Source organism: Phasianus colchicus, chromosome 3 (genome assembly GCF_987193195.1).
Source record: "Phasianus colchicus chromosome 3, bPhaCol1.hap1.1, whole genome shotgun sequence".
NCBI lineage: Eukaryota > Metazoa > Chordata > Aves > Galliformes > Phasianidae > Phasianus > Phasianus colchicus.
In genome coordinates this window covers 56071434-56143522 of record NC_143438.1, presented here as the reverse complement: position 1 = coordinate 56143522, position 72089 = coordinate 56071434, and the positions used below count along the sequence as shown (strand labels likewise).

At 37.6% G+C, this 72089-nt stretch overlaps 1 protein-coding gene and 1 long non-coding RNA gene across 2 annotated transcripts; one reads left to right on the top strand and one right to left on the bottom strand.

Moving 5' to 3' along the window:
* Window positions 1–21344: 21344 nt before the first annotated feature.
* NPBWR1 (neuropeptides B and W receptor 1) lies at window positions 21345–23693 on the bottom strand. Its single transcript, XM_031612914.2, has 3 exons — window positions 23478–23693; window positions 23261–23370; window positions 21345–22637 (listed from the first exon to the last, which is right to left on the bottom strand). Exon 3 carries the CDS (start codon window positions 22478–22480, stop codon window positions 21485–21487), a length of 996 nt encoding a protein of 331 aa, XP_031468774.2. The 5' UTR covers window positions 22481–22637; window positions 23261–23370; window positions 23478–23693; the 3' UTR covers window positions 21345–21484.
* Window positions 23694–40665: 16972 nt separating this feature from the next.
* Window positions 40666–67832, top strand: LOC149918594 (uncharacterized). The gene is made up of 4 exons (XR_016465593.1): window positions 40666–40768; window positions 52957–53081; window positions 64961–65069; window positions 65624–67832. It is a non-coding gene; the product is annotated as an uncharacterized LOC149918594 (long non-coding RNA).
* Window positions 67833–72089: the final 4257 nt, after the last annotated feature.

Genomic DNA, 72089 nt, shown 5'->3' with positions numbered 1-72089 from the left:
TTCGAGATCACAGTTTATCGCCTTGCTTTTGGCATGCTCTGATAATGCAGTACAATATGTTACTCATTTCAAAGGAAGGTAGTTGAACTTCCAATTTGTTAAAGTCCAGAAATCAAATGCATATCAGAAAGAAGATATTTTTTAGTGAAGAATTGTTTATGCTTGTATCACTCAACGGGAGTTGAGAGTAATTATTTAAAACTGTGTTAGTAATCTAAATAAATCTTTAACAGTGAGAGTGTATCTGAAAACTTTCTGGCTATGATGTTCAGTTTTTCAATACAACTACAAAAAAAAAAAGGTTAGTTGCACATTTTTAAAGAATATTTTGATCTGTTTCTATGTAGTCTTTTACATTAAATGCTTAAGCTAGGTCTATTGGTTATTTATAATGAAAGAGCTGATATAGAGTTTTGATTCAGGCTTTATTGATTATATTAGTTCAACTTCTGAAATTAGATTGTTTGGAAGTTTCCATCCTGCTTATTTTCTTTTTTTCTGCTCTAGCCTTTGTTTTTCTTATGCCATTAGCAACACTCTTCAGAATTCACTCCTTCTACCAAAGCTTCTTTCTTTATAAGTTTTAAAAATAAAAACAGTTAAAGATTAGAGAAACTAATTCTCTTTAACATCTTCTAATATTCAGTGAGTTTACTGAAGGATAAACTGTTCTGGCCCTTCAGATTAACACTGAAGTAACACCCTGTGGGCAAGCTGAAGAATGCATTGTCTAAAACCAATTAGTAAAGCACAAATTGTTATCAGCATCTGTCGAACGGCTATTCTAATTTTTAACACCTTTGGAGATATTGTTTTGAGGCAGTGTTGTGACTCTTTGAGGAGATACATGTTAATATCTGCTGGGCATGTTAAGTACATCAGGTTTCAAGCTGCCTGTAACAAAGCCTTTCTCCCAGTCTAAGAACAAATAAAATAGATAAGCTTCTCTGCTCAGGATATTTACTTTAGAATGACCGGGGCATGACAGTGTTAAAATAAGCTTTGTCTTGTTCAGGTAAAAAGGACAAGCAGTTAAAGTAAAATCAAATGAAATAAAATAAAATAATATAATTTTTAAGGGGAAAAAGTTTAAGCAGTAAATACAAAAATTATTATGGCATTTTTTCTGGCCAGAATTGCAAGGAAACTTAAAAACAAACAAACAAACAAACAAACAAAAAAAAACGCAATGAACAGATGAGGCAACAAATGCTCTGTCATAGAAGAGCAGCTGCAGTTTGTTGGAAGTTTATATAGGTGGTATTATTTAGTATCAGTAATATGGAATTATAGTAACTTATATCTGAACTGAGTTAGTTCTCATGGCAATTCTGTTGTAGATGGGTGCGTAACATTTTCATTTTATGACAACAACTTTGTGGTCAGGAAAAGAACGTGCTATCATTACTGTAAGTGTTATGAAAGAGATAGTAAATAGGGACTTCTACAGTCTAAGACAAAATATTTCATGTGTGAAAAAAAACTGATTCCATCAGTATTCAGTGACTGATGCCACAGTGCAAAAGACAGCTCTCCTAAGTGATGGGGATTTCTAAAGATTATGCTCTCTTTTCCTCTTTAACTCTATTGAGACAATGTTTTAAGTCTGGGAAGATACAGGTCTCCCAGAAAGAATAGGACGTGAAACTGGGTTATATCAGTTAGATATTTAAAGAAAGTATTCTTTAAGTCAGAACAAGATATTTTGTTATGATTAATATAACCATGAGCAACCTCCACAATTTGCTCAAATTATTGTCCCAAGTTACCATCGTGATGAATGCGATCTGTGCGTAGTATGAGCACAGATACACTTGGCTGATCCAGGCACAAGAGTGTACACACCAGCACTGTGCCCTGGGTCTGACTGGGGTCAGACTTCCCTCTGATGTCTGTGGGTCAGGAGCCTTAGCATCCCACCTGCAAACAAGGGACCCAATGTGCTGCTGGTCTTGCTCTTCCCCCCACAGCATTACCCTGGTAACAGAAGTACACTGCTAGTGATGTGTGCAGCTTACGTTGCCTGGATGGAAAGAGGAAGGAATTTTAATGTGCCTTATATTACTGTTATATGCATCTGTGTGTGATGAGAGACTTTGAAACATCTACAGGAATGGCTTATTCACAGTTGCTTTCAATTAGAAACTGTTATTTTGTGGTGCATACAGAACTCCTTTCAAAAGACCTAAGCCGTCCCCTTGCTTCTAGCTTCTCGCCTCACCCTTACTCTTGTGAGCATGCAACAGAAGTGGAAATGCAGCAGTGAGGAGGCAAAGCAGCAGTACACTCAGACTGGATCTGTTCCAGGGAATAATAATAGTGGCTGAGGTAAGAAAACAGAAAGCCTCATCCCAGAACAAGTCTGCTTTGCTCTGCTGTGTAATTTAAAAGAGAAAAATGACCCAAGGGTTCCATTTTGCAGAGATTATATATTCAATAATAACAAGTGACGACTTGAGCAGTTTTACTAATAGACTATAGCAGTTTTCAGCCTCAAAAGACAAACAGAAGGGCACAGATGGATTTGTCTGGGAAGAGGACAGCTAGCATTAGGACCTTTAGCTTCCTCTGCCAGGAATAGGAGAGGTGTGCCTTGTCCTAACTCCAGGTGCTCTTTCTCTAGCAATCATGTAAGAACTCTGTCTTCCTTTGAGAATGAAGATGGAATTTTGTTAAAGAAGAGAGCTACTAGTATATTATTAAGCTTTTGCCTTCTAAGCCCATCAGTTTGGAAAAATGAATAAACTGCAAAGTAAGATAGAAAAGTCAGCATGACATTGTCTTTTGTCATATTTCATTTAAACAGGTAAAAGTCAGCAGTGTTACTCAAGATTAAAACAGTCAAAAATGAATTTCAGTCTGCAAATGAATGGTGAACTTTAATCTAGTTTACAACCCATCATAGTAATGATGTTATTTAGAGAATGGGGAGGAGAATGAGAGGTAATTTTTTACAAATTAACTTATTTGATGATCACTGAGATTTTTACTTGTATATTTCTCTTCCGATTTTCTTACTGGTGCTATACAAATATGTGAAGTTTTGTGGCATTTCCTGGCTCAACAGAAAATAAGTGGGTTAAAGGTACTGTTCTAACTGAAAATAAAATTGAGTTATATTTTGTTTTTTAACAGAAACTGCCATTAAAAACATATTTATGTTATCTTAAAGAAAGAAAACAAAGTTTTCATAATGTCAATAATTTTGGGGTTTGGATAATATTTTTTTTCAGCTGAGATGGTTTGATTAAGGCAGTGTGAATTTGTTATAATTTCTAGTCACTACACTATACCTTGCCAGTGAATTTATTTTTGCCCCTAATTATTTTTATATCAATGAAAGACCTGTTCTATGAAATGGTTTGAGAAAATTGAAATTGTGTTACCGAAAGTGTTTAGTATCCTCAGGCTCACTGCATAGTTTGAAAGAGATCTTTCCAGCTGGAGGAGGGAGGTAGAAAGTCTTAAAATGAACTTTCTGTGTATGTTTGTGAACATGGGTGTGCAAACAATGAAATCAATGGAGCTAACATGACACTTGAATTTAGCTCAGAGCATTTGATCAATTATGTTGAGCTCCCAACATAAATGCAAGCACCGTTTATCCAGCCTAACACAGCACATTGCGCTCCCACACCATGAAAATGTTGAGGAGTACCTTGAAAAGCTCAGGAACAGAGTGTGTGGGAGTTCTCAGAAGGTAGGATTGAAACAGTGTGCAGAGAAGGAAAGAGAGCACAGAAGGGTAAAATTGTCATGGTGCTTTCCTTCAGTCAGAAGTGCTGTTTTTCTGAGTCATTGCTGTCACATGACATCAGTACCTATTGCAGAAATTTCACAGGCAACAGGAATTTCTAGGCATGGAAAAAGAGCTGTTCTTGCCTGTGAAATGGGAATAGTGTCTCTTCTGCCAAAATACAGTGTTGGAATAAAGTTATAGCAGAAATGAAAGGAAAAGATGCACATCTTACCATTGGCCAACACTTCCAACATATGCTTTAGCAACAAGCCAGAATATGCAAAAGATTGTACAGAAAGATGAATTTCTGAGGCATTTTTATACCGAAGTGAAATTTAAAAAGTTAAGTGAGAAAACAAAATTAAATCAGCACTGATGGGCTGTTATATAGATGGGAACCTATCACCGTTAACTGAGTATAAACTGAACATTCAGGACTACTCATTATAAACTGTGAGCGCTTACTTTAATTACTTTAAAATTATAACTGAATTTAGATTGGGGACACTGAGGTACCTTATGCAGATCTATTTCTGCTTGTTTTTTGAAGCTGATGTAATTATTACTTTCAAAAGCACCAAATTGAGGGTACCTTCCACTTTGTGGGTTTGGCAAAATTGCTGTTGCAACTGCTGTGCATCTTCCTGCATAGGACAATATCCAGAGCACTGAAACTTTTCTTGATGTAGACAGACACATTGTATATTAACCTTTGTATTCTTAAAGTTAAATCATTTGAGGATTTTAAGGCAATTTTTCTGAGCAATTTCTGAGCAATTTTTTTTGAGCAACAGTCCTCAAAATGAGATTTAAACACAATGAAGATAAAATATCTGCATTGGCACATAGTAAGGCACAACAAAAGCAGTTCATAGAGTGAAATGGCAGTGAGTGCTTATTTTGGTACATCATGGTGTAGTTCCTGCAGCTTAAGCATGGTACATGGGCTAGATCTGGACGAGGGAACCCACTATCACTCTTAAATATGCTCCTTACCTTCATCTGAAGGGGATACATCTTGCAAGTGCTGAGACTGCACTATGAACTGAAGTCTACTAAATGGGGACAACCAGGATGTTAATTTCAAAACTGAAAATGTAGTTGCACCGTAACTGTGCTATTTTACTACAGAAAATGTATTATCTGTTGCAATGAACCTGTAAAAATTGCTGGAGCTGTGGAAAAGTTTCTTTAAATCTGGATAGCTAAACAAAACTTTTTGCCCATCACTCAGGCTTTTATGTCTGCTTTTTCAATATCGGTGATATGTGATGTGATGAGATGTGATAAATCTGTCCTCTGCTGCTGTTTCAACTCTCTCTCCCTCTAATGAAGGAGGACAGGTTTTTTTGTTTTTTTTTTTTGTTTTTATCAAAGGAAAGAAGCTTTCTAAAGCTGAGGAGCCAGTACTCATTGTTGGTCTTCTGAGTGGATTTATGAGATTGCAGGAAAGGCCACACTACTGAAAACTGCTTATGTTCTGAGAAAAATAATCCTCTCAGATCAGAATTTCCAAGATATTTATCAGAGATTTTGCCTATAAGAGGAAATGGATATCCCTCTCTCTTTTACAGGGACATCTTTAGGATCTTTCTATCTCCGATCTCTGGGTATACAAGAATATGAGGGTCTGTTTTCAGAGGACATAGGGATTAAAGTCCTCAAATCTATAGCTATTCCCTTTACTTTAAGGGGGATAACTAGATCCTTATACAGTTGAAATCATTGGACAAGAGTAAAAGCACATTTGCGATTTATAAGCAATGCATTTCCTATTGGTGAGAAGAAGGGGATACTTTAGTAGACTGCTGGACTGTGAAGCAGAGAGCCCTACCTTCTCTGGGAAAAAGGATCTGGCCTCATCTTGATTTTGAAAACTAGGAATTGTTAGCTGATCTCATTGAGCTATGAATGAAAAAGTGTGAGTTCCCTTCCAGTGGACCAGAATAAGCACTAAGTTGCCTTTTCCTCAAAGACTTATGTTAGTGTCCCAGCCCCATCTTCTTTGTATTGCCAGATCTGGCTACAAATGTGTAGAGTCCCTGTGTGCAAACGGATTTCCTGAAGGATGAGAAATGTAAAGGCCAAGCGTAGCAATAATGAGTATAAAGTCCCTTAAAGATCTAACTTCAGGCTGGCTTGAGTTTAACGTAAATACTGTTGGCATCAGTAGGATTTGAAAGAGAGTTTAAAGGGTGCCTCTTCAAATTTAAGAGTATGTGGTGGATTAAGCCAAACAGAACAACTGAGGTAAATTTACAACAGTATCAGGTTATTGCTATATGAAAAATATGCAGGATTTGTTCCTTTTCTTTAAATGCCTGGTTTGTGGTAGGGTTGAAGCATCTCTGTTTACTTAACTCTAGCTTTGCCTGTCTTTCATAAAGGGTATTTACAAAAATATGAATATATTATCTTAGCCAAGAAAAATTGAACTTTATTATCTGACAGTTAAGACTGCAGAACTTGAGACTGGAAACATTAGACTCACTCATCCTTCATTGTATTTAGTTCAATTTTCCTGTCAAACTGAAAAAATTATTTTCCTTGGAAAGTCAAAAATCATATTTTTTTTTCTCTTCACGTTCAGCTAAAAAAAAAAAAAAAAAAAGACGATGCTGTTTTACTTCTGTGATTCTTGGGAAAATGCAAAAATACCAATTAAGCTGTAATTTTAACTCGCAGCTGTCTTTCAATGCCAGTGAAAAAGGTAATATCAAAACCACTCTATGGCATTTAGCTATCTTGAAATTTTGAATTGTGCATAGCACTTGTTTGTACTTCACAGCTTGTCTGCCTGCCATATTTAGTTGAAAATAAGCTAAATGTAAATTGTATGAATCTGTGTTTTTCCAATGTCTTTGCAAACAAAATTATTCAGCGCTTCACCATATCAACAGAAAGACTTTCAGGATGAATTTAATCACATTTTTAGCCTTTTGTTCTGGCTTATAAACAGCTTTTCAAGTCTCTGAAAATGCAATATATATGTATATGTAAATATCACATTGAGAAACAGATTGTGTGCATTGGCTGGGTTAGGCACAAATTTAATATCTGCTGGCTTCCATCCAAGAATTCATTTAACTTACTCGTGCTGATGACTAGATAAATGTTTAGTGGTTTGGGGCCTAGAAACGGAATGTATTTTTTTTAATTTCTTTCTTTTTTTTTTTTTTTGGATTTTTATTTTTCCTTTTCCCCAGTCTTAAACTTGCAAGCTTGCCTAGTTTTTATATGTCTGAAAGTTGTGTGAGGAAATGTAATTTACCTCTTAATTTTTTTTTTTTTTTTTGCTCAGCGGAGCAGGAGAAATCAGTAAAAATAAAAACGTGGTACAGCATATTAAGATGAAGCTAAATTAATTACAAAAAATACAATTCAGCCGGTTAGAAGACATTTATTTTTCCTCACTGAAGAAAAGAAGGGAAAGAAAAAAATTATGGTCAGGATCTCCTGAATTCCCTAAACAGAACTTATTTAATGCAACATGAAAAAATTCAGAGTAACCTGATCTGAATGTCCAGTGTACTGCATCCTTCCATACACAGCCATATGAAAGTTTTCTGAAGAGATGATTGTTTGATATTCCTTAAGAGCATTTTAAACAATAAAACCCAAGAACAATTAGTAGAGTCCCCTACCTCTGTTTTTTCCCCTTCTACAGCTTGCTTTCTTTATACATATTTTTAACCTCTTGTTTTTGAATTTACCAGGCAATATATGCATATGTAAGTCTCTCAAAAGGATGGGATAAAATTTAAAACTATAGCTAACCATTATTTTGTTTCCTGTTTCCGCATCTACTTTTTCTTTTCAGGTGACTATCTCAAGACAGAAACATCTGTGTCCTGTATCTCATTAGAAAGCTATTAGGGTTAGTTGAAATGCTCTACAAACATAGAATTGTAGAATGGCTTGGACTGGAAGGGATATTAAAGCCCACACAGTTCCAACTCCCTGCTGTGGGCAGGGCTACCACCCACCATCTCAGGCTGCCCAGGGTCCCATCCAACCTGGCCTTGAACTCCTCCAGGGATGGGGAACCCACAGCTTCTCTGGGCAGCCTATGCCAGCGCGTCACCACCCTCTCAGTGAAAAACTTCCCTCTTTCCCCTAACCTAGATCACCCCTGTTTTTTAATTTAAAGCCATTCCCCCTTATTGTGTCACTATATCACTATGAGATTGCAAAAAGTCACTCTCTATCTTTTTTATATGCTCCCTTTATATATAATGTTTCATACATTCCAAATGCTATATCAATATATGAGAACAATGTGCAAAACTGAAGTGAAGGAAAATGTGACTAGTGGCAAATTACAACAGCTAAAACAAATTAACAGTCATTGATTGGCACTATTTTTTTTTCATCTGAAAAGGAACAAGGCTTGCTGATGGGCTTTCTTTCTGGGTTCCATTGGTTTGAAGAGGTGAGGATCAGCAAAGGTGACTTCTGTATGGGCATCCTTTCTCCTCTTGGGTGAAAACGGCTTCGGGAGCCTGCCATTTTGTGTCATTTCACGTTTTGTGTTTGTGAAAAGGAACTATGTATGGATGGATGAAATCTATAACTCCTCCCCATTTCTGCAGTCACACTAGTGGTTTCCATGGCAACTTGCATAGAGTTTGGAAGGAGGTGCACAGCCTGTCTTTGGGCAAAAGTTGAAAGGTGATATGGTTCATCAGCATGAGTGTAGCTGCAATGATAGCTGTAATCTCAGTGTGTCTTTAAAAAATATTACATAGTTATTTTCTTTCTTTTTTTTTTTATACTGTCATAGTCATCTCTGTATCCTAAAACACAGTGCACGAAGTAGTCTCTGCTTTTCTTAGGCTTTTAATTCTTGCCAGGTCCCAAGTGTCTTGGTTCCCTGTCCTCTCCTGTTCCTGAACAAACTCTGAAGACTTCCAACTGGGGCAGTACAGCCACCAGCATGTCTGAATGAATTGAACACCTGCTGACATATATGCCCTAGTATTTGAGGGTTTGTCTGAACTTAATTGTAATTTTTCTATTTTGTCAAAAAATTCAGTTAAAAAGAGGATAGGATGAACAGCAGAAGGGTGTTGTGCAGGGTACTCTCAGAAATGGACACTGGGTATACCTAAATGGAGAGATTAATTTACACATATGCTACTGAGGAGTTTGCCAAGGACTCAGGTAGGGTTCTGAGGTGAAAGTTGTAAATGAAAGAACAGATCCCACTTGCTTATCTGACTCTGCAAATAGAGCTGTGTTTCCAGATCACCATCCCCAGTAATTACTGCCATTAAACTAGAAGCTCCCCTTGGCACATTTTTTTTTTGCCGCTGTCTTTGGTTGCTTGGTTGATAAAGAGCAGGCCACTCATTTGTTTTCAAAGATATTTTTTGCAACATCTTGGTTAAAAACTTCTCCTAAACTCAGTGTTATCATTATGAAAGCAGAGCCAAATGGATACGTGAGGTCTAAATATCTGGGAGTGTCTGTATGTGGAAGAGGGAGGAAAAGAAATGACAGAACATTACAGAACACCCCTAAATGGCTTTCATGTTTGTTCCTTCTCCAGAAATTTCTCAGCCACCTGTATTGCCTCTGTCAAGCCCTGATGCTTGATGCACTTCTGTACCAGCCCCACTCTGGAACAGGGCCTCTTCGCTGCTGCACAAGACACCCTGTTTTCCCCTGCCCCTGGCACAGCATGGCTGGCAAAACTCGTGTATCAGTGCAGCTCTCTCCCACCCCCTGCTTTTCCAGGCTCCATCTCTCCACATTACTTGCTCTGTTTTGGCAGCACAGTCACCACTCAGCACCTTTATTTCTAGTACTGGAAAAGAACAGGGTTCTCTGTGGAATGCAGGCATTCACTACAATATTGCACTGTAGGCTGTTTCATTTATCTTCTTGGTAATTTTTCTGTAATTAATGGTGTGAAACTATCAAAGATGATTGCATTTTACAAGATTTCAATTTCCATTAGTAATAAACATTAAAGATATGCAGCAGTACACTGTATATGTATGCACAACTATTTCCTGTACTTATGGTACTATTACTGTATCTTTTTTATTAGCTTTTTTATTAGTATCTTTTTTTATTAGAGCTAAATCCAACAACAGAAATAAGTGTAATCTTTTAGATGAGTTAATCTTAGGGAATCTTATATTTTTTTCTTTTTATGCTTTTTTATTTTATTTTATTTTATTTTTTAAATCTTAGACATGAAAACCTATCTCTTGTGGTTTAACCAGGCAGGTAGCTCAGCACCACACAGCTAGTCACTTACTTTCCCCAGGTGGGATGAGGTAGAGAATTGGAAATGTTAAAGTTCAAGAACTCATAGACGGAGACAGTTTAATTGGTAAAGCAAAAGTTTCATGCATGAGCGAAGCAAAACAGGGAAATAATTCATTGGCAGGCAGATATTCAGCACTCCCAGGAAACTGGGGCTCATCGTGTATAACGGTATCTTGGAAGACCAGCACCATCAGTCTGAAGGCCTCCCCCTTCCTCCTTCATTACCTCAGCTTTTATTGCCGAGCTATTCCTTTGGCGAGTTTGGGTCAGTTAATGAAAGCTTATAGATGGCTGCATGTGAAATTTGGTTGCTACGAAGTTAAAGAACATTGTAACGAGTCTAAAAATTGGATTTTTGAAATACTGACAATACTCCCACAGAAGTCATTAACACTTCCATTCAAAATATGGACATTATTTTTCAGGTCTGTTTTGCATGTTTGGATAATGTCTTCTGTTTCAAAGTGTCTTCTTACGGGGCTGTTAACTGGACAGCTGACCTCATCTATGGGTCTGGATGACTGTGATATGATTTGATACAAAACAAAATGTCTGCAATATCTGTATTTTACAGAGCATTAACTACTATTAAAGTGTCAATTTAGTTTGATTGAGGCACCATTTGTTTTTCCCTAATAAAAAAAACTTCTCCCAGCTGCCTGGATAAAATGCTGTCTCTTGAAAACCTCAATGAGAAAACAGCTTATCCTGAAGGTGAACATCCTGACACCAATGGTGAGTAATCTACTTGAAATAGTCATAATATGACCCAAAATGTCTTTCTGACAGTGCATGTAGCTTTGTCTCCTGTTCTGGGCTTTTGATCTTTAGATGACCCTTCAGCTCTACCTGAGAACAGTACCATCACAGACCTTTCCAACCCCAGCTCAGCTGAGGCAGGTTGCTAGAATCCTGTCAGATCACTGTACTTTCAGTCGAGTTGAATTTCCTCCTGAGGAGTTTGTTGACAAGCTCAGGCAGTAATCCTTTTTATTTATTTATTTCCACTTCGCCAACCCTGAACAACAGTTCTCCTTTCAAAGTATGCTTCACTGAAGTTCTGGTTGTACAGAATATGCTGCATGCACAGTAATTTCTGGTGTGTATAACTCTATTCCCACTTCATGCATTTTTGACTGGGAATCTCTTGTAATTAGGATAATAAAAATCACTTGTTAGAATGCATTCTGAGAAAAAAAAAATCTTTGTGTTGTATCTCCTGTTCAGCAAGGTGTCTGATCTGTTTTGGAGGAAAAAATCAATATACATTTCATCTAGAGAAGTATGTAAGATCAAATAGCTCTGTTTACTTTCTATTTAAAGAGTTCAGGTGCTTTTTGTAGCAAAGCAATTAAGCTGCTCCTAATAGTACCACAGTACATCCTGACAGAGTTTTTGTGCTGACATTGCTTTGGAGACAAAAGCAATAATGCACATATATATGCTATGCTTGCTTTTGTTTCTGGTAGTTCATCCATATTTTATCTAGCTTATTTTGACAACAGCTGCCTGAATTGATTATATATACTCACTTTTGTCGTGAAAAGAGTAAGCCATGCAATAGCATTGTAAGATAAAGCTGTGTTCTTTCAGGAAAGTCCTTGTCAGAAGTGACAAGTGATGGTGCTGCAGGGAGTTTACCAAATTAACTGTTTTTCAAAGCATATGTTGCCATTGATTATGACCTGATTTCTGAAAAGATCTGACTTCTGTCACTACAGTCATGAGACACCTATTAAGTGGAACAAACACTCACTGTGTTTGTTCTTGCGTAGCTTTTCCCTTAGAGGGATTCATCTGTCTTCACGATGCTTTGTGCTTCAGGCTTGCAGTTCAGACCTGTTGCCAGGTCGTGTTTCTGTTTATGACAATATGTTGGTAAACAATTAAATCTGTAAAGTATAACAGGTTATGTGGCTCTAGATAGTTAATGTGTTGTTAGTAAGAAAAAGATTTACTTTCAAAAATTCCTTGGTAGATATAGTTGGAAATTCTCTGTTAAAATGATTTCATAATGAGAGTAGGTTTATTAAGAGTGAGTTTCTTCACTTTGACCAGCTGCAGTGAGAGCAAGGAAGATTTGGAACCAAATTCTGGGACGTCTGGATAGTTTGGGAAAGATCCAGTGGCAGCCCAAGAAATCATTGGTTTAGTGGTAGATAAAAATAGTCCTTGGACACAGGGAAAATTTTTGTCTATTCCTTTGAAGGTAGAAGCAAATACGGAAATTTAAAACCAAGTACCCCCCCCCCCCCCCCCCCTTTTTTTTTGTTTCTCTCCTTACTTTTTGTCTATATCCATCACTCTTACTAACAAAATTATGTCTTGTTGCTCTGCATTCTCCATTCTTACAAAGAAGTGATTTTTTTCTCCTGATCCTAACCATAGTGCTGGAAAGAGAAATTGTTCTTTACCTGGCTGCAGTGAAGTAACTCTGCCAGATAAATATTGGCAAGAAAAGTTTTGCTTGTGATTTGAAGGATCTGGTTTTTTTTCTTCCAAATTACAGGAATTTTCTGGAGAAAAGGATGTTGAGAGGTGACATGATTGCTCTCTGAGTTCCCTTGGGAGGAGAAACAAAGAGAGATGCCAGGCTTTGCTCCTGGAAACTGATGGCAACATGAGAATAGCAAAACTCTACTCCAAGGGAGGGTCAGACTGGGCTTTAGGAAATCTTTCTGTGCTGTGATGGTGTCAAGCACCAAAACAAGTTTCTTATAGAGGTGGTTGATGCCTCATGACTCTTGGAGTTCAAGAGACATTTGGACAGTGCCCTCGATAATGTGCTTAACTATTGGTTAGGTCTGAAGAGGTCAGGCAGTTGGACTTGATCTTTGCAGATCCCTTCCAACTGAACTATTCTTTTCTATTTTAAAGGATAGAACATGTTGAACAGAATTGGTACAATTTTATTAGGCTGAGGTGCTCTAGGACCTAGCCTTCAGGAACCTACTTTTAAAAATACATTTTTCATAATGTAAAAACTTAGGTGATTTCTTGTCTATTTCTTTCTCAATTGAAAGTTTTTAATGAGCTGTGTAGATCCCTCCTGATGACCCAAATGATTTTCTGTATCATAGAAGATATTTTCATTTTATTTAAAGGACTCCTTATTCTCAAATATAAAAAGTGCATGTAAGCAGTTCCTGGAAATTTATGCTCTAGCAAAACAAATAGCAAAGCTCTAGAATAATCTTCCCTTTGCAAAACCTACTAACTTGTGAAACGAAAGAATAAGCCATCTTAAATTAAACAATATTTAAAATAAGAGGCAAGAAAATGAAAAGCATGCTAATTATCAAAAAGTCTGTAATTTTACTTCCAGCACTTTGTAATTAGTGCACAGATATCTGCTATTTATCTTGTTTTTTTTTGAAGCAGACTTCTAAGCATATAAAAATTCATTTTTATTTGTACTTTTCTACTTAATGTGTTATAGATACAATTTTGCACATAATAGCACACAATGAAAACACAAAACATGAAAAGTAGATTTTTTTGTTATGAACAACTGTAATTATAGCATATTAATGAGATATTTTATCGTTACATTTTGTGCTAGAAACAGTATAAAAGAGGAGTATGTACCCTGCAATTTAATTTTGTAACAATTTAATTAAATGTCATGTGAACACAGTAGAATGTACTATTGTTGGACCCAGTCATTGCAATAAGATTGGTGGTAAAGTGGCTGGAAATTTTTTATAATTATTTGGATGACTTTCATTAGTTTAGTAAATAATTTAAGTTGGCTGAGCTTGGTATTATGTTTACTCTCCAGCCATAATTTTTGTCTATAGGTTCTTTTTTTCCTGAGGAGTTTTGGAAAATAATAGAAACGTTATAAATTGAAATCAGATGTTACTCTTTTCAAGGCAAGCCCAAACTGAGGTTCTCCTTGCCTTAAGTCCCCTTTATCATCAAAGAAACAGTGGCTTTCCTCTCCTGGCCACATTCCCTCCCCACCCAGTCACCCTCTGGGGGCTGTCACACACATGCCCAAACAGATTCCTGCTGTCTCATGAGACTTGGCTGGATAACCTCTCCAACTTTTTAGCCCTGCAGTTAATGTGCTGGTGCTTCGCTATTGTCAAGTTACTGGAATTAAGCTCACACTGTGAGAATAAATATTCCCAGTGTGCTGAGCAGGCAATGACACAGGAACTTGAAGAGCATAGTGAGGCATCTGATACTCAGCTGCAGTCTTCTCTGGTTTTGACGCATATAGTTTAACAATTATAGCTCAGAAGTTTGCTGAACTACATACAGGCTGCATTTTAGACATCCTGTTTGGCAGCCACTGGCTGTAGAGTTGTCCACAATCTTTGTATAAACCTGGTTTTATTTCTAGCCTATAAAACATTTTTGTGAAAAGTAGTTACACAACACGAAACTGTGTTGAAATAACTTGTATACTAGCATGTACATATCATACTCCATGTTAATGGACTCTATCAGTAGTGTACCAATATCAACACTATGCTATCATCATCACTGCTCTTATCCCCCACAAGTCAGTAAGCCTAAAACCAATTTGATGTTCATTTCTTTGGCTGAGTAAGGATTAGTTAGCTGAGTAACCAAGAAACTATTATTTGAAGGAAAACCTATCATTTTATGTGCAAATATAATAATATTCTCAAAAAAAAAAAAAACACAAAAAACTCATGAAATTTAGCAATTATTTAATTTTTTAACTGTTCAATAGTGTTTCTTTAAGGACAATGAAGATGAAAGTTGGTAACACAGATTTATGCTTGTAGTAAATTACATAGTAATACTTCTCAATTTATCAGTCAGGTGTCTTTAAGGAGTTTCTCCTTCTACTTTTCTACATGTAATTCTGATTGACAAAACTGCGAGCCACACACATGTCATAAGTACTGTGGGATATGAGATAGACTACTTGGAAAAATGGACTGATAGTTTGGTTGTTTCTCTTGAATACTTTTAGCTGTAGTAATGTGACTCAATGTAATATTCCTTCTAAACCTCATCTAACTTAACAGTGTAGTCTGACCACTGAGTAGCACTTCATTTCTTATTTAGTCATAGGGGAAAGGAAATAGGCCACCTCAACTTTAACAAGGCTTGAATGGAAATCTAGTAATCAATGCAGCAAAAATTAAGAGATAGAAGATGATTGCTAGCTATGGTACAAACTTTTAAAATTATTTCTGCATTGGCCTTTTTGTCTTATATTCACTCTTGGCTTATTTAACTTTGTTCTCAGTTATTAATACAAAGATTAATTTCAATGAATAACATTTCTCAATGCCTTTTTCATTTTAACAGAATTTAAGTCAGCATTAGCAGAATGCTTCATCAGACTAGAAAGATTGTCCACGGGGCTTAAGTTTCTCCCAAGCTTTTTGAGAGCTGAAGATTTTGGTAAGACTTCTAACATTATGGTTGTTTCTATACTTCATATTACATGTTTGAATGAACAAGTGTATTAGAAGAGTAAGAAAGCCTTAGGAGAAAAGTTTCTGTACTTCTTTGAGTATTTTCTTTTTAATCCTCCAGCAATACATAGAAGATTGGTTTTCTTTTTTTCTTTTTTTTTTTTTTTCAAATATGGTCAAGATATCTTCAAAGGATGATGGATAGTGAGCTGCCTTCTCCTTTTATATGAAGTTTTCCAAAGTTCCCATAGCATGTTGTCCACCAGAAATAAAAAATGACCTATTGCTCTGGCTATTGATGATACTTGAGTAGTGTTTTTATCAAAGAGAACAAATGTCAAACTGTAGAGCTCGTCATATGTGAAGACAATAGGTTCTATAGACACCCGATATCAAGCACATTAAACTTTTAGCTAGCATGTTGCTGCTGAGTTACTATGCCAACCAGAAATTAGTTTTGCTGTTTCTTCAGCTGAAGATTCCTTTTGGAACACAGACTCAGTGACTGAGGCATAAAAGCCCACATGCAATATTTCAAAGGTGAATGTAATACATGAGTGCAATATAGACCTTGGAAAATGCCTGTTTCTTTTGAGAGGAGCAGAAACCTAGATATCCATTACAGAGTCTAAGGGGACTATAGGAACATCTTATCCTGTAATAAATCACAAAAACAGATTACATAGTTGGTTATTTGTTTATCCAATCTCACTGTATTACTTACAACTCCCCAGAAATCTACCAGGTATATAAATGTTAGCACTCCTTCTCCTTTTCAAAACATATAATTTTTTCTTATTATATATATAAAAAAAAAAAAAAAAAAAAAAAAAAAAAAGATTTGAGGCATATTTCCTGTAAATAAAATCATTTTTTCTGTAAGAACTTGTGAATTTTGTTGAGATACTCTTTCCTCTCTGATCTGCCTAACGTCTGAAGTGAGAACTTGAATTTGGGAGCAGAAAGGGATTTTAATCTAGATTTAACTAGGTGATCTTTAAGGTCTCTTCCAACACAAGCAGTTCTATCATTAAAGTTAAATCAGTCCTAAGTTCTAAGATTTCAGCAGACTTTGTTCAGCTGTTTAAACAATATCCATTGAAAAATAATAACCTATGGAAATTTTAAACGTCTATGGATATCAGTCATGAACCTGTGGAGGGGGACATCTTGTCACAATACTGTATTTAAAAGTAGTAAAATCTGTTCAGTTGCTGTTTTGCTCTGGTTCAATAAGCTGCATTTACAGTGATCATTTCCCTGATTTGCCTAAACTAAAATGTGTCCAAGGGTATAACTGTATTTACCAGCACAATCTGCTGTACCACTGAACATAGCCTCTGCCCCATTGCAGCACTGCAGCTTTGGCTATTCTCCTGCAGCTGCATGGAACAGCCAGGACATCTCCCTGAGTATGGGGAGCTGAATCCAATCTGCCCGACAGCACAAGTACTGATGAAGGAAACAATGCTGTTCTCCTTCAGCCTGCTTGTGTGCATTTACGCCACTTATTGTATAACTTATAGCAAGAAAGCAAGTATTTTGTTTCTCTAAAGACAGGCTAATTTGCATTAGTTTGGGCATCTCCTGTCGCTCCTGGAATCAATTTTGTAGTTTTCAAAGCTGGTTTAGGAAAATATAACTGCCTCTCAGTGATAAATCAGTGCCACCTAGGGGCTGAGAGCTGGAAGGAGATTCAGTGTACAAAACGCTAATTGCAGTCAGGGGACAACAGGAACGAGGGACAGGAAAAACGGAAATAGTGAGTAAATTTAGCTGATGAAATTAGTGGGAAGCACAGTATGAAGATGCAGAAGTCCCTGCCCTCAGACAGCTTGGCCTTCCCCTGGCTCGGGAAGTGGGAGGGACGAAAGGTGGTCTCTCTCTGTGACACTGCATTTGCTTTCTGAAATAAGTTCTGCAGGAGGTGGCCTCCTGAAGGCCAGTTCAGGTAAACTGGGGCCAGAACTGTGAATTGGGGCAGGCTTAGTGGGAATGGGAACGTGCAGGAGGATATGGGTGGCTCAGCTGCATCTAGACATTTGCGGCTGTTGGTACTCAAAAGTCTTATACATTCAATGAACATGCTTATAAAGAAACACAAAAGTTCTGAGCAGCTTTGGGATCGCAGGTCTAGAAAATTATGACCTAAGCTCAATGATTTTTTCCTTTTTATTTTTTATCCCTTTCTTAAAGCTATTTTAATATCCTACTTCTATCATGCTTGTGAGAAAAATCTGAGAAAAGAGAATTTACGTAGAAAATGCATGTTCTGTGTCAGGAATAACAGCAGGAGCTGGAGTCCCCATTTAGTGCCTTCCAATATAGCTTGCCTTTTCACTCCCTCTGGTGGTGTAAGTGTTTTGTGAGGAGGTACAAGTTCTGTAAGTACTCAACATGATCTTAGTAATGAGTTGATTGTTTGTATGGAAGAAAACAGGAAAAAAGAAAAATCTCTAGCAAGTATGCAAGAGGGTTTTGTTTTTCTTTTCCATTGAAGGAAAAATAATTTGCTTGTTTTCTCTTATATAAGAGACAAAAACTAAATAATTGCCTTTGGTTGTAATTATGCTTTTTCACAGAATCACAGGTGTTGGAAGGGACCTCAAGAGATCATCAAGTCCAACCCCCCTGCTGGTCACACAGGTAGGCATCCAGATGAATCATCAGTAGAAGGAGACTCCACTACCTCTCTGGGCAGCGAATAGCAGAATTGTACAGCTTTCTCTATTGGCCACTGTGAAACTACTTTAAAATAAAGTGAAAAGTTTGAGAGGGTTGGGAACCTCTCTGACTGGCATGGGCTGGTCTGCCATGAGCTGTTCTTACTCTGCTTACTGTTTATACAGACAGAGCCTGGGGTATTCCTTTCCTGAACTAAAACGCAAGGGTTGCCTAAGACTGTTGTTGTGTGGGACTCCTCCTATCTATCTGCAGTATCAGCTGTAGGTCACACAAAAATTTGTACTATGAGGAAAATTGATTTATTTTAAATTTTATTTCTTTTCATAAATACATCTTCACAGCAACTATGCTGTATCAAGATGTGATACTACTGAATTTCATTATAGCTGGTTAAGTATGGGCTGAACAAGGAACAAAAATCCTTTCCTTGTAAAAGAAGTACAAAGATTTGTGGGCTGCAAATTTTGCAGAGATGTTATCTCTAATGCTGCTGTGGGAGTCAAAGGTTAGCTTCTAGAGAGCACTAAATTGTCCTTGCTGACAAGCAAAGCTAAAGATCTGACTGCTCCCTCTCTTACTAAATGCTAGTTTTGATGATGTTTGGACTCCTTCAGAATGTTCTGTTTCCCGTTGAAACAGAGCACACAGTAGAAGAAAATATATGAATTGCTTTCTTTAATATTGAAGCTCTGCAAATCAGAGGAGGCCTTACTTACCTTTTGGCATTTCCTAAGCTGTCCAGCCTCACCTTACTCCTATACACAGCTGCCAAACTGCAGTGCCTGAGGCTGAATCTCAGGCATCCCTGTGTCACAGGAAAACCCCAGGCATTTGGGGAAACACTGAATTCTTCTCAGATGGTCAATCTGCTATTAAGGATGAGAAAGAATTTATGGAATAATTGTATTTACCACAGGTGATGCTATGTTTGCATTTTTCTGTTTTTGATGGAAAAAAAGACAAGCAGTGCAAGACAGTGGAAAACACGAGAAATGTGGCAATTTATGGCACTTCCCATATTTTCATGTGTGGGAGAACAGGAACTGAGTGTGAGGAAGACAAAGAGGCTGATTATTGGTATCAGTTGACCATCTCAGAAATGCATTAAATATGTGTGTGAAGATCAAGTTTTGCAAAAACATGTTAAAAAACACCTTAATAATCAGTAATGTTTCTACAGTAAATAGGAGTCCCAGCTGGTGATAAGACAAACATGCAGCAGCATTATCAACATTTTTATGTGATGAATATCAGGAGCAATGCTAAATCTGTGCCACTCCTTCTAAGGTGCTTATTTTGCTAAAAAGAACACACACACACACCAAAAACATATACCCTACAAACATATTTCATCTGCATTCTTCAATTTTCAGGGAAGGATCAGTAAGCAGTGAAAATACAGTAATCTTGAAAAATATCTTTTCACTGAATGTTGTTTAGTATCAAAACTGCATGCAAAATTCATACAAGTAGTGTTGTGGACATGACAAGAGAGCAGTGTGTGCACAGACTGATAGCCTGAATGAAGACAGACTTTGTTATTTGGTCCATGCAGATTAATATGCCAGAAAGTACATCATGCAGAGGAAAATGCTGAGATGATACACAGACCTTCCAGCACAGCAAGTGGTTGACCGCAGAGAGACATCATTATGGATTACAAGCATAGCTGAAACAACAGGCAGTGGGGGGGAAAAGATTACCCCTTTCTTCTACCTTTCTTACCAGGCAGCAAGATGAAGCCAGGAGAGCAGTTCCTGCAGCACATTCATTCTCAACACTTTCTGACTTGCTCTGTCAAAGGACACCTTCTGTGCCTAGTAGAAATCAATTGCATGCTCCCCACTGGCTTCAGTGAAGTTGAATTAGACACAATTGTTCCCCAAAGTAATCCTTCCATTTCCATTACAGCTGGAATGGGTGTTGAAATTAGCACTGGCTGCTTCACAGAACGTTAGTGATTTGTAAGAGGAAATGATTTAATCATCAACACAGTTACATGATATTATAATATATCGGAGTTTGTAAAATTGCTGCAACCTGAAAGTAAGATTCTCGTTTGGGGTCTTTAAGGAAGGATGTGATAAAGAAACGTTTCACATGTCTATAGCAGAGAATTAGGCTGCAGCAGTGGGAAGGGACCAGCTGCCAAGGACTCTCAGGAGGCATCTGAAAATCTGAGCATGCACTGCACAGATTTTTGTGGACCTCCTGAAACCCATTCTCCTTTCCCATGTAAGTGAAAATGCAATTTTTTAACTACATTTCTCTGCCCCTCTGTACTTATAGGTAAAAGTACAAGGAAGACCATTAAGATGAGAAAATGCTAAGAGATTGCAACTATTTTCACAGTATTCCATCCTTTTATTCAGTTTTCCTTGGAGGGCTAACATAGGATAAAAGAGAAAAAAGCCACTTCATGCAGTGTATAGACATGTGAATGCTAGTGAAATTTCCACTGATCTTTCTCTCCTCCTCCTTAATATCAGAAATAATCTAAGATCTACTCATTTATCATTTGTAGGGAAGAAGTCAGAATCTTCCCCACATTGCAGGAGGGCCAATTTGTATTAAAAATACCTTCATTTTATAGGACCGAAATAAAATTATGTGCAAGAAGGTGATTGTCCATAAATATATGATGAATAATAAAGTAAACATCAATTCTGGAGCAAAAAAAAAAAGCTGAAAATACAGCCATGACCTACCCTATTTTCCACAGTGGGTTCTAAACCCACTTCTAGCAATTTTATTCGCCAGTGATGGATGGCTCATCCCTAATGCCAGGTTGAAGTCATTCTTGTCTGTTCTCGTGGGTTTGTGTTATTTTCTCTCATTTTCCTATGAAATGAAATAACCTCAGTGTCTTGGTTTTTTTCCCTTGGTTTATTCCCCACCCAGTGCCCTGGTTTATTGTTTATTTTTTGGAGCTGTGCCTTTTTCAGTACTGGTAACTTTGTGATAGGAAGCAAGGAGGATATGAAGGAGACTGTAGAATCATTAAACAAGACACTTCACAACACACCTTTATTTGGCTTTGCAAATCTCCAGTGAGAGTCATGTGGCTTAAGCTCACAAGGCAATAAATTTTAAAACAGAAAACAATCTGCTGCGGCTGTGAGCTATCACATTAGGACATAAAACACATGAGAGAGAAGGGAAAAAACAAACACTAGGGAAAGAGATGGAAAGCAATGCTGAGGAAATAGGTGCTAGAAAGCTGAGAATGACCCATCTGTCCCCAGTTTGTAATTTGGGCAGTGAAACAATCTGAAGCACTGTGGACCATCACAGTGGAGCTGGAGCAAAAGCATTCTTTGGGCTCAATACCCTCAGAAAGAGCAGATAGCAGTGAGAAGGGAACATCGTGTTGGCTCTATGAGGTGGTTCTGCAGTCCATCAGTTTGCGAAAACTCCTCCGGAAACTGTCATCCAGAAAGGCATACAAGAAAGGGTTGAAGCAGCTGTTGGCATAACTCAAGCTAGTGATGAAGTAGGAAATCCCAACAATTTGAGGAGTTTGTGGGATGTCTGTGGTAAGGGCCACCACTGTGCTAAGGTGATAGGGTGTCCAGCAGAACAGACACACAGCCAGGATGACAACCACCATCAGTGTCACTTTTTTTTTTGCTTTATCCAGGGCTTTTGCATTGCTATGAAGATGCACACGTCTCAATCTGCACAACATGATGGTGTAGAGGGTGCAGATGGTGGACACTGGGATAGCAAAGCCTAAGACAAGGGTGTAGATCCGACTGCCTTTCCACCACAGGCTTTCAGGATGAGGGAACACGAAAACACACTGGGAGCGCCCCTGCTCCTTGTGTACCTTAGCAAAGACAGTGAAAGGCAAGATGATGACTGTGACTAAGGACCAGATGCAGAGGCTGAGAATCTTGGCAGCTCGGTAGGTGCGGTAAGACATCTTCCTGGACTTGGTGGTGGCCACTACAACAAGGTAGCGGTCAACACTCATAACGGTGAGGAAGTAGATGCTGGAGAAAATGTTGTACTGGTCTATGGAGATGATGAGCTTACACATGAACTCTCCAAAGGGCCATTGTAGGAGCAGGTAGTCAGCAATGTTGATGGGCAGCACCAAGGTAAAAAGCTCATCAGCAATGGCTAAATTGAGGATGAAGATGTTGGTGACTGTCTTCATCTTCGGAGCTTTGAGGATTACATAGATGACAGCAGTGTTACCTGTCAGTCCCACGGCACAGATGATGGAATAGATGACAGGCATCGTGATGTAGGAGCTGGGGCTTGGTGGGGGAGTGGGAATATTCAGCTCCACATCACCTCTTCTTGCACAGTCTGTGTGCCCAGCCACACATGAAGAATTAGGCTCAGGGAGAGAGGTATTTTCCATGGTCACTGCAGAGGGACCAGACCTGCTGCTAGCAAGAAGGGCTTGGAATTGGGAGAGAAAGGCAAGGAACTTGGTTATTCTCAAGCTTGCTTCCTCCAAAGCATCCAACCACTGGTGTCTTTCCTTCTGCTCCCATGTGTGTCCCACCAGAGATGTCCTGCCGGGAGTAAGGGGACATTGTTGAGAGCTCAGCTGCTGGCAGAAGGTCCCACCATCCAATCGCAGCAGAGGCAGTCCCTTCTGACTGCCCTTGGCCTCTGCTCAAGCTAACAGGAACAGGTTGCCCAAGGAGGTTGTGGATGCCTCATCCCTGGATGCATTTAAGGCCAGGCTGGATGTGGCTCTGGATAGCCTGGTCTAGTGGTTAGCAACCCTGCCCATGGTTTGAAACTAGATGATTTTTGAGGTCCTTTTCAACCCAGACCATTCTACAATTCTGTCATTCTAAGATTCTAACAGGTTGGGGGTGAAGAAGGTGATGCTGAGTTCTGCACCACCTTGCGGTGGTTCTCCAGTCCCTCCCTGAAGTTCCCTTCACACACGGGTTCAGGGTGACTCTCCCAGGCAGAACTGCCAAGAGCTAAAAAGAGGGGATCTGGTGTCTGTAGGATGCTTGGGGCTAAGAGATGGGAAGTGGAGAGCCCCGGGTCCAGACTAGCAGAATGTGAGATGGTCGCTAAAGTTTAGAGTTGGAAAGTCTTGCTCCGTCCTCGAAAATAATCCACCCCACCCGTTTCCCTGGGGCTGTGCGTGTTAAAAGCTGAGGAAGAGAAGGCTCACCTTTCCCTGGCGGATGTGGGCAGGAGCCGGAGGCAGCCCCGGGTGCACCGATGCCGTTTCTTGGCCGGATCCTAAGCACAGCCGGGAATTAAGCGCGTGCTCATCTCGATCTAGGAACAACGAACAGGCAGCGGTAACCGCGGAGAGGAGCGTGCAAAATTCAGGAGCTGGAGCTTTCCCTGGGGGAGTAAAAAAAAGGAGTTTGGGAGACAGTTACCTTAAGTCGCATCTCCTCCCGACGGCGGCGGATCGCAGCACAGGGAAGGTGGGAGAAATCCGAGCTGTAGGTGGCATCTGTCTGCGGTGCGGGGTCTGGGAACGCCGCATCCCCCCGCCCGGTCCCGGGGTGCCCGCGGCTGCGCTCCCTCGGGCGGTGCTGCGCCCGTCGCCTCGATTCCACGGGTGTGGAGTGAAGAGGGATGCACAGACGGGAGCTCTTATACCTTCGCACTTTCCCGCTGTCATGCTGAGATAACGGCGGACTTACACGGACCCCCGCGGGAAGCAATCATTTTTAGAGGATAATTCAGAGCTCGATTACCTTGTTTTCCCAGAAAGAACACGGAGTATCTGTCTATCTGGCTTCAACTTTATCTGTTTTGCTGCTTAAAGGAGATTGAATTTCGTGAGCTCGTGGTGCATCTGATAAAATTTTGCATCACTTACAGTCGAAGTGAAAAGTGTCTTTTGTGGTGTGACCAGCAGTAATGACTACATACCTGAAGCTAATATTGTAGTTCATGCCTTCTTTTGCCAAATAATCTGGCAAAATTCTTCAGTATCTTTGAGCTAGCACCGTGATGTGAGAGAGAAACATAGCTCTGACTGTTCCATGACTTGATACAGAGTTACCTAGATCACTGGGATTTCACAAATATGAGAATTCAAGCAAACCAATCAATCAGTAAATGGATTAAAAAATATAGCCATAGAAAACGATTTATCTTTCATTATGTACCCGCTTGTAGCTACAAAACAAATGACATATTGCAATACAGAGTACACTGTATGCTCTGTGACTCTTGCCTTCCTTAACAGAAACAGAAAGCTGTTCACATACTTATGAGCTCCTGTGAGAGTGACATCAAATGTAGGTTGCAGGTCTGCCATGGTGCTTTGATCCCTTTTCTGCATACTTCATACATTAATAATAATAATAATAATAATAATAATAATAATAAAGCATCACCTTTGCACCTTTCTGTCATAATTGTATTGTTAAATACTGGATGCAATCAAAACTCCTGGTGATCATCTTTTCTTTTGGTCTTTGATTTGGTCTGGAGGGAGGTGTCCCTGCCTTTAGCAGGGGGCAGGAACTAGATGTTCTTAAAGGTCCCTTCCAACACAGATCATTCTATGATTCTAAGATTTTATGATTTCCAGTGATTTTGCATAGACATTTTCACAAGAACCCTCTTCACCTTTTGATTTACCGGTGTTACCCAATTACAAAACACAAATTTAATCATGGTTAAACTGATTTAAGTATATTTTTCCACTGTTCTCACATCTGTGTTTCTGAAGAAGCTTTGTGATCCTCTTTTGCTATTTCAAAATTGCTTTGCCTCCTCAGAGACTGAAATAGGAATTCTTTTTGAAATCTAGCAAAACCATTATTAATATTTCAGATTTGTTTTAAGATTGGCCATGGCAAACAGGAGACAAATGCTGAGCAACATAGTACAGAACTAATGCAGGGTCTGTGATTCACTTTCTGTAGCTCTAGACAGGCAGAAACTTTTCTTTATAGAGATGTTGTTGGAGGATCTCAGCCACAGTGGGTGCTCATTGCTGTAACGTAATAGGTAACCTAAATAAACACAATATGTTCTGCTCATGATGACTGGGGAACATCCCTGGTGACTACAGAAGGCATGTCATACTCATCTGCAGACAAAACAAGGAAGACAGTCCAAGGAAGTACAGACTGATTACTCTCACATCAGTCCGAAAAGGCATTTCCAGGAACATGAAGAACAAGAAAGTGGGTTGGAATACCTGTTGATTCTGTCGTGAGAAGACATTGCTCACTCAAAATCAGAGAAGACTGTGGATTATGAGAAAATGGTGGCTGTCATTTAACTGGGCTTTTCACAAAGCCTTCAGCACAGTCTCCTGCAAGCACAAGGTGTGCTCAAGTAGTAACAGTCAGCAATTCAATATCTAATCGGTGGTTGGTCATTAGTAGTGGTTGTCAGGGGTCTGTACTGAAGTTAAAACTATTTAGTATGTTTTGGGACCTGTGTGCTGGGATGAGGTACACCCTCAGAAAGCTAATGGATGATAACAAATGAGGGTATCAAATCTAGGGGGTATCTTCCTTCACATGAAGTATACTCACAGAGAAGTATAAGTTGGGCACTGCCTTGCTAGGAAAAGTTTTTCCAGAAAACAATATAAAGCAGGTCAAAAGACTCAGTTATTTCCATTTCTTTGGCATTTTTGATACTGTACTGTGTCCTGTTTTGGGCTCCCAGATACAAACAAGAAAGACATTGACAAAGTGCAGGAAAACCCAGTGGAGTGTCATCAAAATGTTTTGGAGGCATACTACAGGTGGGGAGATATTGAGGAAATTGGATTTGTTCTGCCTGAAGAAGTGTGAGTGGGGGAATCCAATTGCTGTCTCCAGACATATGAATGTGGGTTATGGAGAAAACAGAGTAAAAATCTTTTAAAGCTGAAAAAGAGTGGTGTGACAGCAGTTGCAAATTACAAGTTCTGACTAGATATAAAGAACAGGATTATTCACTGTGAGAATTACTGACTTTCTGAATGCTGCTCCTTATCTGGAAGTACTCAGAACTCAATTGGACATGGCCCTGAACAACCTGATCTAGTTTTGAAGTTGACATTAGTTTGAACAGGGAATTAGGTTAGATGATCTTCAGAAGTTCATCTAAACTAAATTATTTTGTGATTCTGTGGTTCCACCATATTCAAATAATATTTTAAGCCTTGAAAATCAGACACTGCCTAACAAATCACATAGTAATTTAAAAAAAAAATTTTTTTTTAGAGGAAACTACAAGTTTTTGATGCAGTTGAATAATTTAAAATGACCAAAAATGATAAGCTGTAGCACAACTCAGCATAAATTCCCTTTGAGAGAGCACAGAACACCTATTGAATAATTAATGTCTAAACAAACCACTCAACAGTCTGAGAGGCAATGTTTACTACAGGGCTACATTCACAAAATGATTACTGAATGAACTTCAGCTTGCAATGCTATGTGTTTCTGAGATCTATACTCTGATAGAATTCCTATGGTGGTTTATACAGTCTCGCTCTTTTCTTGCTTTTTAACTGGTCCCATTTTGTTGAAATAGATACAAGGGTTAGGTATGTGGGAGGGAAATCTTTAAGAATGAAGTAAACAAAAAAAAAAGTTCACTTTATGTTTTATGTAAAGAAAAACCTAATAATTGCTTACATTCTAACATGCTCTTGCTGAACTTATGGAGTACAGAGACTGAACAAGCAACGCATCGAAAAACTTTATGTCCTAGGAAATGTATTCCACATTCATTTCTGTCCCACATAGAAAACTTTCCAAGGTTATTTTGTACTAACTAGCAATTTTTATTATATATATCTTAATATTTAATATTATATCTTAATCTTAATATATTAAAAATGCATTTAGATTCATTTAGAGCCACAATCATCTTCCCTCTTTATTTTAGGAGTTTGTCATCAATACACAAGTTGTATTAATATAAGTCAGCAAGATATGGCTGGGGTACTAAGTATTTATATTCCTGCTTACTCGACAGGCCTATTACACGTCAAAATTAACTAAACTGTAAAAATCTACTTTGTTCATGCACTGGTCCCATACAAGTCTTCCTGTGTTCATTTTTATTGGGAAATAACTGTGTAGACCAAATACAACATGAATAGAAATCATTACTCGTAGAGCAATTAGAGGAGCGTGCACTTCCAGCATGCAATGAAACAGAACAATCTGAAAGATTACAATAGATGAGGGCTGTTCTGAAAGTAATGCCTCCTATTTTATAATTTTGTCCATGACATCAAGGGTGGATGGTGGTGCTATGGCAGTAGAGGTTAAACATTCCCACCAATATTCCATTACATTTTGCTGCCACGTGACAGATGGCAGCAAAGGGGCACTCTGACAAAATGTTGCCTGACATGGAAGAGTGACATTGAATTCCTCCAAGTGGAAGAAATGGCAGTCACTGACATTCATCAACTTTGGCTAATGTTTATAGGGACCAAACAGTGCTGAGGTGGGTGGTGCATCTTAGCAGTGGTGACAGTGGCATGAAAGACAAGCCATGTTCCAGATGGCCATGCAGATTTTGGAATACTGCAAGCAGGATCTTGTTCATCATTGGTGAAAGTGTATGGCGGTGTGATGATGACTATGTTGAAAAATAGTGTTTTGTAGCTGGGAATTTACTCGATAAAAATGTGCTTGTAGTAGAAATGTTAAGTCAAGGCCTGAAACAGTAATTGACCTTCTGGCAGAGTCAACCCAGAGGAGCTCAGGTGCAAGCAATGTACCTGAGTGAGCGTAAGGGGCAGATCCCTGCTCCACCTCTTCCCAGACCTCATTTAAGGATTGGCAGGGGAAGGTAAGTGTGTCTTGCTAGAGATCTCTGCTAATCTGAGGCTTTTGGAGGGTAAGTAGTTTCTTTTTTTGTGTCCATGGTTATTGCATTTGAGCAAATCCTCACTTACTGCAGTCTGGTACCGTGCTGTTATTTCTGTGCTTTCCATTGTTTTACAGTGCTATTGTTTTCTCTGTGCCTGTTGTATTTTCCATAGAAATAAAAGAAGGCATTTGGAGTGACCTATGTTTAATTCTATTTCTATGTCATGTTAAATATACTTTTAAATTAATTTTTTTTTTTTTTTTTTATAAAATCTCAGTGTGTATAGTTGTGCTACCTCTGTTTGTCTTCATGTTCAAAATTTTGGCTGTTTGGAGACTACAGCAGAGGTCACAAATACTAGGGTAAATGGGTGGTCTTGTGTGTGAGAAAAATCAAAGTTTGTGTAATCCATGGAAACATTACTGTTTGAATTTAATTACTATTCAACAGCAGAAAAGCTGCATTGACAGTATAGTTTTTTGAATGCTACACTAATAAGCAGTGCTGCTGTCATCATGGAATTCTTGTAATTGTAGATGATCTTAGTGGTCTTTTACATCATCCCATCACTACCATGCCCACTAAACCATGTGTGTATGTTGCAGAATAGAGCTGTTTGCTATCTGCTAGTAAGGTACTTATTTGTCAATCCAGCCAATTATTTTTCAGGTTTTTCTTTACTAATCCCTACGATTTGATGTCCATGGATGACCTAAAAAATCTTCTGTGTAATACAGGGGAGAGTGGAAGATAAAATTATTTTACCTTTCTTGTTTCTGCTTTTTAAGTCCAAGTTCTTAATATTTTTTTTTCTTGTTGTTTTGGTGCTTTTTTTTTTCTTTTTTGGAATCTGGTTGGGTTGCTATTAGCCTAGGGAAAGAGGAGCTAATTGTAACAGTCAATACTGGAGAGCTGGCCATGAAGACAAGAAGAAAAGGCTATAGTGGTTCAGATGACTTGTGGTTAACATCTTGTGTTAAAGGTGACTTACAGTTAATGGCATGAGCTAGCTTTTTCTGTAGGATTGTTGATTGATATCTGAGGTGGCAAATACCCCTTGGATTAGTCCACTGAATTATGCATATTATTCTCTGCTCTGTTACGTAGTTAAAGGTAAACTCAAAGAGAGGTTGAAATAGGAAAGAGGAAAAACAGGAAATAATCCAGAGACTTTAATTTGAACCTTTGTTAGTGACTTCTATAAACTTAAACTCTGTACTTTTGTTCTTGTGCAGATATGTCCAGGCCACAGCGTGTGTGTGAGTAGCTTAGCAGGTATACTAAGCATCTTCCTCTCAGTTGAAAGTAAAGATAAATAGGCAAGGTTAGGAATTATCCAATAAGCTTTGTAAGTTAAGACTTTAAGGACTTGTCAGTCTAATCTAATAACCAGATCAGGTCCTCGGGAAGTCATTAAAACCTGTAGGCCAAATCTATCTCTTGGTCAATGAAGTATGACCCATTATGGCTAGTGGAGCTATGCCTGCTGACAACTGTAGAGCCAGCTAGTCGTTAGAAATGCTAACATCATATTTTCATGCTCTGAGAAAACACTAATTTGTAATCATTATGTGTGCATGCAGAATATCTCTAGCTATGCTTTCTTATGAATACTTTAAGTAGCTCATGCTGCCCAAGTTGAGGGCTAAAGCAAAATCAGGGGTCTCTTTGTTTAATCACTTGTTTCTTTGTGAAACAATGATAGTGTTAAGTGCTGACCTAGACAAGTAACAGACAAATAATTTAATGAATTACCACACCTTGCAAATCTTGTATCTCTTCCATTCAATTAGTTTGTGTCTGAATTTCAGAATATATCCCTTCCTCCTGCTGTCCAAAATCATGAGAAAGATCCCTCCCACTGGTAACTGAGTCAGTCTTGAAGAACTTTAGTGATGTGAAGTGGGAAGAAAAAAGCCACATAAGGCACTCCTGCAAAGAGATGTTATAAGTCAGTGCAGAACATAGCTCAGCAGTGGAACTAGGATGCAGCTTCTGAAACAATAAAGCATATTCATTTTCTGCCTTTGAGACTTACTAGGAAGTATACATTATGGTATTAGCAACTCAAGGAAGGGGCTGAATACAAAACTTTGAAGTGTGAATATTTTTTTACTCTTGTTTTGGAGGGAAGACAGTGGGTTAATAAATCTGTTATGTGCAAAGGAATAAACTTACCTGAATACTGAGTGAAATGAAGATCAGTCTATCCTTTTAAAAAGCATTTAGTGATGGCAAGTTCACAGCTTCCCCAGCTAACTTGCTCAGTGCAATCTATTTGCATGGGTGTTTTTTTTTTTTTTGCTATGATTTTAAATACATTGGTTATTTTCCTGCCCCGAAGTGGATGCTGTAAACATCATTTTCTGCTGTGATGAGCTCTTCCATGTTGGAATACTGTAGTACTGTTTCCATAGACTTTGAAACCGAAGTTCTGCATCAGTAAATGAGGCTTATGTCAAACTTCTGGGTCATCGTGGCCTAGATCAGGGTTGGCAGGCTTCTGCACACTCAAAACATGAAGAAGTAAAGAGTAGAATTAACTAAGGAATGTGGGAGGGGAGTAGGGAAGCTGTTGTAAGGATATATGGATGGTTTCTTTTGCATTACATTAACAAAGAAGAAATCAACCTGTGTCTGTCAGGTCCTCTTGGAGAGTTGTTAAATTGAAACATGGGTAATAGAAGAGAAGTAATAATAGTAGTAGCTGAGTAAAGAGGGGAAAATAACCCAGAAGTAATGCCTGAGTGTGTAGTTCACTTGTACTCTTATTTGTCTGCTTGTTTTGGCATCCTAAAATTCACTGAACTTTAAGGTGTTTTTCACAATTTCTGGTCTTAATGTTCTGTGTACATGTGAATGAGAACATTCTGCTTTGTCAGCCTGGCAAACTCTTAGCAATGGTTTTAAATTCATTGATTTTAATAAATTCTTAGGAACTTAAAGGCTTAAACTAAATAGTGTACTACTACTTCTATTAAAGATTAGTTCCATAAATTCCTCAATGGCTTTGTTTTAGTATGAGAATTTGAAATACATTTAAGCAGGGTGTTAGAAGAAAAATAATCCACTTGCAGGACCAAAAGTAAGCTATGAAGCTATGATAAGTATAATTAGAAATTCATCTGTTGAAATATGATCAGAGCTTCTGAAAGATATGAGTGTTCTTCTGACTACCAAAACTCAGACAGTTACCTATTTTTTCCTTTCCTTATTACAGCAACTAAACTGTATAATTACTTTTGACCAATATGAAACTTAAATAAAAATACAACAGAACCATGTCAGTTAAGATTTTCTGAATAAACTAGAGGATTTGGCTTGTAAAAAGTCTTCATCAGAGTTCACTGAAAGGAACTATGAAGAATATAGTGAATCAATTAGGCTCAGACTGGATTATGACTGCTCCTGGCTGGGATTGCTTTGCTTGTTGAATGTAAGAATGACTTTTGGTCCCTTGAAGCTCAGCTTGTCTAGGGTGTCAGAATTTGTTCCTTAGTGCCCCATCATTGGTGTTTTATTTCATGGCTATAACATCTATACTGAAACTTTTCGAAACTTGCTAAATGCAGAAAGAAGAAGGGTGGGAAGTGAGACAAAAACTTCAGTTCAAACTAGGTTTCTACACTTTTTATTATTAACTTTCATATTCTTCTTTCTTTCCCCTGCTGACTGAATGCTCATCTATATTTACCTGTGGAATAAATCGGAAGAGGTGTGCACACTATGGAATTCACCTTGTTCAGTGGATAATTCTTGAAGAGAAAAAGACTCGATGACATCAGATGTGATGTGAAATAACATAATTCCAAAGTCCCATGAGAAGAAATCTTAATTTGTTTCTCCAAAACATGATAAATGGACCCTGGGAGAACAGACATTCTCCCTTCTCTTCACCAATAAAAAAAAACAAAACATACTGCATAATACAGACTCTTTATCCTTCTTATCATGCATAAGCCTCATAAAACTGCAGAACTTAGAGTAGTAGGGCCATTTAGAGCTCCTCTCTGACCTTAAAAAAAGAAAATTAATGCCTGCTTCAAAATTAGATCAGGCTGATCAGCACCTTGCCCTGAGTTTTTGAATATCTCAGGGATGAAGACTCCACAGCCTTGCTGAGTACCTGTTCCAGTGCTCATTCGCCTTCACTTCTCTTATATCAAATTGAGATATCTTGTTACCTGTTCTGTTTTGCATCCCATTCTTCTACCATGTACCTCTCGAGTCTCATTTTCCTTTAGGAAGGTAAAGGTAGCAATTATATTCTGAAATTTGTGTTAGGACTAAGCATGTGGATTTGATCACTGTGTCTACACCTTATGCTATAGATTAGAAAGGAATGAGTTACTGGAGATAACTTATTCAGGAGGCATGTTGCAGTGTGACTGATCATAACACAAAGCTACAACTGTTGGCATGTTGACATTTCTCTGGTCATCTTCTGTTTCAAGATGACACAGTAGAACCACTTAGTCAATTCAGTTGTGTCATGCCCAGAAACCTTTGACTGCAATTCGTCATAGAATGGTTTGGATTGGAAGGGACATTTAAAATCATCTAGTTCCAGCCCCTCTACTATAGGAGGGCCACCTCCCCCTAGATCAGGTTGCTCAAAGCCTCATCCAGTCTGTAACTTTGTGTCCTTCCAGGGAGGGGGCATTCATGGCCTTTCTGGGCAACTGGTTCCAGTGTCTCATTACCACCACTACAGTAAATTTCCTAATATCTTCTTTAAATCTACACTCTTCAAGTTTAAAACCATTTCCCGTAGTCCTGTTGCTACCTGCCCTTATAAAATCCTTTCCCAGCTTTCCTGTGGACCCCCTTCAGATACTGGAAGGCGACTATAATGTTTCCTGAGACCCTTCTCTGAGTAAGAAGAGTTGTACTGAGCAAGTACAATCCTTCACTTACTGGGAGTTTTGTGCAAGATCTGAAAAACTAGGTCAAATCTTTAGCTTTGCCATATGAGATATCATAATCAAGTTATACTCTTGGCTTTTTCTGTTTTCAGTATGAAAGCTCATTGGGTAAGCTGTCTGAACTTCAGAAACTCAAAATATTGGTGAGCTCTTTGAGATTTGTCCTCTGGCTACCATGTAGCAACCTCTGTGCTGACAAGAGCTGTTGCATTCTTTTGCTTTTCCCTTCTGTCAAACTTGTTGCCACAAGCTCACTCTCAAACTTTATTTGCTGTTGGTTTGGCTAGCTCACTACTAAAACTGCCAACTATTTAATTATATGACTGAACTGGAATGTAATTATCTTTATACTTCTTAATTATCCAAAGATAAATTTTGTTACTGAGATGTAGTAATAATCTGGTAATGTTAGATCAAAAAGGCTGTAGACTTCCTAAAAAGAAGCATCAGCACTTACAAAAGTGTGGTTCATTAGTTGATAACACACCACACTTCATTCAATATATTCTATAAATCGATGTAGCATGCTGTTTATGTTGAATCATATCATATCTTTCACAGATAGTGCCTTCAGTTTAGGCTTTCATACTTATAATCTCCTTATCTTTGTCTTTATTCCAAGGGTTTCTGCATTAACTGAAAGTGTGATATGGTACATCTGAATAAATCCAGTACTTCTGCTCTAGAAGTTTCCTTAAGAAACTTTAGGAATAGTGGTATAGGAGCTGCAAGGTCTTCACCCAAAGCAGCTGGTGAGCAGTGGATATTTAGGATTGCAGCAGCACTGGCAGCTGTGGGGTGAATGTCTTTGCCATTGTCTTTTCTGCTTCAAGCCCTCAGCCTGGTAAATTTGAACTTTGTGTGATAGGATGCACATCTCTAACAGTCAGGTACATCAATCCTTATAATGGGGGAACAAGGAATTGTAATCTGTTGTAATACTTTGGTGCTCTGATAACTAGTTCTTGAAAATCTGGTGACCTCCCCTCTCCACTGTACATCTATTTACTCTGAGATCTCAGAATGCCTCAGTAAACATATGCTTAGTTGTTCCATGTACTGAAGTATTTCTGTGACGCTTCTGGTGATCTCTTTCATGTGGTTTGGAATTTAGGAGTAAAGGCTCTAATAATGGTTTTTCCTTTAGAGCCTTTTTTCTTTTATACTGAACAGTAATAAAAATGATTAAAACAGTAGTCATGGTGATGAGAGCTGCTTATTCACAGGCTTATAACACTACTTGGTCATTGTCAAATAGAGTTTTCCACAGAGACAGACTATAAAGAGCTGCTTATTGTCTCATGACTCATAACTATTAAAACCACTAAGCCAAGGTTATATTTTAGCATACTTACAAGTGATATTTTCTAACACGTCAAGGTTTATTCACAAATGCAATTTACTTACTGGCCATTTAACACATGTACCCAGCTTTTACTTCTGTACTCTTATATCTGTCTGACAGAAACAATCTATTAAGTAACTTTACTATGATTTAGATGGGGGAAGTGAAGGAGGGAGGCTGTTCTTGTTTGGTAACATGACTAACAGAGTTAATCTCAAAATGCGTTACCATTCTTCTTACTCCCTCTCACTCTTCATTGAAAAAAATCTGAAGGTCTGGGTCTCAAAATGCAAAAATCCTATTATCAGAAAATAGTACTGATTTTTATCAGCTTGAATATTTTTTTCCAATCAAATAAATACTTGTGAGGATGATGTTTTGAATAAAATGCTTTAAGTTGTACTGCTTAAGAACAGATTTACTTTCTCTAAAGGAGAGGTAACTTGGTGGCCACTACTTTGGTGCATTTGTTACATAGTGCTGTTCCACATCAGTCATTCCTTTGTAGGATATACATGCTGTCTTGAGAGGTATCTGTTGCCTACCCTGAAGCCCAAAATACGTAGAGCCATGCTTTCCCCTTCAGCTATGAAAGTATGGAAGTTCTTCTGGGGAGGCTATGCTGAAGAAAGCCAGGGCTCAACATCTTCCTTGTTTTGAAGCCTGTGTCTCATTTTATCAAGACAAGATAAATACATATTTGCAAAGCAAGATTATTAAAAACAAAGCAAAATGACACAAAAATACTTAAGGAAACTTGGCTAACTTCCCCTATCATTTTTTAATTTGAAATACATTTCTTTTATGTTCTTGTTTTCTTTACCTCTTTTTCACCTCCCACATAGCAAACAGTAAATGTAAAACCAGTACACTTTTTTTTCCACTCCCAAGCTTCAAGTGCACGGCCTTCATAAGATACCATCCTGTATTGCTTTTGCCTTGCCAGGCAGAGAAAGTGAAAATAAAACAAGTAGTGGCAGCAGTATCTGTCTTTAAAATAAAGTGTATAGAAATGAATAAATCCACCCTGCCAGCCCTATAATGTTGCTGGGAGCGAGTTGATGCAATTAACTGCTCAGAGAAGGCTCTGAGGTAGAGCAATCCAGTCACATCATCTTGCAGAGCACACAGCTGTGTTTGAGACCTTTACTGTGCAACTGAGTTTCTCCTTTTCCGGAAATTTTTAGTACAGATTCTGCAGCCTTATATTTAGTCACTGGGAGAGCTGGTCAGTTATCTGTTGGGGCTTTATTTAGACAACAGATACATTAATTATAGACCAGAACAACCAAAAAACTACTTTACCTAATTTTAGATATTGCTGGACTTCTGATTTCACATTCACAGCACTGCCTGTTATGGGGAGAACTAATTGAGTTGCTATTACTGAGTTTCCCCAGGAATTTTTCAAAAGTGCTCTGGTTCTTATTGCCTCTGTAGAGACTGAATTTCCATTCTTCATTTAATGTCTGTTTTGTGTGATATGTCTCTGAATAAGCTAAATTACATTAGTGAAGGAGACTCTGGAAACACAAAGGGAAAGAGTATGAGGTGAGGTTCCATTTAAGTGAGAGCCTTGAAGCCTCTTCAGGCTCTTTTACTGTTATGCCTCTGGAAACCATTTTGCTGCCAGACACTGTCCCCACTATTTGAAATGGAGGAGGCAAAGTAGAGGCTCTGAGTTCTTGTTGCAGTTATGTGTAGGCAGAAAGATGCTCTGTCTACAACAGTTGAGTTTGACTATAGCCCTTTGTGTTCAGTGCCCTGTAGGTGGTTCAGAGGCTCTTTTATGAGAGAGATTCGTTATAAGTGAATTGATGCAAATATCTCTGGAAGGCCACTTCCTAGTTCCAGAGCCTCAGCTGTTGCGAAATAATTGATATCCAATAGAGTTTATCAGTTTCCACAAATAGGTAACTCAGTCAATCTGTAAGCCTAAACAAAATGTATCTGCAGAAGAATATCATCTTGTTTAAATGAAAGCCTGTTGTAGAGGAAAAATACTCTGCTAATAATAAATAATTGTAGAGATGATTTGAATCTAATGAACTTAGAATTTTTTTCAAGTCCTCTTTTTTCCTTGGAGCTCTATACAATTAGATGCTCTCTTCATTGTGCACCCCTCCAAAACATAAAGTAGAATTTTCTTTCTGTGATCCAGATACTTATGTCTCTGAATGTTTATATCATTTTTGCACCTGTCTGCTTCCCTCACAAGGTAGCAAGTGTCCATGTTTGTCCCTGGACAAAGCTGAAGTCTCAGGGAAAAGCAGAAGTAAAGGTAGTAACTGGAGGAAGAAATTTCCATAATGAAAACTAGAGCAAGATCTATGTTACACCCCAGGATGCTAAAACTATACAGGTATAGCATGGCCCCACCATATGCAGTCTTCAGATTAGGGATCAAAATGTTGCGTGGCTAAGAATTGTAGTGTCTGGAGAAATTATAATTTAAATATTCTGTGACTGTTTGGGCCTGAAGATGAATAAAATCTTCCTTCTGCAGAAAACCTGATTGATGTGAAACTCAGGGAGTTGGGCAGAGTAGCAAATATCACTTACTGCATGTTATGATGAAGCCAGTTTGTGTGTGTGTTTTTTTTTTTTTCCCCTGTTTGATGAAGTCAAGTTATCAGTTTAGGAGAGATTGCTAAGCCCTTCGTCCCTTTCTCTTGCCTTCCCTTTCCTATTGCTTCCCCCTGATCCAAATGTTCAAATGAAATATTTCCAAGCTTTTTTCAATCTGTGAATCACCAACATCTGGCATTTGGTGAAGAAAATTTTTGTTCCCCTTCCAGAGGCAAAACCTGTCATCTGTTCTGAGGCCTGGCTAGATCTTGCCTTGGAGCTGCTGCTTGGCCTTCATCTCCTATAGCCACAATGTGTTTATCACTGTGTTCAGCCTGCTAAAAGCATTGCTGGAATAAGGAGCATTGTCAGCAAGCATATGCTGTCCAAATCAGGAGGCATGAAGAATTTGCTTATGTACTTCTAAGCCAAGACACTGGCTATTTATGGACAGAATCTTCCCCCCCATGTTTTTTTTCCTCCCTACTTTTATCAGGAAACCCAAACTCAGAGATACTGAAAACAATCCAGAGGTTTATTCTTTTGAAAAATCAATGTCAGCAGGGTTGCCACCTACTAGATCAAGCTGCCCCATATATTGAAGAATTCTTGCATTCTCACGTGCTGAGAACTAGACAAAACCAGATTTTTTTTTTTGTATGTCACTATCTTTAGGTAGACTGTAATCTATATAGTATGCTGAAATAATGTATGCCGTTGTTCCCACGTGTGCACAAAGAGCAGTATATATGTGCTTGACTAAAACTTCTAAGCTGTCAGCTGGACTAACCCAGCCTAGCAGTACTTCTGGCTTCAATGTTCTATTATAGAACTTATCTCTAATTTTTTCTTATTTCCTCTTTTGTTGCCTATTTGAAGACAGTAAATGTAATAAAAAGCACCTACTCAGTTTGGCTGTAGAACATTTATTTATATGAAATTGGGCAATCTTCAAGACAGAGGGGAGAGGTTTGCTACTAATTATGAAAGCAGAAATGCTATTAAGGAGCCAGCATATTAGATTTGAAGTGTTGCTCCTTTCTCAGAGGGCCTGTCTCAGTGTATCAGGAAATAAATGTGAACTTGGACACACAAAATCAAGATTCTGACAAACCTATGTGTTCCTATTTCTACTGAGAGCACTTTCTGCAGTTTGAGGAAGGAGGCTGTCCAAGCACTTTCTGCTGTAATCATAGTGGCACTAACACAGAAGGAGCTTTCCAAAACAGCTTTTGGAAAAAGCTTTTTTCTTTTTTTTCTTCTCTTGAGAAACTTGAAGTAAAATCTTCAACTCAGTCTGGATAGCACCAGGCAACTAGAGATTCTGGAATGGATAGCTCACTTCTAACAAGCACAGAATAAATTTAAATCTGTTCTCAGGACCTGTGACAGTGCCAAAAAAAAAGGGGGGGGGGGGGGCGGAAAGCCAGTATTTATAAAAATGGTTGCATAATTAACTTCTGACAGGCAGCAGAACTAAGCATCCAGTCTTTTCTGCCTCGCTGAATGCTGTGGTATGCTGTAACTTTTAAAAATTCTCTTTTGTTTTTATTTTCCTTGATGTCTTCACTTGTCTTTCATCTACACTTTCTGCCTGCTTGCTCTTAACCCTTTCTTCACTGGACTGTTTCTCTTTAGCATCTTATTGCATAGAAAGGAGGGGGGAAAAAAAGAGACCCTAAGCTTCAAATTCTGACAAGGAAAAAAAGTACCCAAAATCACAGTATGTTTTTCTGTTTTCATCTGTGTTTTGCCTGTTTCATCTTTCTTGCAAATATTGATGGGCCGCTTACTTCAGTCACTGGTCCTGAGCTGCTTCTATTCCTGGGATAGATCCATGCCACTGAGAAACGTGCAACGTTAACTTTTCCATGAAAGATAACATTGTAATTATACTAATCAAGAAGCATTTAATGATACATTTTTTATACAACTGCAATATAAAAACACTTGTTAAGCTTCCTTCCTTGACCAAGATGCCTCGGTGAGCAGCCTGAAAATAGTACAGCAGGCATTGAAGGAAGGCAGTCTGTGCACTAAAGAGCCAGGGTGGTTAAATGCAGGAAGCAGAAAGTACTGTAGAAGAGTTGGTCTGGTGGCTTTTTTTTATGCCTGAAGTATTTGTTTGTATGTTTTTTCCCCAAATGTGAGGAGAGCTTTTGATTGGAAGGCAGCACAGCTGGCAGAGTGGCTCAGTGCCTAACTATGGTGGGGATGTAGTGCAGTGAGCTGCATGACCTGGCAGGCAGCAGTACTGACTTCAGGTCCTGTTCTCTGATGCATGTATGGCTGTTCTCAGTCTCACTTAAACATCTGCTGCATGAAATCCGCACCAAGAGTCCATGGAAGAGTTTGACTGTGATGCTAAGGCCCACAGAAAGTGTTGCCTTCACTCTCAGTTCTGGGCACCTGCTCATCTTCCTTTTCCAATTTTTGTTTTAGCACTTCTTTCCCCACATAGGAACAGGCTTTCTGTTCACAAATATCACACTTTTATACAAGTTCTAAAACTTTGCTTTAGTCTGTTCCAAGAGATGCTTCATGGGATCTTCTCTACTCCACTCCCATAGCATCACCACAAGAAGTTTCTTCTCATGTTCCTTGGCTGATAATTCCAAGCAGTAAAATACACTTGCTCCTTCTGAAACTTCACCAGAAGCAAAAAACAAAAACAAAAACCCAGGGACCAGGCAGGTGTTTGCTCTATGAAGCAGTAAAACTGCTTCTGACACGTTTTTCACAATACCAGGCAAAGTATTGTTAGGAATATCAATTCCCATAAATAGGAAAAAGGTTGACTCACTCAGCTGGCAGTGATGGTCTTTGGCTAAAGAACACTTTCCTAATGCAGCAGTCTTTGTCCAAATGTTTTCTTTTCAGAGGCTAATCCTTAGATGAGCCTAGGGTCCACCCCTTCCAATCACATGGGAAGCCTAGGTAAATTGTTTGCACCTGTACTTCCTGGTCCAGCCATAATCCTTCATGAGGTGCTCAATCACCACTTTAGTCCATGACATAACTTATCTTACAGAAGGCTTTTGAGATCTGTCTGATAATTGGTGAAAGAATATCAATATAAATACATAAGTTGTTCATTTCTGTAGCTTTTTAGCAACATTTTCAAAAAACTTTAGTTTAGTTTTTTATCCTGATAGAGTCTGAATTGAAGTTTTATAGAGAAGACCTTCACTGTGTACCTTATAACAAGTGAAAACAATGCATTGCACAGAAGCATTTTCATGTTGAGTTGGCTGGCTGCATACATAGCGAGCCAAGTCAGTGCTTTGTGCTCTGATACTACAGAATGTGATCTTGTACACTTTATTTTTTGCACATTGTACTTGTGGCTTTGCATAGATGTCCTCAAGAGCCTGTTCTATGGAGCAACAGGTTAAATGATAGCTGATTAACTAATGTTTTTCTAAGTGAATGAAGGCAGAAAGGTACTTTGGTTGAGGTCTGGAAAGGAAAAATTGAAAATATTCACTTAGGATGAAGTTGGAAAACTACTTTTATAATAAATCAAGTCTTGGAAGATGGCAATTAAGCTAATGCAGTAGATGCAGAGAACTTTATCCATTTCAATGTTGTACCATTTTTCCCTAGAGTTAGGATGCCAAGTTCTCAAGAAATCTTCAAAGAATATTGTTAGTTAATGTATCCATTATGATATCAGTGGTATCACACACAAGTAGATGAATACACCTTTTTTTTTTATTCTTCACTTTTTTTTTTTCAGATCCACTATGAAAATACATCTATTCCATAAGAATTATCAGCTATGACACATGTAATATGTTTGAATTTGCCAGATGCGGAATGAGAACACTAGCAAATAATCATTGTCTGATTTCCTCAGGGCATCAATAAATTACAGCTCCTTTGAGAGAGTGCAAAGGTGAAGAAACAAAAAACCTGTGGTTTAGCTTATTTTCATGAAAAATTAAAAAAAAAAAAAAAAACAAAAAACTTATTTCTGTGGCTTCAGTGGAGCACAGGTGACATGATGAAAATAACCTCCTGGTGTATCAGCAGCTGGGTAAGTACACATTTTTTCATTTATCAACCAAAACAGAGACCCCAGCGTGATCTAATAGCAATGCTGAGGCCAACACAGACTCTTCTAGTGGAATCTGATAACTAATCAGCATATACTTGAGAAGCATGAAGCCATTAGCAGCTGAAAAAAGATCTTAATTGCATTGGATAACGTGTCCTTATAAGAAACAACAACAACAAAAATAGAGCTTTTGGAGCTTAGTCCTAACAAACTGTGATAATTCAAAACTTTTAGACATGCTTAATCTCAATCTATTCTTTCTTCTTGGGTTTCTATTCTTACTCTTGATAGGCTTTAAAAATAATTGCCAGGATGAATTTATACAATCATCAGGCAAGGGAAATAAGGAAGTGATCTTTAATACTTGTGGGACTGGTGGTTAGTTGTTAAGGCTTTTCCTGGCTTGTGGTTTTGATGGAATAATGCTATAAAGTACGGCAAGACAGGTTCTGAGAGGTAAAACCACAATGATGGATTCGTCTTTACTCATATTACAGTAACGTGTCATTTGAGATGGAAATGTTAATGCTGTGATTTCCCTGAAGATGAATCACTTGGCTGCATTCTTTTCATTTGCCACAGAAGAGATTACTGAAGGAATAAGGACCAAGACAATTTGATAAATGGGCTATAAAAATGCTTTTAAGTTTAAATGGCACATATTTGGATAGCACTTTTTGTGCACCAGAAGCTTTGCCAAACAGCAAAAGACAGATGGAAGTAAATGTTCTTAAAGTTCAGTTATTTCATTCAGAAGAAACAGGATGTCTCTTTACTACCTCTTTCTTTCAAAATTTTGTGATGATGATCATTCCTAAAGGAAAAAAAAAAAAACCAAAAAACCTTAAACACTCCAATGGACAAATAAACAAAAACCAAACTAAACAACAACAAAAAAACAGCCAAACAGAAAGTGTCAACTACTTCATTCCACTTTTCTAAAAATGAGGAACTGGCTCAGGAGAGATTCCTAGTGACAAAGGCTTATCTTCCCTCCTTGTTAACAATGTTCAGTTTCTGATTCTGTAGTGAATTTCCCCAGGGAAATAATTTGAATTCTAGCCCTTTGCTTTCATTGTTGATTTTCTGATGTCTTTTTCCCTGGGTTGAGTATCATACTAGAAAATCTTCAGAGCAATAGCCAATGCTGCAGATGTGATAAAGTCCTAAAATTGCAAGATCCCTTGGAATTGCAGCAAGGGAGTAATGTTGACCTAAAGTGCTTGGAAAAGCACATAAATGCAACAAGTTTTACTAATGTCAAAAGTTGAACAATACACAATATATATCAAATTCTTAAAATCTGCTATGTAGTGCCACAAATCACACTTGTTTTGCTCTGCTGTTCAATCTCTTCTAGCTGTAGAACACTGTAAGCCAGGTCCTACTTCAGTCTTGCAGACTTACTGTATATACTGTGGGCTCACCATGTGTAGTGGAAATGCTAAATTGTGGCTTGATCCAATGATTGAGCACCACGTGGAAAGCAGGGCCAACCCAGGGAAGCTCAGGTGCACGCAATGCACCTAAATCTCCAGAAAGGGTGGAGACAGAATCCATTCCTTCCCAGACCTCATTTAAGGGTTGGCAGTGGAGGTGAGGGTATTTTGCTGGAGATCCCTGCCTACCTAAGGTCTTCTAAGGATAAGCAGGTTCTTTCCTTGTTTCTGTGTCTACAGCTGCTCCATTTGAGAAAATCTTCACTTACTGTAGCTTAGGACTTTGCTACTATGCTGTCACTGCTATGCTTTCCATTGCATTATAGCATTACATTGTAATCTCCTGCACTCTGATGTTCCAGTTTTCTAATGGCATATATATGCTTCACAAAGTTATAAAAACTCAGAAATTTATAGCAAGCTATTATGGCTGGAATGTCCTTACCTGCTTCATAAAAATTGTATCGCACTAAAGGAAAAGGAAGTAGCTGTGGGAAGAAAAAACTGTCACTATAAAGTTATCAGGCTCCTTTTTGTGTAGTGCTCTGCACTAGTAACATTAAAGCATTTGAAGTTGGTGAGGCAGTTGAAATGAAAGTGAAAAATGGGAGCATCAAAGTGAGAACATGCTGCCTACAGATTTTTATACTTCAATCCATGAGAAGTTAATGACTCAATTATTATATAAAGCAAGATCTTCTTGAGAGAGCGTAGCAAAGTGCAGCAAGGTTTAGTTAATCCTTCACAGAACAGTTTTGCTACTCCAAACAACAGGCATACAGAGAAGTGTATTTCCAGCTGTCCCTTACAAAAAGGAGCAAATGTAAGAGAGAAACCTTCAGTCTACACCTAGGAATTGCAGGATTGTAGGATCTGGAAGGGAGCTCAAGAGATTGAGTCCCACCACCCTGCTAAACAGGTGTCCCAAAGTTGGTTGCACAAGCAGGTATTCACACTTCATTCTGCTTAATAATGAAGTATAAGTGTAAATGTGAGAATATTCTTTAGTGGTAGTGATCTCTCAATTTGCAGAAATTTTCTTGTTTATTTCAGACAACTTCAGTTCCTAAGATTCAACTCAGATTACTCTATTAAGATGGAAACTGACTGGTGAGCGCACATTGTTAAAGGGTAGAAGATGCATAAGATTTTGGAGAGCATTCTGAAGAGCAGTACCATTGTACAGCCATTACTGTAACAGGAAACTCGTATTCATTGCACTGTGCTGGCCAGTGCCAATGAAGTTATGAAGGAGAACATCAGACCTTCTTCGTGTCATTAGTAAATCTACACATCTTCAAAAGATAGGTCTTATATTGACTAATTAGAACTTTTATATCTATGGAGGTCTTGATTTTAATTTAAAACAAGACAAAGCAAATATCTTCATAGGAAAAATCTATTCAAAAATCACATAGAATCATAGAATCATAAGGTTGGAAATGACCTGTAAGACCATCTAGTCCAACTGTCTTCTCATTACCATTGCTACCACAAACTAAACCATATCTTGTAGCTCCTCATCATCCAGGCACCTCTTGAACACTGCCAGGAATGGCGACACAATTACACTCTTTGAAATTTAAATCATAATTTGGAATGACAAACAAATCAAAACTCTTTCAAAACATTGCTTCCTTTTCCATTCAACGTAAAACACACACTTAATGAACAAAGTACAGGATCTCTATTTTGGAAACAGCAATTCTACATGCCTTTTAAAATCTCTGGAAAATCTTAAGTTTTATATTGCTATTGAACCCATGTTTGTTTTATTCATAATGAGACAAGAGGTAATGAATGGAGTCCATTCTTTCCCCAGCTTTCTGACATCAATTTTCCCTGGACTGTGTGCAGTATGTTGTGTCTATTCTCATCACCTTGTATGTGGACTGATGGAGTGTTTCTAGAGTTGCCTTCCAGTATACTATTAATCCAGGAGAACAGTCAGATGCAATGTCCATCATGTCTAGTGATTTATGGTGGCATTTGTTCTCTGTGTTACTGAGGACATTTTAATATTCTGTTATTTGATTTTCTGTTTTGGATTTATTTCCTGAGTATTCTTCACTCTTTTATTAGCGAATACTTTTGTTTACTCTCCTTGACATATGTTTTCTGCAGAAGAAAATGAACAGTAACACAGATTTCCATGGCTTCATGGAGTTTTGAGCAGGGTTAATTTCAGATATAGAAAATCAAAGACACTCAGGGCTTTCAAACTTTCCTCATTTATTCTTCATTCACTATGTACAGATGATGCCCAAGTGTGTTTTCTTTTCTATAACTAAAGCGATAGAAACAAAGTTTGCTTGTCTTTCTATGCACTGTGATGTAGAAGGCTGTATGTAGCTGGCAAAGCTGATGAGGTTGTCTAGGGAAATCCATTTGTGTGAATCAGCTGTCCACAGGCTGTATGCTGGGATTGGTATTTCCAGTGTAGGAAAAATAGATTTGGGTAGGTGAGTTTGTGCAGAAACGCACAGTAAAGCACATCCTAGGCACAAAGCACCATGAAACTTGCCTTTTAGAAATTCACTTTACAGTTCGTCTTTGTTGTTCTATTTTTTCATATATCTGATATTTGCCCTTTTGTGACTCATGCCCAAACACAATGTTGTTTACCTACAGGTTCTACTTTTTTAGTTGGCTAATGTGATCAAGCAATAAGTAATTCTCTTGAACTGAGAATACTGCTAGGGAAACTTTCAGCTGCTAAAAACTGCATTATTCTTCAGCTGGAAGCAAACTTCTGTAATTACTTGTTGGTCCCAAATACAATATACTGGAGTAAACCGTCAGGATTCAGTGTAGTAGGCTTTAGAGATCTGGCTGCCATGTAGATGATCTACTGTTCTACAGTGGACCTCTTAGTTTAATCATTGCTAATGCCTCTATTTTGCCAGCCCACTTACTATGGGAAAGACTTGGCAGCTGAAAATCCTAAACCCAAGTTACAGAGTAGCTCTGGCCATATCTGCTGCATTGTCATACACACTGTACACTTTTTTTACATTTTCCTCTATCTAACTTAGAAGATCCATAGGCATGTGCACTCATGAAATAGTCTTGAAGAATTATCTTTGGGATTCAGTTTGCATGGGCAAATACAGTCATTCATATCCTTGATTTTATATCTAATTTTTTAAAAACATAAAACTTTGTTTACTTTATCTGTCTTCTATGGGTAGCATGCGATGGAAACTTAATTATCAGTACAGCAGCATGAAACACACAGCTGTGGTGTTGTCTGGATGAGACCAGGTATCACTGGGATGTTGTTGGGTTCCCTGTTGATGTCACTTACTTGTATTGGGGGACAACTTGATTTATGCTGAGATTTCAGAAATCCCACTGCAACAATGTGCATCTTTAAGCAACTGTTTGCAAACTAATAGTAATGATAATTTTCATAGGCAAGATTTGTTACAGGCAATTGCCAAATGATAGAAAGAACATAAAATTCTACTCCTCATACATCTAAGTATTTTGCCTGTGGCCATATTGCAAAAAAATAATTTATTCTTCATTTCTTTAGGCTAAGGAAAAAGAATTTTGCTTTCTCCCCAAGGAACAGAAACTTATCAGATAATTTACACATTTGCCTAAAACTAAGGCTCACATGTCATAGAATGGCTTAGGTTGGGAGAGACCTTAAAGACCATCCAGACCCAATTCCCACCCACTAGATCAGGCTGCCCAGGGCCCCATCCAGCCTGGCCTCCAGAGATGGAGCATTCACAGCTTGGGCCTGTGTCTCACCACCATAAGTAAAAAAAAATTTTCCTAACGCTTCTGAATTTCTACTCTTTTGGATTAAAGCCATTCACCCTTGTTCTATCATAATTAGACTATATAAAATGCTGGTGCCCCTTCTGCTTATGATCTTCCTTCAAGTATTGGAAGGCTGCAATGAGTTATTTCCAGAGCCTTCTCCAGGCTAAACAAGTGCAAACACATTGCATGACTAGCAGATTTCCATGGTGACCAGCAATTTCCCACTCTTTGTTGTCAGTTCTCACTTCAGAGAAAGTAAAATAATGACTTACTATTTTGCCTAATGGCTATTTCTTTTTTAACAAGAGAAGATAAACTGCAAAATGTCAGAACTGAGTTATAATTCAGTTGGCAAAAGTATTAGCTAAACTCTGGCAAACCACGGTCTTCAATCTTATTGATGTCATTCTTTCATCCTAAATAAAAAATAAGACAACTTTTTCTACACAGTACTTTATAATAAGTTCCCCTCATACCTTTTTGAAATCAGACAAGACTGAATCCCAGAGTCACAACAAGATCAAAAAATATCCACATGAACATCAGAAGTTTTCTCACTTTTGCTGCAGAGGCTGTTGTGAAATACAGTGACAGCAGATTTGAATTCTGCCTTTAACCCCTCTAACTCCTGGTATTCCCAGACAAGTGCTTGGAACAGTAGCATAACATATCTAGTTCAGGTTAATATTTTCATCCTATTGAAATTATAATCATGTAAATATTATTTTACAATTCTGATTTTCATTCTCTGAGAGGTTCTTATTTTCTCTACAGGTTCTTCTACAGGTTCTTATTTTCTCACTGCAGTCTCTGTTAATATTTTTAACTTGCATACGTGCTTTTAAAGCACAAAGATATTCAGCAGATGGGAGTTGGAGTTCCTCCATGCTGCACTAACATGTTCGGAGAACTCTTTAGACAGCAGCAGTTTAATACAAGCAGAAATAAACTAAACTGTTTTTTAACTTAAGAGAAATCCTGGAACAAATTGCCTGGAGTTGAAAGAATTTGCTGCTTAAGGTTTTACGCAAACATCAAAGCCTTCTGAATTATATGTCATGGTTAAATTGCAACAGATTTGGAAAATTCTCCGTCCTGAACTTTGAGGAGCAAGTACTCCTAATAAGATATACTGATTTGTACGAATTGTTCATTTGCCCTCTTCTTCATACAAAAGAGGCTAGTCCTCCTGTTTTCTAGCTATTATGAGTGTCTGGCTAACTATCTCCCAGTGGCTAATGGCCATAGATGAAGACTGATTTCCATGCTGAAAGGGACTCTAGCCTGACCCCATACAGGAGGCTAAGCTGTTCTTTTACTCTTTAATGCTTAAATATTCAGCTATATAAGTGAAACAGCTTCAACAAATCAGTTTACTTGAAATATTCTGCAGAATCATGTAACCATATTCATAATTTATTAGTTAATCATAGATCATTGTTTAACCATTGATTCATAACTTTGATTTAAATGCGTAGATGACAGTGTTAAAATTTATGTACGTTCAAGGAAAAGGGAGCTTCCACATTTTACGTTTTCTCACTCATTATGTGTAAAGCACTTACACTTTGCTTTTGTAGTAAGGATATGTAAGATTTGAGGAAGGTTTGTTCCTGGCTTGCACTGGACTGGACATAAAAAAAAAAAAACAAAACAAAAACACACAAGGAGGTGTTGCTTTAAAAGCTTGAGGAAACATTTGGATTTAAAATATATAATTCTGTCTTGATATTTAAAACACTTTGCTTCCTGTCATCTGCAAGATATTCTATTTTCACTGTATCCATAGTATTGTTTTGAGTCTGTGTGTTTTACCTTTGCTCAAAGGAAAAATTTTAGCGTAGTTCTTTGCATAAACTATTGCATAGTCCTAAACCCTGATGAAAATTGAAACTGATGTACCACAGCTTTGAAGATTTCTAAAAGAGAACTTAGGCTATATAATTATTATTCTTCCCACAAAAAACAAAACAAAACAAAAAAAACAAAAAACCCCCACAACCAGCAGTGTTAATAACATTTGATGAGAATTCATCACTTTCATATCAGTGGATGTAGACAAAATAAAGTCATGGAGAGTTTCAGATTGGACATTAGCAAATACTACTTATCAGAAAAAGTGGTCAGGCACTGGAATGCTGGTATGCAAAGGGAGGCGGTGGAGTCACCGACCCTGGAGATGTTCAAGGAGAGTTTAGGTGTTGTACTGAGGAACATGCTTTAGTGGGAAATATTGGAGATAGGTGGATGGTTGGACTGGATGATCTTAAAGGTCTTTTCCAGCCTTGGTGAATCTATGACTCTGATTTTAGCATTTCAGCATTACAGAAGACATTATAGTGTAATAGAACAGCTGTCAATAGCAAATTTTTTTTTAATTTGAGTTATTCGTCCTCAAGAATTTAAAGAAACTTTTCTGTAAACTGAAAATGAAAAAGTGAGGAGCAAACACTGCTGTTCTTGGCAAAGTCTAAAAATAGGTCTGTGTATTGAAGTGCTATTAGTCTTGCAGTCTGACCAGATCGATCAATATTTAAACTGCAAAAGGTAGATTGCTGGCAAACAAACATTGCTAAGACTGCACTGTCTGGCTACTTGTCTAATGACTTTGAAGTCAGTGCCTGCTTTTACATTTACAATGAATATTAGAACTATTTGTCACCACACAGATGTAGGATTCTAGCAAGGTATATTGATAAATAAAACCCTTTCAAACTGCTTTTGAAGTAAAATGAGTGCTTTTAAAATCTGCAAAAGCTAAACAGAAAAACTTGGAATACAGGTCTGTTAAAATCCATACACCAATCTTTTAACATAGGATTTCCCTCTCTGCACTTCCCTTATTATTTTCAGAAGCATCTTGTTATGGGACACTTAAATCTGATTTTATCTGTAAGTAATTTAATTCCCTGCATATTCCTGTTGCACAGAAAATGGATGGTCGTCTTAAGTTTTTCATTTGTTCTACAGCAAAGTATTTGCAGACATTTTCTCCTACTTCTCAAATAATTTTTCATGGAGAATTGTGAGGCTGGTAACAATGGTTCTTCAGACTGTCAGTGCTCTCCTGTCAGATACTCTAGTATTATATATTATTTTATAGGAATCCATTTGTCATAACTGTGTTCTCTGTGCATTATTTATAGTTGGATTTTACTCAGAGTAGGTGAAAAGCAAGGAAAGATATGCTTTGCTAAGCATTGCTTTGCTGTTTTGTGTGCTGAAAGTTATCAATATTGTTATGGAGCTGCATGGGAAACAAAATTCTTCATGCCTTCAGAGAACAACTGCTTGGCAACAGTGAATAGTAAATACTGAAAATGAAGCACTGGAAAACAGAAGGAGTTGAAAAGTCCAATGCACAAACTGGTCTGTGAAAATGCAAAAATGAAGACTCTTCTTCTTCCAGTCTACTATGCTGTGGTGTGGATTTAAAGACAGGAGACCTTTTCATGAGGTGTCAGTACTTCAGCTTGTTTTTTTTCCACAGATATTATATGTCCAGGATCTGAGTAGCAGCACCCAGCAGTGAGGTCTTTGATGGAAGCTCCTATTCCACACACCTACCTCCACACTGATGGACTTGTTTGGTGTTTGAGAGGTGATGGAGATAGCTTCAGGTTGATCTAGTTTAATAGTATTCTTGCCCTTTCTTGTCCTCCTCATGGACCCAGAGAGAAATCAAAAGTCTGCAGCATGTATATCATAGTTCATGTATAAACAACAAATTCATATGATGTTTCCTCAGAACATGTTAACAATGAAAAAAACCACAAAACTTGTTACTGATAATGAAAGGGAGATTGTTGGGATACCTGAAGGAAATGAATAGCATACTTTTGTCTGCAGGCCTAAGAGTCAGAATACTAAGATGGTGAGTCAGAACAACAGTTTGTTAGATCTAATCTTCCAATTGTTGAAATAAAATACTGTTTTTTAAAATCAGATTAAGTCCAAAAAATGAAAAACACTTGACAGGAAGGACCATTAGTTTATTGTACTAAGTATCAGAGCTTTAGGAATGTAGAAATACATCTCTTTATTCAATGGAGGAGCTGAACTCTATTCTGAAGAATTGCTCTGAGCCCTTTGGGAAGGCTGGTAGCAGGTGTATGCTAGCAGAGCAATGCTGAATTTTTCCTTCAGCTTCAATACATTAGTCACCTCAATGTTTTATCGAGGGAGCATCATACTGATAGTTAGACTATAGCACCTCTGTGTTCAGAGTGAGAGTAGAAAAGACTGAGGATCTAGATTGTACATGAATAATGTGACTGCAAACAGACCAATAAGTCTGGTTGGTCTTGGAAGAGCAGTGAGAATTAAGACTTGCAGCCAACTTGACACTGGGTGGCCTCTTTCATTAGAATGAGTGCTGCTCCCCAGGGAACACCTGGTTTACCACAATTAAGCTGTACAGGATTTATTAGCAGCATTATTTAGTTGTGGCTTGAATCATTATGCTCTATAATGATCCACATTAATCTATTTGTCTTTCTATTCCATTTATCCTTTGTGTTGTCGACCTTTATAATGACACTTTTCCTGTTTGTCAAAGATGATGTTTGATGGGACTTACGTTAAGATAAACACTCCAGTCAGTGTACCTGGAGCTTTTGCGTATTTTTTTCAGGCATTGGCTTTTGTGTGGAACAGTTAGGATAAGCAGATTTTTCATTCTGACTTGCAGGAAGAGATTTTACTACATAGATTGAGGAAAAAAATCTCTAAATTAGAAGCAAAAGTAATTCACAAGCTGGAATTAAAGCTTCTGGTGAAAAATATCACCAATTGTAGCACTGAAATCTATTGCATTCTTCTCAGATGACGCGGAAGAGATTGAAGAACTCTCATCTTGGCACTCAAAATGCAGACACCAAAGAGTATTTTCATTAATTCCACCAGAGAGCCTATCTGCCATGCCTTTAGCCTTAAAGTTAGCCCAGTTTTGAGCTGGGAGTTGGTCAGGATTATCTCTGGTAGATTTTGGATACAGCAGCATGCAGCTCTTGTTCATCACCTCATTGCTAGATAGTATCATTATATACACATATAAAAGTATTCCCCTGCTTGCTTCTGCTGCTTTGGAGACTCCTAATCTTCTTAATGATGAAATGATGTAAAAAATTTTACTTTCCATCATTCTTAAAATGGTATTTTAAAACTGTGGACAATTGTTAAGAAACAGGAAGTTTTGATTTTGCAGTCCCATATTTTCCAATTACTTCTGTAGTAGTTTTTGCCATCATTTTAGATGTTCTTTTATGCAGTTCTCCAGCTGCACTGACAAGGCTTCTAACAAGGTTAAAAGAAAGTGATTTTTCTTCATTCAAAAGATCTCCAGAATTTCTCTGCCTGTCTCAGCAATCAGAAAGCTGTTCAGAAGTGCTGCTGCTATTGTATACAAAGAAAAGCTTACACTTGTAAAAGGGATTCCAGAATACATGCTGCTCAGATTTGCAGTACAGACTCCCAGGTGGGTAAGATGAAATATCAAGAATGGTGCAGGAATTAGAAAAAGTAGGCATTATAAGACCTGCATATAGCCTGTATAAGTCCCCTATATGGCCAGCGTGGAAGTCAGAGCATGGAGAATGGCAGTGGACTACAGAGAGTTAAACAAGGTCACACCGCCTCTTCATGTGGCTGTACCCAATATTGCCTCCCTAATGGACATACTGAGTGGAGAGAGAAAAACATACCATTGTGTCCTAGATCTGGCAAAAGCGTTCTTCAGTATTCCAATTACTGAAGAATTGCAAGATCAGTTTGCATTTACATAGGGAGGCAGGCAGTGGACCTTTCCAGTCCTGCCACAAGGGTACATGCATTCACTGGCATACTGTCATAATCTAGTGGAGTGTGACCTGACTAATTGGAAGAAACCTGATAATGTCAACTTGTATAATTATATTGTTGATCTCCTGTTGACATCCGACTCATTGGAGGCAGTAGGACAAGCTTTTCTTGTGTAAAACCAGAGCTAGTTTTTGCCTCGTCTGTCTTTCATCACATGACAAATCACAAACTTTGTTTGCTCTGAGGCCAAATAGAAGTCAATATTTAGTATTTAATCGAGATCCAATTCACACAAAGATTATAGCTGTTGCCTTTAAAAACCAGACATTATCAGATAAGAATGACTGAAATATGTAGACAAAAGATACAGGATTCCTTGAATCTAGAAGAAAATTTTTGTTGTTATAGGTGGATAATCCAAAAAGAAATGAAGCTCTAGGGCAAATCTTTTACACAATGAACGCTGAAATAGATCTGAGAAACATTTTATTACAAAGGCCCTGTGAAATATAGTTTGATGGTTTCACAGTGTAGCTCTGTGTAATAGCTCAGTCTGGTTCCTGCCTCTGTAGTTCTGTAAACCATTCTGATACTAATGGATATTAGAAAAACTTTTTGACACAAACTTGAGGTTTCCCAAAGGCATCAAGCTTCTATAAAATACCACTGTTCATAAGACATGTGCTACCTTTTTTTTTTCTTATACAACTCACTATCAGTTAATATATCCCAGGGAATCAAATTTCCCAATGCTCTAGGCAACAATAAAATCTCAAGATGTAATTCTGGATAATGACTGATCTTGAGAGACTCCTTCTTAGCTATCTGTTGTGAAATTTGAATACTTTTCTTCTAGAGATCTCTTCTTAAAGAAAACAAACAACCACAATAAAAACAAACCAAACAACAAAAATAGTATTTTCAAACTCTTCTGGGGGAGTTATAGAAAGATGAGGGCTGATTATCTTTTTAGTCAATTTGTAATCATTTTCAGAGGGAATACCAACACATTGAAAGTCTTGATTTTTTTCCTGAGTTATAGGAATAGTATTTTTATGTAACTAAGATCCTCACTCCAAAAGTCCACCTTTTTTGTAGTGTAATAAAATGAAATGAGCAACGGTATCTAACAATCTGGTCTTCACTTTTCAGAGACCCATTGGAAAACCTGATACTTATTTGACAGAAATGATGAGCGGTTGTAGTTACTATGGAAGTTAACAAAAACTGTATCGCAGATCACCAACTAACAACATGAGGAGTGGTACTATGGAAAGGTTAGTTCTTAGTTGTTATAAATAGGCCAAGCTAGTCACGTGTTTCTGAAGCTTTGGCTATATACCACTGTACTTCTTAGTCTCTCTCAATATCAATTAACCCTTTTGCATTGCATTTGGTCATTTAATTGCACATTATATTTTGGTCTTAATACCCCTCTGACTCTGAAGGAGCAACTTGGGATAACGTCTGCCTTTCTTCATAAGTTGATTGTGATCAAGTCTTAGGTTACAGATTACCTGACACACCTAAGTCCTTGTCTTTTTCAGGTTTTCAAACTGGTTGGCATTTATAGCACCAAAAATATATATAATTATATATCGACTGCCTTTCATATTTCTACAGAATATTTCATTTTTATTGTGTTGACAGTGCTCCTTGCCTAGTGTTATTAGCAGATGTCACTGACATTTAATCACTTATTACACTTTTTGTGCAATGATTCTGATGAAAGTACTAAGACTCCATCTAACTCCTATCCCTCAAAAATTCTGCTAGAGAATTCTCTTCAAGCAAATACCTCTTTCAGCTGTCCCTTCCACCCTACAAAATAATTCCCTTTTCTTCACCAGTCCATCCATACCTTTTTGTTTCCCTCCTTATTTTGCATTTTTTTCACATATCATCATCTTCCTTTCTCTTTGTGGAAGCTATTCTTCATGTAAAGTATGAATTTTTCCTTCAGAAAACAAATAAAAGATACATTTCACATTGAAAAGAAAAATAGTTTTCCAACTGACTCCTGCTCTTTCTACTGAGTTGCCATATCTTGCTGGAAACTGAAAATGCAAATGATCCTTTGCAAAAGCTTAAATCAGAGAAGGCTTTCAACTCTTGTCACAATGAGAAATATTTCTGTTTATTTTTTCTACGTATTTATGTTCATTGATAACCTATCCTGAAGATTCTGAATTGGTAAATGTCCTGTTTGTTGCCTGAAAAGCTAAGGTCTTAAATAAGTACTGGGAAATTTGAATGACGATACTGGTAACTTCTAACAGAGAAAAAAAAATAGACTGGAAAAACAGTGTATTCAATAGAATACTAATTAGTTTAAAACTAGAGTTGGGTAAGCAACTTGCTTGATGAGAGACAAAATTTCAGCAGTTATGATGAGAAAATTTGCCTGTTCACTGAAGATTTGTCCTCTCAATATCTGAGAGAAACAGAATTTATACTTCACCAAATCAGTGTTAAAATGTTGACGTTAAAGGATATTTAAATTAGTCAAAGTAAATTTGAAGAAAATAGTTTGCAAGCACAACTGTGTGGGAGATATGGATATACATGAGATGAGTAGAGAAAAAACAGCAGTTTTTCAGTCTTGGATGACATAATGCATCCAAATATTTTATCCTATTTTCATTTTTATGCTTCCTACTGTAGGAGACTTTAAAAGCACTATCTGTAATATGAAAATCTATTACATCTTTTGCTTTTACTGAGCAAAGTTGAAAGGCATGAAAAAAATCTGTGATGCTATTTAATATTTGTTGAAAATTGTACCAGAAGGAAGATTTAACATTATCCCATGTGTCTTCTTTGAAATGCAAATTTATTTCCAGAGGAATTAAGTTTCAATAAAGACTACATAGTAAACTACATAGTAACGTTGGCTACAGAAATTTGTAGGAGATATGAAAATAAACACATAATAGGATAAAAATTTACAAGTTTTAAATGGAAAATGTCTGTAATTATGTGATAACAAAACTCTCTAGATACTTTCCTAATAGACAACTTTCTTTTTTTTCCATGATAAATAAACTTCTGTAAAGTTCTGAGTTGCTGAAGATTCAAATGAAGTAATGTGTTTGTTCAGCTGTAATTAACTATTAAAGCTACATTGTTATGCTGAAACCACCTATTTTCTGACAATCTGACTCTCATAATACGTAATGTTTCTTGTCATCTAGGTCTGTTCCAAAGCTATAAAGAACCTACTGTATACATGACATACTAAAGAGGGTCCATATCAGTCTTGAACTTAAAAATCAAGCCTTTCTTGCAGAGTGCAGTGCAGATAAATAAATCCCTCTGTTGAGGAGCTGCCTTGTTAAAGGTTTTTGAATAAAGGCTAGATAACAGTGTCTGAGAAGTGTGAAGGGGGAAGGAGAAGTGCCTTTTTCCATCGTACCCAACAGCCTTTATAAATACAGAAATAATGGATGGGGACATTGTTTTCCTGGGCAACCACTGAGACCTCAAACCTGAAATCTATTACTTGGAAAAGTGTTCTGCAAGATGGAAAGTTCAATTGGAAAGTGTGACATCAATATGGTCATATTAGATCATATCTAATTGTTTGCTTCCTTGAGTAATAGAAGTAGAATTATTGGGATATCTGCTTGTGAAGACTAACTACCTCTGTTGTGTTCTGCTGCCTTGGGTGTGTGATTGTTCCTTAGATACTAACTAGAAATGATTTGTCTGGAAATTCAGTTTGACTTTGGCCTACAGCTCAGAAAAACAACAACAACAAAACAGCAATATTTGAGGTTAATAGAGATCAAATTTTGGTTTTGAGAATTTCTCAATTGCTGTTTTATTAGATGGAAGTGTAATTTCTGTGCTGCAGAAAGCACGCCACTTGTATGTAATTTCAGCCTATGGGTCTGCTGTCCTGATTCAAATACCGTCATTCCAGATAGATGAAATGTATTACTGTGTGAAGCTTTCCTCAGGAAACAGGGACAAAAATAATATATGGTGCCCTTATACCTTTTAGACGCATTCTAAATTCCAGCTTCCTCTCTATGCATGATGACTCAGGTCTTACAGCACTTTACAAGTGAAGAATGACAAGAGGCTTAGGACCATGACAACTTCCAGGGGGTCCTATTTCAGTACCTGACCAGCCTCTCAGTGAGGAACCTTTTCCTCATGTACTATTTGAACTTCTGCTAATGCAGCTTTAAGCTACTTTCTTGCATTCTGTTACAAATACTCAGCACCTCTGTCTTCCCTTCCTCGTGCAAGAAAGTTGTAGACAGTGATGGGTCACCCTTCAGTGTCCTCTTTTCAAGTCTAAACAAGCCTTGTATCCTCACCCTTTCATCTTAAATCACACCCTCTAGTTGTTTCACTACCTTTGTAGCACACATTCTCATGTCTATATGTCATTCTAATATTTTTGCTGCCCAAAACTGTACACCATACTTGGAGTGGGGCTACACCAATGCTGAGTACCTCAGAGTTAACTTCTTTTGTGTTAAAAATTCTTAATCTGGTGTCCCCTCTTCCTATGGTTAATATTTCCACAGCACTTTTCAATATTTGTTGAAAAAGATTCCTGTATCTCAGCTAAACTGCAGAGCTGGAATGTTTTGCTAACATCCATTCACTGCTTGCCTGAATAAGTCATTGAGCCAAGGTCACATTAGTGTGACAGTGTACTGATGGTGCTGCAAGAAAACTTCTGACAGCTTCCAAAGAAAGTCTATACACTGCATCTACAAGGAGGACAGCACTGAGCTAAACTGAGGCAAGTTTGGAAATCTCCATCTAAAGAATGCAAAAACACTCCTTAATAAAAATTACAGCAAGACAGTGCATGTTACAGCAGATCAGACCTATGCGTGGCCAGCTGGGTCCTGTTTGTATGCAGTGGCTGTTTGTCAAGGACTTCTGAATATCAAGCTGTTTACTTAGGATTTGCTAGATGGGCATTCCAGCTCTTTCTTACTCAGTTCTTAACCTCCTCTTCCTCTCTGCTTGGTAAAGCTGCATTCAGCTACAATAAGGTAAAAGACATGCCAACTTGCTCTCTAAATGAGACATTCTAAGTTAATTTTAATTATTTAAATGCATTTCCTTCACTTTTCTGCATGAAAAGTGAATTTCACGAAGGAAGATTTGGCTCGGTAATTACAGTCTATTGAAGTTGGTGGAAATTCTGGTGAAGAAAAGTGTTATCGAGCAGAATGTAAATGAATGAGAATTGGTATACAGTTATTAAATGACTACATGTACCATTAAGGGGAAAAAGCTGTTGGTGATTATGAAGGCTTATAATTATCACTGCTGCGAGAAAAAAAATGGAGTAAAGTGCAATTTAGGCTAAATGTTAGAAAAATGCACAATGGTAAGATCAATCAAACTCTATAATGATTCACTGAGTAAGAAGCAACTTTCAGTAGATACACTGGACCGATAAAGCACTGAAATATGCTTCAGAAGATTATTCTGGAAAAGTGATCTGGATTGGTGATAGAACTTTTCAAAATCTCTAATCTTTATTATTATTATTTTAATCTTGTTAACCAGACTTTGGATTTGGACAGTAAATCTGTTTTTGGCTAAATATTTCATATTATGGGTTGAGGTGAAGGGAAATGTGTAACTATAAAATATTATCCTAGATGTGTGAAAGGTACCAATTTTCCAATTTTCTTTCAAAAGTAAAAAGAAACAAAGGAGCTCAAAAGTTACAGAAGAAATCTAAACTAAAATTGCTGCAGCACTGGACAACCGCTTAGGTCAGATGCAACTTGACCAGAGATGGACAAGGTCAGATCTGGCAGTCTCCCAGCACATGCAGAGTAGAATTCAGGACAGGAACCATGACATCACATAGCAGGTCAGTGAAGAATGGCTCATGGATGAGCAAAGAGAAGGAAACAGCTGCTTTGCAAAAGTTGTACAAGTCTTGAAAGATTTGGGGATTATATTTGAAACCTTGACTCTGAATGTGATTTTGACTATGTAGCCATGGTACAGCAGCATGCTTATTATGGTTTATTATCTGGAGAGTTCAAAATCTTTAAAAGAATTTTTAAGAATGACAACATCAACTAAAGATTGGTATTGTGAATAAAAGAAAAGTAAAACAAATGCCTGCATAAATAATCACAACTTGCAACTAATATATATTGTATTTACTAGGGAAAATCAGGGGCTGGAACACCTCTCCGACAAAGGCATGCTGAAGGAGCTGGGTTTATTCAGTCTGGAGAAGAGAAGGCTGAGGGGAGTCCTCATTATGGCCATCCAATATTTAAAGAGAGATTATAAACAGGAAGGAAGTCAGCTATTTATGCAGGTAGATAGTGATAGAACAAAGGAGAATGGCTTGAACTGAAGGAAGGGAGATTTAGATTACATGTTAGGGGGAAGTTTTTAACTGAGAGGGTGGTGAGATATTGGCACAGGCTGCCTAGAGAAGATGTAGATGCCCCATCCCTGAAGGTGTTTAAGGCCAGATTGGATGGGGCCCTGGGAAATCTGATCTAGAACATTATCTAGTGATTAGCAACCCTGCCTGTGGTAGGAGGTTGGAACCTGATGATCCTTGAGATCCATTCCAACCTGAGCCATTCTATGAAAATAAGTGGCCAAACATATATTCTGATAAACATATCATGTCTTAACTCCATTTTATAAAACAATATCAATTCATGTTCGATTCTCTTTTACGGTAAGCAAAGTTTTGAACATGAGATTAATCTTTCCATGTGAACTAAAGCCTTTGAGGTTATTAAAAGTGTACACAGAGTGACTGAGATCCACTCTTCACACAGCTGAAGTGCTACAAATGGACTAAGCCACTTTTCTGAACCTATTCTTTGGTAGAGAAATAAAAAGTTCTCTGCAGGATAGCAAGAAAACATAAAAAAGACAGAGAGCATTTTTGTTGGCTGGGAGCTGAATGAGGTGGACTCATTTCTCTTTCTCAAGGCTTTTTTAATTCAGGATATGTTCTTTTGCTTTGATACAAATCTCTCAACAATGCTTGAACAATGAAGAAGATGAAACATGCACCTATTGAGAAGAATGTGATGGTGTGCTGTTGCCATGCAACCTGCAGCAGGAGCATTTTGATAATCTGCCTGTCTCTTTGGACACGCTGATCTGGGCTTGGAATGAGAAGGTTAGAAATAGGCTTTTAAAAAAGATCCATGATTACAATATGCAGTGATTAGCAAGTAACTTTATTGAAGTTGACTGAAATGCTTTGGGGAAGTTCTGTGCATGTCCTAGCTGTATTTTGGAAAGTTATAAAAATTCTTTGCTGCTAAGGGCACCAGCTTTGTTTTTGCTATTCAAAGAAAAATTAAATAAGGATGACTGGAAGTCTGGAAACTGAAATATTTGCACTATCTCACAGGAAAAAAAAAAAAAAAAAAAAAAGGCTCTGTTTTGTTTTATGTTTGTCTGAGAGCCAGTGAAATTCAGTGTATCTGTTTCCCTTTGCTGATAAGAATCTACCAGAGAAATATCTTGAGGAGTTCAATAATCAATACTTGTAATAGTTTTATATATAATGCATTAGTCTGTGTTTATACATAAATGTGTTTGAAAAAATATGCATAAACAGCTTCATACATTTATGATTTATTATCCACAATAAATGGTAACATTTGAAAATAAGCCAAATACAGACTTAACAATGTAATTTTTTTTCTAAATCTGTAGCATGTAATCTTTAGCTAGTGGTGATATAAAATATTACAACATGACTTTGATCCTTTATAGCCAGCATGTTGTTAGGTAGCTTGCTTGGATGTTTTTCCAATGATCTGCAAAGCCTTAAGGATTTCACAGTGTTTAACTTGCACCTGGATCATGGCATCCCCCACTACCAACACAAGTTGGGGGATGAGAAAATAGACTACAGCCCTGCTGAAAAGGACATGGGGTTACTGATGGATGGCAAGCAGGATGCAAGACAACAATGTACCCTCACAACCTAGATAGTTAACTGTGTTCTGGAGTGCATTAGGAGGAGGATTGCTTGTGTTGCTGAGGTCTCACCTGGAATACTGCATCCAGATGCGGAGTCCCCAGTATAGGAGAGACAAGGACCTGTTGGAGCATGCCTAGAGCAGGGCTACAAAAATGATGCAAGGGATGGCACACCTCCCCTACAAGAGGGTGGGGCTGTCTGGAGGAGTCTCTGGGGAGACCTAAGGGTGGCCTTTCAGTATCTGAAGGGGAGTTGTAAGAAAGAGGGAGACAGATTCTTTAGCAGGGGAAATGGTTTCACATGGAAAGAGGAGAGATTTAGACTAGACAGAAGAATAAAGTTTTTTGCAGTAAGGATGGTGAGGTACTGGAATAGGTTAACCAAAGATGTTGTGGATGCCCTGTCCTTGGAGACATTTCAGGTTGGGCTGAGGTGGCTCTGAGAAACCTGATGTACCTTAAGTTGTCCCTGTTCATCGCGGTGAAGTTGGACTAGATGACCTGTAAGAGTCCCTTTATGACTCAAATGATACTATGATTCTAACTCTAGCCTGTGTCTTTTTTGAAAGGTCAATTTTGCCAGGCCATCAGTTCATATACAGATTAAACTGGCAAGTATGAGGAAACTTTTGGAATGATTTAAAGAAAAAAAAAAAAAAAAAAGCAGATTTTTAACCTCACAGAGGTTTGGGGGCCCTGGAAATGGTCAGAAAGAGGCAGGAATTAATAGACATGCCAACACTGAGCTAGTAAGGATGATAGTTAGAGAAAGCTTCCTTATGCAGCAGCTGTCTGGCAATATTGTAATAGACGTCTTGATGCTCTGACCATAGCCATGTAATCAAACAGAACAGATAACCACAGGAAAATGTGAGGTGTCTGTCATAGTAGACTTCAAGGATAAGAAGTACTCGTTTATCAAAAGAAAGGCTTATGTAAGAGCAGACATGCAGTTGAATTTATTAGATGGGTGAACAGTGAGGTGGATTGAGAACTGACTGACTGACAGTGTAGAGTCTTGTTGAAGGCCTGTTGCTAGCTGAAGCTTGACGATGATACAAAGCTGTGAGGAATGGTTGACATACCAGAGATTGAGAGGGAATCTTACCAATGCTGATAAATATCTGAAAGGCAGAGGTCAAGGGGATGAAGCGAATGCGCCAATGAGCACAAACTGGGAGACAGGAATTTTTGTCTGAACACAAGAAATAGCTTCTTTGTGTGGGTCACAAAGTACTGGAACAGGCTGCCCAGAAAATTGTGGAGTCTCTTATCTGGATATTCAAAGCCCTCCTGGACACTTTCCTGTGTAACATATTGTAGGAAACCTGCTTCAGCAGAGAGATTGGACTAGATGTATCCAGAGGTCCCTTCCAGCCCCTAAAATTCCATGATTCTGTGGCAGAGATAAAGAGACATTACATTTTGACTGAAGAAAGTTTGCAGCTTTTTAAAAATATCTGTGAATCCATAAAACCTTCTGACTGCATTGCCCACATGCAGAGTATGAAATGAATTAATATTTACTTATCCTGAATTAAGAAAGAAGACAATGCTGACAGGCTGAATAAACAGGAGGTGTTATATCTCATTAAAAAGCAAGAGTAGGAGTACTTGGAAACATTGTGAACATGCTGATATACACCTTTTGAGGTAATACACCCTTCCTGTGATACTGGAAAATGAAATTCAATAAAACTGAAAAATCTTAAACAGGAAAAGTATCAGATGAACAAGACATTTTCTGATTATGGATAGATGCTTGCAGCATTTCGTTTGCATATATTCATTCTCTGAAAAGACAAAATGTTGCTGTGGTAGCATTTCTTTTTATTATTATTATTAGTTATTTGCATTTCTGTTATAATTTGCTCATGACATGAGCGAGAAAAGGATTTGTAAGAAAGGCACATGAAGGCCAGGTAGTGACACCAAATTTTGTTCTGCGCCATTGCTGATTGCCATCTTTTAAAAAGAATGTTTTATTTTATAGATACTGCAGGTATATCTTTTTATAACTTTTTGAATATTGGCATATAGTTTTTCTATTACATACAATGGATTGTTCCTACAGATAAAGTTTCTTTATATACTCAATGCTTATGGGTGTGGAAAGAACTAATAAAATGCACAAAAAGCCTTTTCAAATATAAAATCCAGGTGAATGCTAAAATGAGAATAAGGCAGGTATCAGCCCATGGTTAGAACTGCTTATCATGTTGTTATAGTAATCTATAGAATTTGTATTCCTTTAGCAAAATAGATTTCCAAATGTAAGGAGTTTGACCAATTAAAATACACATTATGATACATAAAATTACATTAAGTACATACCAGATAAAATACTTCTAACTAAATGTTGATACCCATAAAGATAAGCATCTCAATCACATCTAGTTTGAATCCTCTATTTTCATTGGTAGAGAGGAATAAGCCCTGGGAGAAGCTGATTTGCTGACTCTTAGGATTTCTGCGCTACCTGCGTTATCAAGGAAAACTGTAGATTTCTAAATCCCTTGGATAACTATTTCTTTTCTCAAATATACATGCACAATTTGCAGAGACAGAAGGTAAGACATTTGGAAATGGAGCAGCAAGGATTAAAGGAGAAAAGAGAATGAAAATGGCAGTAAAGAAAAAAAAGAACAAAAAATAGGATGTCTTGGCTATCAGACCTATAAAGAAATAACTAGCTGGTATATTTCAGTCATTGAATGATGATAGCTGCTGGAATAGAAGAGTGTCTCTTATGGATGTAACAGACTTAAAGGCTTGTTTCCTTCTGATCTTCTGAAAAAGGATTAGCAAATGGTCTTTTTTTTTTCTTTTTATGATTTCCTACCACTATTTAAAATCTGTTTCTCTAAAAGGCTAGTTAGCATTTTACTTTTATTTACAAAGACATTCATTATAGTTTCTTAAAATTCTGTCCATTCTATCCAAATCATTACAATTTTCTTAGCAGAGGAATATTTTTAGTTATGAATATTAAATATTGTAGCTAATTTCTTTTTTGTTCTTGGATATGTTATATTTGGACTGAAAAATAATTGGAGTTCTTGTTGTTGTTGCATTTTTAACCTTTATATTTTAATTCAGGATTTTTTTTTTCAACTATCTCCCTTTCTCTCTTTATTTCCATTCTGGTTGCAATTCTGAATCCATAAAAGTGAAACTCTTTTAATGCTGAAGATAAAGAACCTCAGAGAAAGGAGCTGGAGTTGTTCAGCCTGGAGAAGGCTCCAGGGAGACCCCATGTGGCCCCTCAGTACCTGAAGGGGCCTACATAATAGATGGGTGGGGACTTCTTACCAGGGTAAGAACACAACAAGGTTTTAAAATAAAAGAAGGCAGACTTACATTAGATATAAGGAAGAATTTCTTTTCTGTGCGAGAGAGCCTACAAGGCTGACCCTTCTAGGAACACACTCCTTGGATCTCCAGTATGCTTGAATGTCAGATATTTGTCCAGTGATGTTATGGCTGGGTAATTCTGCACATATTTCAGATAAGAATCTGAGGAACTTCAGAGTCAGAAAACTCTTAAGGCTAATATCTATGGAAGCAGAGATCCCTGGGGTGAGATAATAGTTGGAAAGATGTTTCTGGGTTGACTTTGTACTGGGGGGGAAAGTTAAGTCATTCAATCTCACTTTAAGCACAGTTTTTATTTGAGCTATCTGCTTGAATGAGGTTATGTAGATGGCAATATAATCAGCTGTAATTGTTCCTTTTGCCCTTTTAAATTAAACTGAAAATAGTAAACCAATTTAGTTTGTAAGTAATTACAATGGATTCTTAATTGCCTCAGTGCAGGTTGCTATTCCAGCTGATGTACTGACAATATTAGCAATAATCTACTGACAGTTCTAAGGGCCCCAGGAGATGTCTGACATGACTGGTGGCAGCAGCTGAGCACCCAGCTGGCCTCCCCACTGCAATGTGCCAGCTTCATGATGTCCGAGTGCCCTGTAAGCCCATGTCTTGTGGCACCATTTAATCACCCACTGGGTTCATTGCTGGTGGAGAGCTACAAAAATGCTGGAAAGGATGAAACGCCTCCCCTGCAAGGACAGGCTGAGAGAGCTGGGGCTGTTCAGTCTGGAGAGAAGTCTCTGGGGAGACCTGAGTGCAACTTTTCAGTATCTAAAGGGGGTGGGGGCTATAAGAAAGAAGAGAACAGACTCTGTAGCAGGGTCTGCTGAGACAGAACAAGGAGAAATGGTTTCAAATGGAAAGAGGAGAAATCTTGACTGGATAGAAGAAGAAAGTTTTTTATAAGCATAGTGAGATATTGGAACAGGTTGACCAAAGGTGTGGTGGATGCCCTGTTCTTGAAGACATTTCAAGTTGGGCTGAGGGGGCTCTGAGCAACCTGATGTAGCTTTAGTTCTCCCTGTTCTTTGCAGTGAAGTTGGACTAGATGACCTGTACGGTCCACTATGACTCAAATGATTCTTTGATTCTATGAAAGCTCAGTGAGAATGTGCAGTGCATTATTTCATGCATTATTGAATTAGATAATCATAGAATCATAGCATCGCTCAGGTTGGAAAAGACCTCAAAGATCATTGAGTCCAATCATGACCTAATCATACTACCCTAACTCTAACAACTTTCTGCTAAATCATGTCCCTGAGCACCAGATCCAAAGGGTTTTAAACACATCCAAGGGATGGTGACTCAACCACCTCCCTGGGGAGCCTATTCCAGTGTTTAACAACCCTTTCTGTAAAGTTTTTCCTGATATTCAACCTAAACTTATCCTGGTGCAACTTGAGGCCATTTCCCCTCATTCTGTCACCAGTGAGAAGAGACCAACCCTGCTCTTGTTGTAAGCACCTTTCAGATATTGGAAGAGAGCAATAAAGTCTCCCCTCACCTCCTTTTTCCCAGATTGAACAGCCCCAGTTCCTTCAGTCTCTGCTCATAGGACATATTCTCCAAGCCCTTCACGATGGCCTGCAAGGGAGGCAAGATTAAGAGTTGACTGGTGTGGTTGTCTGGAAATCTTAGTCTTCATATAAAGAAATGAACAAGAAATTTCTTTTATCATATATCTTTGAATACGTAACTTAAATTGAATATTTCTTTTTGTTGTTGTTGTTTTCCATTTTGCCATTGTTATAGGGTGATGGGAATAGAAATTAATGAACGCTAATCAAATGAAAAAGAGTGTAATATTTTGTTTCAGGCTGAACATGAAGTAAAAGAAATTTAAATGAGATTGGAAGAGGAAGGAGGGAAAAGAAAAACATCAATTTTGGACATATTTTAGCATCAAGTTTTTTTTTTTAGTTGAGGTAATTGAACCTTCTATGTATTTAACTTTTCAATTTCAATAAGAATTTCCCCAAATATTTTCGAGTAGCCAATACAGAAAACAGGAATTCTGATTGAGTTTAAAAAAAAAAAAAAAAAAAAAAAAAAAAAAAAAAGATGTTCTAACTCATATTAAAATGAAAATGAATTTTCAAAATGGAAAAAGAAAAAACTAGAATAAACTTTATTCAAAAATAGACAAATGCCTGTCACTTGGATGCAAGTTGAAAGACTTGCTTCCACAGCAAGTCTTTTTAGAAATTTCATTTTTTTTTAAGTCTTCCTGTACTCATTTATCAAATAAGTGTCATTAAGAAGAAGCATATGCTTTATTTAAAATCCTAAGTATGCTGGACACACATGAAAAGTCCATTGTCTGTTTTATTGAGCTTATCCTTTCATATGTTCATGCCATATTTCTGAACGCAGCAGGACTGCATAAAATAAAAGGACTGAGTACAGGCTAATATTGAAGGCTATCATTAGTGAAAATGAAATTAATTGGGTTATGCATTATGTGCTGTTTCTCTTACAGAAACACCGGAATGAAACAGCAGGCTTTCTTGAGAAAGGACAAAATCATGTAAACAAAGCATCAAAAACCTCACCAGGAAGCATTAAACTTCTAAAAACTAGAAAGAAATTAACTGTAATTGCCAGCCTACTGGGGAAGTTATTATCAGAGCCTCTTAAATACTGCCTGTACTTTTGCAAGAAAACATACTTCTTTCCCTTTGGAGATGAAGTCTGAAGTACTGGCCACCTATGCTTATCTATTGCTGGAGAAATCCTGTAGTCAAGTATTATACAGAGAAAGAAATTATAGTATTGACTGCGTTTAACCCAATATAAGATGAGTGTGTGATCACCAACAACTCATGGCAGGAGAAGCATGGATCATGGACATAGTACTGTGCTAAGCCAGGGGCTCGCTGCCTTGTGACATGACTTCTTGTGTAAAGGCTGCTGGATGCAGGCATGCTTCTGCTGTGGCTTAGGACTGTCTCCACATCACTGTGATAGTGAAATCCAGCATGCTGGGCATTCGCACACATTTTGAGAACTATTGCTTCAGCTGTGCCATGTAAACTTGATGCTTTCATTTCTATGCACTGGCTACAGACTCGTTTTTTAAGCTAATCCATCTTTCCTTGGGCATATTGTAATGCTTTGTGCAGTGCTGCTATAATTATCCCAAGTGCAGACCAAGATTTTGGTGTTTCAGTTGCTTACGTGTACGATTTTTGATAAACAACTTGAGGCACATCCTTAATCTGCTCCCTCCAGAAGGGTTTTGTTTTATGTTGTCTTTGCAAGAAAGAGCCAAGTACTGAAACACAGCAAGTGATAAGCTGCACTGGGTCTGTGTCTAAATAAAATGAGCTACATTGGCTCGGACAATGCTAATGGGGTGTAGAGATCATTAAACATACCAAGAGTCTGATCATAGCCATACAAAGGTAATTGTCACAATTTTTTCTGTTGCATTTCTATGTCTGCATAAAAGTAATTCTGTAACAATTTCAATTACAGGGAAATGTAATTTCATTTTGAAATTACATTTTCTTTTCATCTCAATTCATGAAAATTCAAATGAAGCTCCACTCATTTTCCTTTTTCTCTTCTGTAGATTTGAAAACTCATTTTGCTGTTCCCAGTTCCTTAATGTTAGCTTTCTCCCCATACACGCAGTGCTACCATTACACTTGTTTGCAGGTGCTTTAGCAGATGGATTAAAGCAGATGGATGAGCTTTCTCTCTTTCTTTTCTCCCCTCTTGGTCTCCAAATAAGGATAAATTTCTTGCATGTAGTGAATTTCTTGTACTTCTGTATGGGGAAAAGAAATAAAAATCTTTCATAAAGTAATTATTTAGCAGTACTTAGTAATTTGCACCTGAAAAATTAAGGTTCTAGACTTTTGAAATAGAAGGTGACTTGGAAAGTTCATAAATCAATACAGGATGGAGTTTTTTTCCACTGAACAATAGAAAACAATTGAAATGCAAAACTAATTTTTTTTTAAGAAACACTTTATGTCAACTTTTAGTATTGCCAGCACATTTCAAAACTTGACACTAATATTTATTCTACTTAACAATACTGTTAATGAGGTCAGTTGTATAAAGCTGTGTAAAACCTCATACTTTTGTTGCCTATAAGTTCAGGCACATGCCTCTGAAAAGCTCCCAGTGGTGCTCATTCTACTACATAGACAGAAATAGTAAAGCCAACAACTTTGTCCAAGGACTTCAGACACTAGTGACAGACAGCCATGCACGTAAGGTACATTTTCAAATATCTCAGCTGCTTTTTTTCACTGAAAGCGATCATATTCCAAGCTGAAACAGATGTGACTGATTTTCTGCTCTAGCCAGTTGAAGAGTTTTGTATGGGGAAGCCTGGGATGAAGCTGCAATAGGCTGGGCGTTGCCACATTGCCAGAGGCTGCCTTTTCAATGGGCTCTGGAAGGAAAAGCAGCTGGGTTGAGCCACTTCCAGATCTGCTAAAGGAAACAGCAGTGAAAGCAAAAAATTTTAGTAGAGGCTGAAAATTGATTGATGCAAATGAGTTGGTCTTGTTGTTGTTATTTGTTTGTTTGTTTTAGCAAAGTCCTGCAAAAGAAAATGGAGAAAGTGTTTGTAGCCAGAAAGATGCTGTGACAGGTGATAACAAAGGGCTTTGGGAAGGGCCCCATCGAGGGGAGCTTGAAATGAAACAGATCTTTCTCAGTCCTTGCTCTGTGTGGAGAAAAAAGGTGTTCATTTTTTTTATAATAATAATAAAAAAGATCACTTAATTGCTTGTTTTTGATTTCTTTTTTTGGGGGGGTAGGGGTGGGAGGGGTGTCTTTATTTATTTATTTGTTTGTTTGTTTGTTTGTTTGTTTTCTCATTTGGAGAAATTCAGAAGACCTCCAATCTTGCTTGATGAGAGGATTTGAAAGGTGGATACTACAGATGAGTTTCACATATAAATGAACACTCTTTAGAATAGAGCACTTACCCAATAAAAAGTGGCTTTTACTGAAAACTTGAATGCATCTCCTCTACTACATAGAAAGACTTCAGTCCTGTGGCCTTACTGTAACCTTTCCTTAAAAGTATATTTAAACTAATGGCTGTTAGGTTGTTTTTTTGTGTGTGTGTGTGTTTTTTGTTGTTTTTGTTTTTTTGTTCTTTATGTTCTTTTGCTTGTTTTTACTGCAGATTTGGTACTTGAATATCAGAGGTTGGTCTCCTATGTAGTATTTGGCTGTTATGAAATCTTTTTAACCTTCTTGGGAATAGATTAATAACTGAATCTTTTATGAGCCAACTTTAAGGGATATTTTTCCAACCTTGCAACTTCCTTCTGAATTCTTTCCAGCTGGTAAATCTCCTTCTTGCACTGTAGTTACAAAGATGGGCACTATTCTGTTACAGTTAGACTGTAGCACTTCTAATACTTTAAAATGTCTTTTTCCTAACCTTCCTGGACATAATTTTCATATATTTCATATATTCTTTATCACTCTCACCTTCATTTGTATTTCATTTGCTGTCAATTTCTTGTATTTCCCATTTGTTATGTACTAGTAAGAAGGATTTGTTTTCTTATGGTGCTCAGTTACACTCATTGTAAGCTTAAAATAATATTCCTTCTCTTGTATATTTAAAATGTTTTCAGATAATTCCCCTTTATCATTCACATCTATATGTCTGTATTTCTGGGGCTAGAAGATTTTAAAGTGTCTTCCAATCCGAACTATTCTATGGTTTTCCTCCTCTAGCCTTTTACTGTACTCTTTCACAGTAAAGGTTTTTCTCCTGTTTTCCACTTTAAACACATTGAGTTGTTTCCCATCCTTCTAAACTTAAGATCAATCATCATCTTTATTTTCTACTGACTATATTAGAAGCTAATTTTCAGTCCCTAGATTATGTTTGTAAACATATGAGGACTGAAGTAATTATTTAACAAGTGATTACTAAAGATACGCAGGAAAATGCAATAGAAATAATTTGTTAAAAATGCAAAATGGAGGGGGAGAATTAAAGGTTCAATCCACTTGTCTACAAATGTTAATAAAATTGCCAGCATGATGCCTGTTCAGAAAAAAAAAAATAAAATAGGGTTGGTTGTAAGTCATTTTCATCCCCATCATTTTTAGTGACAGAAAAAAGCCTACAACAGTCCAAATTTGGTTTAGCACATATAATTTATTTCTCTACTCACACTCAATTAAACAGCATACTTTGAGGCTTGTCTAATTTTCCTGTTCCAAAACACAGACACCCACCATTGAAGTTAATGGTTTTTATTTTATTTTGCAAAGCTATTCCAGCTATGCTAAATTAGCGGGAACATTTTAATCAAAGCTTGCAATGGATCATCCCCTGCCAGTCTATGAGGTTTTATTGCTTGGTCCATGCAGAGGGTGTGTTTGCTTAAACACATCTGTGCATGAACCGAATGGTCAGCTCATTGCATAAGCATAGACAGACTGGTTGAACCATGTTATTTGATCATAACTGTAACAAGCTTAAATTAGTATCTCAGCGTTAACTTCATTGCTTTCGTGCAGCTTACAGAATGGAATTACAACCTGAATATTTGCAAAACCATGAAGATGGCTGGCATTTGGAGAACTATAGAGTGAACACGGGTAAAACAAAGCTTGAAATCATGGCAGCTTCTTGCCTCACAGTTTCTCAACCAGAGAAAAATAATTTAGATTTCAATGTGTTGGACTGCTTGTATATCATGAAAATTTACTTTATGGTAATGCTTTGGAATAGGTTCCCTCAGTAAAATATCTAATTTTAATACTCAACATGTTGGTTTGTTTTGTTTGTTTGTTTGTTTGTTTGTTTGTTTGTTTTTGTGAGGGCTATTATATTTTCCAATATTGCTTTTCAGTGATGAGTAGAAAAGATACAATAGCATTCCTTATTATAAATAAAATTGGCTTTGGTTAAGGTTTTAATAAATTAACCAAATAGCACTAAATATCTAGCACTCTGATGTTTTGGCTCTCTGAAGATGTCAGACTTACTCTTTGATATTTTTGTCATCTTCGTAAACATTGGAGCCAATTGGAAAACTGATTACATTAATACTGTGAGAAAAGGCATATTTTTACACGATCCCCAGGCAGAAAACAAGTTTTGATGCACATGCATGATACCTCAGATAGATACTATTATGAAGAAGAGAGAGCCAGGAGCACATAGGAGCACAGGGCACTATGAGAGGCCATAGGCATGATTCAAAAAAGGAGAAGTGCCAATTGGATCTAAGGAAAACCTTTTCTCCCAGGATGACTTTAACAATCACTTATGCAGGTTTGATAACACACGTTCTCTTCAACACCACTTAGTGGAATAGGAATCTATACAATTGGCCTTAAGTATAAAATCAGGATAGATAAAAGTTGCTGAAGTCCTTTGGATTGTCTCAGATCTTCCTTGAGAACTCTCTGAGAATGTTTCCTATTGCAACTCTTTCCTAATTGAGAGCTAGTCTGAGTTTTTTATTATTATTTGTCCTTAAAAACCTACTTTTTATACTTAATTATGTTTTCCCTGCTTTTAACAAAAGCTTTTAACAATGGAGATTTTCAGTAATCAAAACGTTAGAAAAAATTCCCAGGTAAAATGAGATTCTATATTCTGTACTGCATGCTTTCATTGAAAAGATTTGCATCGGATGAAAATAAAACACTAGCTTAAAATGCTTTTATTTTGATCTGCTTTTCACCACATTTCATTTTCACTACTGTCTTCATTCAGTGTTAAAAGCATTGTTTGTTGTATTTTCAGTAACGTTTTCTGTACGAAAGTATTTCTCTTGGGTGATATTACGTTCTACGAGCAAAAATTAACAAGATTTATTCTGCTACTAATAGTGTCTTTCCTTGACCTGTCTTTCTACATACATCAGCAGCATCATGGGCCAGGAGCCCTCTGCTTGTTCCTTGTGTGGTTCTGAGTGCTCAGCCCTGATCTTATTCATGGTAGCGACCACTCATTGTTACAGGTGGCAAATAATCCTTAAAAACAACAACAACAAAAACTCCTTCAGAGCTGATGAATCAGACACTGTAAGAGCAGAAGTCTCCCCTGACCTTGTAGCAGACTTTTATGCTGCACAGCTAATGACAGCAAACTTCACAATATAAGTGAACAGGGTATGCAGTCCTTAGTTCAGAACTATAGGATTCCTCATTGTGGTGCTGTTTGGAACAGCTGCTTCTTGCCTTCATCAATATGTCAAAATGGAGTTATCAAGGACTGTTGTCATCACACACACACTGAAGTGCCTGTGCTGGGTCTGACTGGGCTAGAGCAGTACACACAGCCAGATAAACAAAACGGACCAAGGGATCAGTTTTGATGCCAAACAACATGATGCTCAGCAATAAAAACTGCATTAGAAGAAAAAGAGGGGGTCAACTTGGGGTATCTAAGGTGACTTGCTTGCTGGCTGGCCCCTGATCTGCCTGTGGGAGCTGCTGTGTGTTCACCTTTGCATCATTTGTTTTTTTGCCCTCTCTGTCACTTATTAAATGGTCTTTGTCTTGACACATGAGTTTTGGTAATTGTTCTTCCTATTCTCTCTCTTCTGACCCTCTGTGGGGAGAGGGGAAGTAGCTGCTAACCATGGCAAGCTTAGGTTACATTTTGATTAATTTTCAAGAAATATTCTGAAAGAAAACTAGTCAGAACTGGTTACTATCACAGATCTAATCACTTTTCCACTGCAAGGTAAATTTATTTGATCTCAATTTCTCTAATATAATGAATACTATACCATATGTTTCCTTTCTTTCTATACAAAGATAAGCATAATACTTTTTCTTACAGAATAAGAAATGCTTTGTGCCTGATACAGACATAATGCCAGAAGACAAGAAGATACTGTAAACAATAAAAGATACATAGTCACCACAGTATGATTTTTAGGCATCTACCTTAAGTATTGTGAGATATTCTCTATGAGACACATGCTCACCTCTGC

Coding starts and splice junctions, on each gene's coding strand:
- NPBWR1 (XM_031612914.2), bottom strand. CDS start 22,480: ATGGAAAATACCTCTCTCCCTGAGCCTAATTCTTCATGTGTGGCTGGG.